The following is a 72,089-nucleotide window of genomic DNA, read 5'->3' as shown; positions in this document are numbered from 1 at the left end:
CCGCCGGACCGTTGGGTGACGTCACCCCATCATTCAACTGTGCGTTCACTTGCTGCCGCATCAATTCCCGCGGATCTGCCGCCGCCCCTTCTGTTGAACTCGTTTTCTCGACGGGATTTCTCTCACGTGCGTGCTGCCCATTCTTTTTGTCACGGCCGCCACCCATACATCCAACTAGACTATTGACTGGCCGACGTGGCCGGCCAACTGACCATACTGCCGCTCAACCCATTCACCTTTACACTTAAGCAATCAATCAAAGTAACATTCATGCAATCTGATGGAAGGAAGGGTCGAGACACTTACCTGCGTGGCTGCACACGATGTTTCGGCTCTTTGGACGCTGATGAGTCGATTTACCTGCTGCTGGCGAACTTACACAGGCCCGGAGGTCCATGTTCATGAGCTGCCGTCGATGGATGGGATGCTTCAGTTGCATGCGCCCACGTTTCACTTCATATGGCCTGCGCGGTGAATGGTATCCACTCCAGCAGGCTTAACTGTTACAGGACTCCCGCGGGATGTCTTGGAACAGTTCTTCCTCCTTGGGTGCATGCTGCACGACGATGGATGGCCTCACGATCATGCTCTCGGAGCTTCGGGCTGACTGTGATGAATATGGTGTGAGATCTCTAGCGCTTTTTCCATTTACAATTTGCTTTTCCTCGAGACTCATCGATCTGCTTTGCTGGTGCAGGTACTCTGTTGCATGTCGACAAGGATGGTGGAACAAGATAACAACAATGTGCATGGTTGACAACAGTGGCATGCATGCGTCCAAACCGATCCTTAGCCGTTAGATCTCCTCATGAAATGAATTCTGGCCCGTTCTGAGCTTCTACAGGAAGCTTCCTGTAGAAATACAACGCTTCCTGTAGAAAGGATGCGTTCCTGTAGAAGATCTGCATCTTCCTGTAGAAGATCTGCATCTTCCTGTAGAAACTCTGCATTTTCCTGTAGAAAATCTGCGTCTTCCTGTAGAAGACTCAAGCTGTAATAAAATTGCACATACCTTGGAGAAAATGAGGATTCTTGGAGGAGGCGCTGGTGAGGTGTCCTGGCTGCATGATGAGGACCCTTGGCTTTGAGTTGAGAGGCTTCCTCTCCTCCATAGAACACCTGCATGCAATTTTACATAATGAATCTACTGACCTTGTTTTTCTTTTGTTTTTTTTTTCTTTTTTTCTCTTTTTTTTTGTTGAAAGATAACAGGGGCGCCTCATTGAGGTTTTCACCCTTGCCATCTGCCTTAAGTGCCTCAAAGAGGTTTTCACTCAAGGATCTTTTTCCAATCTCTTTTTTCTCTTTTTTTTTTTTTTTTTTTTGAAAAGACAATAGGGGCGCCTCAATGAGGTTTTCACCCCTACCACCTGCCTTGGGCGCCTCAGAAAGGTTTTCACCCAAGGATCTTTATTATTATTATTATTATTATTATTTTTAGATTCTTTAGGGTATGCCCAAAGCAGAGGCAGAACCCTTCTCTATGACCAACACTGCCTTCTCCATAGTTTTGATGAACTCTTGTCTTGAGGGAGGCTTCCTGTAGATCTTCAATCGATGCCCATTGACAAGCATGGGGATGGCTTCCTCATCAATGGTCCTAATAAGCACAGATCCATTGTCATGACATTTTTCCACTGAATATGGCCCTAGCCATCTGGTTCTCAGCTTCCCCTTGAAATCTTTGTATCTGGAGTCATACAACAAAGCCCAATCTCCCGGCTGAAATTGCTTGTCATGGAGATGTTGGTCATGCCACACCTTTCTCTGAAGTTGAACCACTTCTGAGTGAAGGAGGGCCTGCATTCAGTGCTCATCCAGGCCATTCAGCTGCAATAGCCTTTCTTGTTGTGCATGGCTGAGATCTAGGTCCAGCTGAGCTGCCATCCTCAAAGTGTTGTATTCAAACTCAATGGACAGCAAAGCTTTCTTCCCATAGACCAGCTCATAAGGTGTGAAGCCGGTGGTGGTCTTCCAAGTGGTGTTGTAAGCCCATGTGGCTTCAACTAGGCGATCTGCCCAGTCCTTTCTGCTGCTGCTCACCACCTTAGTCAAGATCCCTTCTAATGCTCTATTGGTGACTTCCACCTGCCCATTTGCTTGAGGGTGATAGGGGGTGGAAGTCCTATGCTTGATCTTGTGATGAGCTAGTAGATCTTCAACCAGGTTGGAGGTGAACTGGCTCCCTTGATCGGTGACCAGCTCTCTTGGATAGCCAAACTTATATAAGATGTTTTCTCTTAGGAACTCGGCCACCTTTTCTTCTGTTGCTGCTTTAGTCTCTGCCCACTTTGTCAGGTAGTCAGTGCACACAATGATGTAAGACCTTTGCCTCGAAGGAGGGTTGATTGGGCCCACAAAGTCCATACCCCACTTCTCAAATGGCTCAAGAGTCACCTGAGGTTGGAGAGGCATCTCATCCCTTTGGGTCGGTTTCCCCATTCTTTGGCATTGGTCACACTGGCTGACATATCTTCTGACATCTTGATGAAGTGTGGGCCAATAGTAGCCTGCCTGCAGGATCTTGAAGGCAGTTCTCTTTGCTGCAAAATGTCCTCCACAAGGCCCATCATGACAAGTGAGGGATATCAAAGACTTCCTCCTCCCTTACACAACGCCTTAAGATCTGATCGGGGCCAAGCTTGAACAGATTGCCCCCGATCCAAGTAAATGAGGCACTTTTTCTGATGATTCTGCTCTTCTCTCTGGAAGATAGGTGCGGAGGGAACTGTGCTGAAACAAGGTAGTTTGCTATATCAGCAAACCATGGAGAGAGTACTGAAATAGCAAACAGATGTTCATCGGGCATCTGGTCATCCACCGTTCCATCCTCATCTGCAGACAAATCCAATCTAGATAAAAAGTCAGCAACAACATTTTCTCTACCTGGTTTGTCAACAATGGTCAAATCAAACTGCTGCAATAAAAGTAACCATCTAATAATACGAGCATTCACATCTGGTTTATTCATTAAATATCTAATTGCAGCATGGTCTGTATGTACAAAGGTTTGATAGCCAGTAATATAATGTCGGAACTTGTTCAGTGCATGGACCACAACCAAGAATTCTTTCTCGGTTACAGTGTAATTCAGCTCAGCTTTGGACAAGTTTTTGCTAACAAAGTAAATGGCATATGGAAGTTTTTTCTCAACTTGTCCTAAAGCTGCACCTATGGCTTTTTTCGAGGCATCAGTGTGGATGTGGAAAGGTAGGGCCCAGTTTGGACCTCTCAGGATTGGGGCTGACACCAACTTGTCCTTCAATTCATTTAAAGCCCTCTGACAATCGTCAGTCCATTTAAACTCCACATCTTTTGCCAACAGGCCAAACAATGGCGAGGCTAGCTTGCTGAAATCTTTAATGAATCTCCGGTAGTATCCTGCTAATCCCAAGAAACTCCGAACATCCCTTACCTTTTGAGGAGGTGGAACCTTCTTGATGAGAGCAATTTTGTTAGGATCCACCTGCAACCCTTGGCAAGAAATGGTATGGCCTAGCACGGTCCCTTCAGTCATTAGGAATTCACATTTTTCAGGACTAAGGGACAAGTTCATCTCGATGCATTTGGTTAGGACTTTTCCCAGATTGGACAATGCTTCCTGAAAGTTGGCCCCATAAGGAGTGAAGTCATCCATATAGATTTCCACTGCATCATGGACCAGCTCCGAGAAGATGCTCAAAACAGCTCTCTGGAAGGTAGCAGGAGCATTGCATAGCCCAAAGGGAAGGACTCGGTAGGCAAAGGTACCCCAAGGACAAGTGAAGGTGGTCTTATCTTGGTCTTCCGGGCTGATTTGGATTTGGTTGTACCCGCTAAACCCATCCAGGAAAGAGAAGAACTTCTTTCCTGCCAGTCCATCCAACACTTGATCTATGAAAGGTAGAGGGAAATGGTCTTTCTTGGTAGCTTTTTCAGTTCTCGGTAGTCCACACAGATTCTCCATTTCCCATTTTTCTTGGGAACCAACACCAGAGGGGACACCCATTCACTATCTGAGATGGGGTAGATGAATCCGGCATCCAACAGTTTTTGCAATTCTTCCTTGACAATGTCCTTAAGGGCTGGATTCATTCTCCTCTGGGGTTGCCTAACCGGCTTACAATCCTCTTTGATGTATATGTGATGGGTACAAACCGAAGGATGGACTCCTTTCATCTCCTTATAGCTCCAAGCAAAAGCATCTAGGTGACTGGCCAACAGGCTACACAGCTCCTTTTCCTGGGAAGGAGATAGGGAGGAGCTGATCTTCAACGTTCTCTCAGGGCCGAACTCCACATTCTTGACTCTGGGAGTGACAGGGTTGGTTGTACAAAGATCCACTAAAGTGCTAGCTTGGGCATCCTCCACCAATTTCTCTAAGGATAGTGCACTGGAAGGTGGATTCTGGATCAAGGTCTCAATCAAGTCATCCTCGGTTGGGGGGTCTCTTCTAGTGGTCTCTAAGGTGCACAGAGGTGCTGAGTACACCTCGTCTTCCTCTCCTTCCTCTAACCAGAGTGGTAAGTCATGCTCTAAGGAGGGTTGGGCAGGAGGGTATAGGACTAGCTGCTTGGACATAGGACCATTTTTGATGGTCATATTTCCTGCACGACAACTTATGTAAGCATCTGCAGTGGCTAACCAAGGCCTTCCCAAAATGAGAGGATATCCAGTAAGCTTTGCCTTGGGTTGCAGAACCAAGAAATCTGCAGGATATTCCCAAGAGTCGATAGAGACCAAGACATCCTCCACAATCCCTTCGGGAGTCACAGTGGAGCGATCTGCTAATTGCAGTACTGTCGAGGTCTTCCTCAAGGAACCCTGAAGATTGAGTTTGAGCATGGTATCCCTGGTCATCACATTAATGGCAGCCCCCAGATCGATCAAGGTGTGAGGTATGATGGTGCCATTGATGTGGACATCTACTACAAGACTTCCAGGATCTAGGTACTTTGGGCAGATGACTTGTCCTAACATAAGGTCAGACAGTTGTCCTATGACATTGATGGTTGAAGCATCTTTCTTCCACCTGCCTGGGTGTTTGAAACACTTTTCCTTAACCAGTTTGTTGTATATTGGCACATCCTTGATGGCTTGGAGAAGTGGTATTTTTACACACAACTGCTTGAGCTCACCCAGAAGCTCATCCTCCTCTGGGTTGGGTTGTGTGGTGGCTGTTAGTCTCTCAGGAAAGGGTGGAATAGCCTTTGGTTCACTTTCCTGTTTATCTTCCTCATCCTCTGGGGGAGGAGGTTGGCAATCTGGTAGAGTCTTTCCAGATCGAAGGTTGATCTCCTGGATCTCCACAGCATAGGTAGGGCATGAGGTTTCCCCAGTGTATACCTGTTGGGCCTGTCTATTGTTGGGGTTCGGGTTCGGTTGAGCAGGCATTTGAGGTTGCCTTGGAGGAGCAGGAGGTAATGGCTGAGGTTGAACCGGTGGTGGAGGCAAAATGGCAGGAGGAGTGTTGTACTGGGGCCTCCACCCCTACTGAGGTGCATTCCACTGAGGCTGTGGCTAGGCATGTGAATGATATGAATGAGAAGTAGGTTGAATAGGGTACTGAGGTGGATAAGACCATGGAGGAGGCATGGACCAGGAAGGATGAGCAGAGGGACCCCAAGAAGGCATAGGAGTCGATTGGTTGGGGCTGTAATAAGCTTGAGGTGCCCCTTGCATTCCTTGCTGATAAGGTCTAGATCCTTGTGGCCTCCTTTGGTTGAGGTAATAGAGAGGTTCAGTGGGAGCTTCTGTCCCTTGGTACATGGCTTTAAACCCAGGTAAGGTTGGACACTGATTTGTGGGATGGTCCTCCTCACAAACGAAACATACTTCAACCGAATGCAATGGGCATTCGTTCTTAGGGTGTCTCCTTGTGCACCTAGGGTAGAAGACAGCCAAGGCTCTCTCAGCTTCTTCTTTCTTCTGCTGGATTCTGAATGTGTCCAGTTGCATGGCAATGGTCTGTCTCATCTCACTCTTGAGATCTTCTAATTGATTTGCAAGCTCATGTTCGGAGAAAGGGACACTAGTTGCGAGGAGGTTTCCCCTACCTCGTTTCCGAGCTGCCCTGGAGTGGTTTCTAAACACAGTCTTGATGTCCTCATAAGGCAGTTGGTAAATGTCCCCCCCAGCTAACATGTGAAGGGTATCTAAGAGGTCTTCAGGGACTCCTCGGAGCAGGACCAACTTGAGGGATTCAGGGTCAAGTGTGTACTTGGCTCGCTTATAGCTGAGTTGGAACCTCTCCTCATAATCCTCTAAGGACTCATCATTTCCCATGGTCATCCAAAAGATTTCTCCCTTGGTTTCCTTGGACCTACAATAATCCCTGTACTTGGTATTGAAAGCTTGCTACATCTGAGCCCAAGTGGTGATACTATTCCCAGGTAAGCCCATGAACCAGCGTAATGCTGCATCCTTAAGAGTTGAAGAGAAGAGTTTCACCTTTTGCTCATCTTCAGTATAGTCATAGGTTCTACAAAGGACAGCAAACTCAAACAGGAAGGTATCAGGATCTTCAGTAGTCAGTCCATGGAAGTGAGGTAAGGCGGAGGGGCTAATGTTCTTCATTTTCATCTCTCCATTGGTCTCTCAGATGGGGAAGGCACCTTCTATTCTCTCATCTTCTCTTCTATTGTCAGCCATAGCTTCAGATGGAGTGGTCTCTAACTCTTCTTCTACTATAGGATCTTTGTATATCTCGGGATGTTCACCTATAGGTTCTTCTGGGTCACTGTCACCAAAGAAGAGAGAAGGGTGACTCAGTGATGTGGTGGGGGTGTTGGGTAGGAATTTGCCTGATTTATCTCGGTTCCTACGAGGCATGAAATGGAAAAGACTTTCTTTTTTGATTGCTTTTGCTTTTTTCTTTTTGGTACCTGCAAAACTGAAACAGATTGATCTACAACTATCTATAAAGATGCAGAATTAAACTGAAAGCAGGAAAGAACTAATCTACTTTGCTCAAATGAAATTGCAGGAATGGAAATGCTAGTCTACGCTTGCAGAAATGAAATGCTAATCTATGAAAGCAGGAAATGCTAATCTATGAAAGCAGGAAATGTCTATACTACTTTTGTAGAATGGAGATGAAATAAACTAATCTACAGAAGGCAAGAGTAAGAAAATAGAAGAAAAGCAACAATTACTAATACTCTGACGCTTCCCCGACAACGGCGCCAAAAAGATGGTGGGCTCCAGTATTGTAGCAATAATGCTACAACTCCTGGGGCTTCCTATCTCTAATTTTATCAACTCGGTAGTTCGTACAAACTTGGAAGCGACGGTGTTGTATGCACAAGTACTAGCTCTTGTCGCAGCTGTCACTTGGTCAGCTGGCACAAGTCCGCTAGGGCTCAAGCCAACTTCTATATGCTCTCAGAAGAAGCTTTCTAAATGATGGACGAAGGCTATCTCAAGGGAAATTGATCTACTTTGCAAAAATGAACTGAAAGCCAACCAAAGCATGGAAACCCTAGTAAACCCTAATCTGACTAGTTTAACCTCTATGGTGCAATAGTGAGAGTGCAAATGTCTACAAATGATGCCATTACTTCTAATTATGTGAAATGCATGAACTCAAACTACTTCTATGAAAAAGAACATTGTTTTTGTATTTTTGCTTAAGTGGATGGAGTGATTATGAATTTGTTTCTTATTAGGGTTTGGCTGTGCAGAGGTGGTGCGAAGGGAGAGAAAGCTTGGGAAAGGTCAGGATGGCTAGGAGAGGTCCCAGAGGGTCCCTAACATCAGTCCACAGAAGTCTACACCGTTCAGATGCTCGGCAACCAAGTTTGCAGGCTTCTACAGGATGTCTGTAGGGGATCCTACAGGAAACTAAGGAATTCTACAGGAAGTCTGCTAACTTCTACAGGATGTGCTGTAAGTGGAAGTTTTGGGTGATGGTGAAGTGATGGAACGGTTTGGGTGGATAGGTAAGGTGGAGATGGAACTTGTGATGGCTCAGGGGCAGAGGAACAAGATGGAGAGAGAGTGCACGGAGTTGGGTGGTGGATAGAAGGATGGCAGCAACGAAAGGTCAAAAAGATGAAGCTACGTGGCAATGGATGAGTTGGAAGGTAAACGAGCTGAACAGAGGCCGAGTAGGTGGCTTGAGGAGAGGTTAAGAAGAAGAAGAAGGGAGTAGAATGATATGGAGCAGTGTAAATAAAACAAATGACTTATGTCCTGCACCAAAAACGAGAATTCATTAACCAGTGCTACCTGTGCTATTAAATCAATAAACAGTGATGTAAATCATGAAGAAAAGTCGTGCATGGAATTGCAATGACGAAGTATGGCTCAAGAGCAAAAGTGCATGGAAGGATCCACGATTAAACCGACTGTGTTGCAGCTTGCATGAAGGTAGAAAAGACTGCATTTTTTTGGGTGGTTAGTATAGACTGCACCCCAATCCCTAAACAGAGATGGCAGTGATCTCTAACAACCTTTTCTTGGAGCTCCAGTGGATTACGAACCTCCTATCCGAATCTAAACAGCTGAAAGTAATCTAATCATAAACCAATCCTACTCAATCCTATTTAAAGAAATCAAATCAGCAAACTGTGTTCTTGAAATGCATATCAAAACAAGTAAACAAAGTGCTGGAAAGAAAGGTAAATCACACTACAAGAAGAGGAGATCTATTGCTCTCAGGTTGGGCCCTAACCTGAGAGCTATAGCTCCCTTAAAAGCTCAGAATTAGATCCAAATCTGCTTGCCTTTATTCATAATCAAAAGTCTAATGTCATGCCAAAACTGGCTTACAAAAACAAACACCGAGCTATGCTCCCAAATTACAATATCAGTCCAAAAGTTCAAAAAGCTCCTAACAAAGGCTACGGCCTTCATATTTATACAAAATGAAGATCAAGCTGGCTTCCTCCATTCGTGGAGCTTGGCTGTCCAACTGACAGTCAAACTGCTGTAAAACTGCTGATCCTGTAGAACGTGTTGGCTGCCTTTAAGCTCGGTGGGGAGAGCTGTTAGAGCTCGGAGTGAAGGTGAAAATCACGAGGAGGGTCATCAAGACTGTGGACAACCTCCCTATGAACCCGCAATGTCACCTTTGCTGTCTCCTTGTCTCCTTTTGCGTGGTCTTTTTCTCTCTTTAATGCCAAGAACCTGAAATCATCATGTATTAGTCACATAGATATAATGCCTGCCCTTCTTCCTACAAACAACACGAATATACTAAGAAATGAATGCATAAGTGGTAAAATATGAATGGTTGAGCAAGTTAAGTAGGCCAATATGAGCCCAAATTGTACCAAAAATTGGGGCTCATCATCACCCCCCAGCTAAACTATTTGCTCATCCTTGAGCAACTTTGCTCCGGCTCCTTGTCCTTGGCCGAGAACTAGAGCCCGGAGCATGCTCTTCCTTTCCTGTTCTTGGTGGCCCTGCCTTTTCTGCCCTTGGCGGTGACGAGGGTGGCGCTTCCTCCCCCTTTTCCATTTCCTTGAGACGGGCTTCGGAAGCCGATTGGCCTATCCTTCGTGTCCAGGAAGTTATTTTTGGGCTTCCCTTCTTGGGGGTGGCCGATGTTTTAGAGGGGGATATTTTACTGGGCGAAGTAGGGACACCCCCTGAAATGGTTTGGCTGCTGGGTGGAGGCTGCGGCTTGCCCGTGTTTATTCTCTTACTTCTCCTGGCTTCAAATGGTAGAGGGATCTCCCTCTCTCTCTTCTCCTTCGGCTTTGGAGGTGTACTGAGGGCGGCCAGCGCAGCTGCTGCCTCCTTTTCGAGAATACCAGCCTTCTCTTTCTTGCGTTTTGCTTTCTCAGAGCTCCTTGTAGAGGGCCCCTTCTTTTCAGATTTCGGGCTTCCTGTAGAAGACCCCGCTTTGCCCACTTCCGGGCCTTCTGTAGAAGATCCTTTCTTTACCAATTTTGGGCTTCCTGTAGAACCCTGTTTCTGCTTTCCTGTAGACACGGGTGTCACCACCTTTTCTTGCTTAGCCACATGGGTTTTGCTTTTTGCCTTGGTTGCAGGTGTTGATGAGGTACTTGGGCTGATGTGGACCACCTCAGCTTTGTCTGTCTGCTCTTCAACCTCTTTTCTCTTGCTGACAAGATGGGTGTGCTACCTTTTTCTTTGTCATCCTTTTCCTCATGCTTCTTCTTTTGTTCTTTCTTATGCACTGTGGTCGGGGTCTTCTGGCCTTTTTCTCTCTTTCCCTCGGCCACTGAGTCTTGTTCCTCACTGCTGGAGGAACCCGTTTCTTCAATCAACATTTTAATGTCTCCATCTCTTGTCAAATTCCGGAATGATTCCCATGAGAGGGGAACCTTATATGAATGCAGCGCATCCTCCATAAGAAGCTTGACCAACCCATGGTGGGCTATCTGATCTGGTATGCCCCCTTTTAGCTTTGTGGCACACTCAATTAGAGACTGCAACAGGAAATAAGGAATGCTCAGTTTTTGTTCTACAGGAAGATCAATCCGGTGCCTCAATTCAGTGAGCAACCGAAAGTGCTATGCATACACGATGCTAAAACGGCCTTCACAAGTTATATATTTCATGATTTGCAAGCTGACTTCATTCCATGGTGGCAGCAAACTGGTTCTTCGCACCCCATTTTTGTCCTCTGGGAATTCCTCCTCAGGTGGAAAGAATTCTTTCTTAGCTTGCTGGCTCAACTTTCTTTCTTCCTTATCCCATGGCAAACCCATCGGAAGTTCAGTAATCCGACTGATATATTGCAGGGTGAGCTTGAGGCTTAGACCTCTGAAGTTCACTGTGGCCAGTGTCTTGGATTTCGGCTTCAGAGCCTGCAAAAATTCTTCTGCCACTTCATCATCGTACCCCTGCAATTTGTCAAAAAAAGATATCCATTGAACCCGTGTGAAGAGCTCTACCACTTCCTGGTTTTCCCTTAATTTGGTTGAATCAGTGGGTTCTCGTCTTATAAAACCACCTGGCATGATAAAACAAGTTTCTTAACCAGAGGTGGTGATTGTGGAAGAGATTTTGGTTTACTGAGATAGAGCGTAGAATGTCATGCACATAACCCACAAAATTTATCCCTGAGGACTTAACACAGTTTAATTACTCGACATCCTGTAGAATGACAGTATAGGCACAACAGACAACAATTTCACCGTTTCTCTATGACCAGACTGTGGACGACAATTCTGCCACCTTTAATGACCAGTTGCATGAAGAGTTCAGGGTTACCTCTTTAATTGGCCACCTTTTTACGTGAGGCACCCTCTTTCCTGTAGAAAACTGCGTTCCTGTAGCATGCAGCATTCCTGTAGAATGACAACGTTCCTGTAGAATGCAGCGCGCAATTTTCGGGAGAGACTGCAGTCAGTCTGCGCCTTGGGTGTGCTTCTCAATCGCTCTGATAGCCAAAGGCTCGGCGTATCACACTGCAGAAGGATCAGGATGGCCGCTCGAGTTCAAACCGATGAGAGTTGACAGCGCCCCATAACCCACAACAAAATGGGGTGGATGAGAGGAAGAACATAAGTATTGTGGGAGCTGCATGGGCCATGTTGCATGACTAGAACCTACTGTTGCATTTGTGGGTTGAAGCATGCAACACAATTGTTTATTTGCAGAATAGGAGTCCTCATCGGATTCTTGGCATGAGTACACCAGAGGAAGATTTTTCAGGGAAGAAACTAGATGTGTCACACTTCAGGATCTTTGGATCATCAGTTTACTGTCATGTTTCCAAGGACTGAAGGAAAAATATAGAGCCTACAACTAAGTTGGGCATATTTGTGGGGTACACTGAAACACCTCACAACTATCGTGTGTACTTTCCATCTCTCAAGATGACAATTATTAGGAGAAGGAAATGAGGTGTTCTCTTGAGAGGGAGATTCAGTTGCATTTAATTGAGGATCTTTTAGCTCCAAAAGAAGAACCTCGGGAAGTTGTGGAGTAGGCACAAGAAAAGGAGCAAAGAGTTGAGACACCCACTCATTGAGTAGAGAGATCCAGAGATGGAAAGAAGTGCACGAGGGAAATTGATGGATTATTGCATGATGCTAGAGAGAATGTGGGAGTACACTGGTTACATGGCTCTGATGAGTGAGCTTGTAGATAGTGAGCCATCGTCATTCAAGGAAGAAGTGCAGAAACTAGTATGGGTTGATGCCATGGTAGAGGAATATGATTCCATTATTAGAAATAGTGTTTGGGAAGTGGCCTCAAGACTAGAGGACAATTCAATGGTAGGTTCCAGGTGGATCTACAAGGTGAAGCAAGTAGTAGATGGAAGCATCGAGAAACACATTTCCAGATTTCTGGCCAAGGGGTTCTCTCAGGTGGAGGGAATTAACTATGAGGAGACAATTATCCAACACTTCCATGAGAAAACATTTACAAAAATTATAAATTAATTATATTAATTAACTAATTAAATTATATTAATTGACTAATTAATTAATTAATTAACTAAACCAATTAAATAGTTTATTATATCTATTAAGAATTAATAATTAATTTATTAAAATAATTATAATTAGAATAATTAAATTAAAATAAATAATTAAAACAAAAATAAATTAAAACTGAAATAAATAAAATAATAATAAAAATTAAATTAATATATGTAGGTTAAGTCAGCTTTCACTATTTAGGATTAATTAGGTTTATATATACGCTAGTCAGAGGATTCTTCTCTCAAAGAACAATCATTCATAATCTACCATTTTTGGTCCTGATGATGGACCCCCTTTGGGGTTCGAAACGTCGACATGATGAATATAATACTGTGGATAATCTGGATCATACTACACCAAAAAACAACCACAGAAGCTTAAAGTCTAACATATGAGGGGACCTTTTTTCAAGTATCAAGGTACTCTTCAATTAGATCAATTCTAGCTCTTGTAGCGCAAATGGGATGGAAGATCCATCATATGGATGTGAAGAAAAAATTCGTCAATGAAGTGATTGAGGAGGGTTATACATTAAGCACTCGGAAGGATTTGGGACATTTGATAGAGATTCAGATGTGTTCAGACTCAATCGAGTCTTGTATGGATTGAAACAAGCACCCTGTGCTTGGTACACTAGGATCAACAGATATCTCACCAGGTTGGGCTTCACCAAAAGTGAAGTGGATGCAAACCTTTACCATATTGTTGTTGAAGGTAAATTATTGATTATAGTATTATATGTCATTGATTTAATTTTAACCAGTGATGAGAAGTTGATCAAGTCTTGCAAAAGATTTTTGTAAGAGAATTCAAGATGAAGGACTTGGGGCTGATAGGTTAACCCGATAATGCAATATAAATCAAAGCAGAATACTATAACCTACTTCTACTATCAATTTGCAAAAGCTTAAAGATCGAGCTAAACAATATAACCAGAAGAAGAATAATCAATGGCACAATACACATGAAAATACTTTGGGAAAGCCTCAGCTAAAAACCCCACACTATTGTATTATAATACATGGTGGAAATACATAGGAATTACACAAAGCCTTAGCTCTCACAGCTAGCGAGCTCTCAGTACAATCCTCACAGATGCTCATAGGCAATCTTGGCTTCTCTTCAGCCTTTCTCTCTGCCCTCCAAGCTCCTATTTCCTTGCACTGTTCCTTGTGGATGATTAGCCTATTACCATGTGGAAAACCAATCCTTCAAAACTGCGCAATCCTCAAGGATAAATCCTTGACTGCATGCATGAGTTTTCTCGATGAGAAAACACATGCAACTGATAGTACATTGTCCTTAAACATTAAGCTCAACTGGGTATTTCTCAGAATAGACATGCATGAGTTTCTGATGAGGGAATATTCAGTTAATTGGAGTAGCACTAGTTGAGTGCATTAATGCATCAACTGACTGTTAACTTGCTATTAGTTCCTCAAACAGTTTGGAACTAATTTAATTGGACTTAACTTAGTAAATTGAGTTAACTAATTACAACTCAAATAGAACTCCATCTTATCTCCTTAATTTAAGGGATAACTCTTGCATGACTTCAGAAAGACTTCTAACTTGAATTTATCCAACTAATTAATTTAAAATTAATTAATTAATTATTTCCAAGTAGCTGTTAAGACTAAATTTGATTTTAATTCACAATTTAATTCAAGGACAAATTAAATTGGAATATTCTTATTGCCTTATTTCAACACTCCCTCCCAACAAGAAAGGGATTATCTGCCACCCTGATCCTGTCTCTATGGAACTTGAATTTACACTTTTACAATGCCTTTGTCAAAATGTTAGAATCTTGCTCCTCTATCAAAATATACTGCAACAACATGATCTTCCTCGCTACACAGTCTCTGAGATGATGATACTAGATGTCGATGTGCTTGGACCTATCATGAAATACTGGATTCTTAGAGAGTTTGATACAACTCTGATTATCACAATAGATCACAGTTGGATCCATCCTCTGATCAAACAAACCAACTAGGATTTTTCACATCCAAATGGCCTCACATGTTGCCTGAGTTACAGCCATGTATTTTTCCTCTGTTGAGCTAAGTGCAACCGACCTCTGTTTCCTGTTGTACCAAGAAACTGCCGCTGACCCAAGGTTGAAAATCCCTCCTGATGTGCTCTTCCGATCTGATGGACTCCCTGCCCAATCTGCATCAGTGAAGCCCTGTAGCTTCACTCCCTCTGTCCATCTATACAATAATCCATATTGAGATGTGCCTCTGAGGTATCTTAATACATGCTTTACAACCTTCCAAAACATCTTGGTAGGCTGAACCATCGCTTGACTCAGTTGGTTCACTGCATATCACAAATCTGGTCGTGTGTTCACTAAGTACATCAATGAACCCACAAGATCCCTGTACACAGTAGCCTCTACCACTTCTCTTGAAGTAGTAACCTCCTTCCTCCAGTTACCTGCTATAGGAGTTTGCATGGGCTTGCACTTTTCCATGTGGAATCTCTTGAGTATCTCGTTGGCATACTTGCCCTGAGACACAAAAACTCCCCATCCTTCTGCCATGCTTCCATGCCAAGGAAGTAATGCATGAGACCCCTTGTCTTTCATCTCAAATTCTCTTTCAAGGTCCTCCTTGCAAAACATGATAAACTAATCATCACCAGTCAATATGAGATCATCAACATAAAGTACGATGATTAACAGCTTACCTTTCACCACGATGTGGTACGAGTTCGCATCCGCTTCATTCTTTATGAAGCCCAACCCAATGAATTAGTTGTCTATCCCGGTGTACCAAGAACGAGGCGCTTGCTTCAGGCCGTACAACACTCTCTTGAGTCGGCACAGATGCGACTCATGATCAAAGGTCTCAAAACCTTTCGGCTACTCTATGTACACCTCTTCCTCAATCTGGCCATTGAGGAATGCAGTCTTCACATCCATCTCATGGATCTTCCAACCCATCTGTGATGATAGTGCCAACATGGATCTGATATATGAGTACCTTGCGATAGGAGCAAAAGTCTCATCATAGTCAATCCCCTCGACTTGTGAAAAGCCAGGGGAAAAAAATATTGCCTGATGCTTGTCCACACTACCATGAGCAACTTACTTTACCTTGTAAAGTGATCCAGATTTAAACAGGAACGCAACAAAATACAGAGATAACAATATACACAAAGATGCAGTGGAAATAATACTTCATTTCATTAATGGAAAATACTGAAACATGCTTACAACCGGAAATAGAAATAAACCAGCTAGGGCGATGGTAGCTTATCTCTAAGAAGAGATGTGGCGGCTACATGCCTCTGAACTGTGTTACAATGAGGTTCGAAGGCCTATTTATTGTTGAGAAACAATGGAAAACCCTTCACATTCCAAAACCTAACCCTAGAAGATGAAACGCCAAATTGTGGGCCCCGTTTTTGGGTAAGTTGGTACATCAACTTCTTGGGGTCACGAATTGGTCGTATTATCTCCGTTTGACGTGCATGATAGCCCGTTGGAAAGATCTCTCCGAGGACTACGACGGAAAAGACGATTTTTAGACAGAAAAATTGCTGGAGGTAGATTTCCAAAAAAACGTCGACGTCGTTTAGGGCATCAAAATGGCTCCGGAAGTTTAGGACCCGAAAAACTGCTAAAAATAGTAAACTGCACTATAATTAAGGAAACTGAAAAAATGAAAGGGACAGTTGTGGGGGTCCAGATGGGATAGGTGGGTGGAAACCAACATCCACCTGGATCATTCCTCCCCCCTTAGGAAGCAATGGTCCCCATTGCGTTGAGTTCCTCCCTGAGATGAGGAAACTTCTGCTGAGCTGGGTCTTTGGTGAGCTGTTCTGCAATCTCTGATGTGTCCAGAAATGGTGGGAAGCATGGTCGAAAATGGTCCACATTGAACACTCGATGCAAGCGAAGGAATGGAGGAATGTTGTTCTTCCAAGAATTGTTTCCCGTAGCCTTGGTACTAGTGTAAGAACCATGTCGGAGTGGTCTGAGTTTCTGATGGGTTCTGGTAAGGCGTTCTTTCTGTAGATGTAACCAAACTTTGTTGCCCACCTGAGACTTGTGTGGTACCCCTGTGGGTGAGGAGAAGTTGTTCCTGTGTTCTATCATGACCGTATCCCTTTGCTGCTGCTACTGTGTGGAGGAACCCTTTGCGGGGGTCATGGATGTAGCAACGATCTTCCCCTTACTTTGGGAGTGAACCAAACAGAAAATAAATTTCCTAGTCTGTGAGATGAGCTTGCTGCCTTTCTTAGCAGTGATCAAAGAGGTGGTAGTAGGTGGGGCTACCTTCGGTATCCTGTATAATGAATTATCCAAAGAAATAATGATAGCGCGAGGCCTTGACTCATACACAGCATGTCGCCTCCACAAGTATGGCTAGCCTAATAGTACATCACAAACATCCAGAGGTGTAACATCACACAATACCTCATCTGTGAAGGGCTTGATGCTGTAGGGAAGGCGGCACTGCTAGCGAACTTTGAGATCTCGTCCTTCGTGAAGCCACCAGATACTATACGGCTGTGGGTGTGGTGTAGTTGGTAGGCCCAACCGCTTCACGACCTTTGCTGAAATGAGGTTCTTTTGGCTACCACTGTCAACAATGAATTGCAGCGGCAAACCCTTCACCCACATCTGTGAGTGGAAAAGACGTTCCCCCTCCTCTGGATCTTCGGGCTCATTTTTCTGGATCTTGGCGGTGGAAACAGTGGCGCTGGGCTCCGCATCAATGATCTGCTTCCCTTTGTCATTCCCCTTGTCAGGTTCTGGCTCAGGGTCAGAACATGCATCTGATTCGGAAGCCTTCAACTCAGCCACCAGCGACTGCTTGGTCCGACACTCACTTGTGTTATGAGTGGGACTTTTGTGGAACTCACACCACTTTCCTGTGTCCTTCTTCGGCTTCGTGGTGGTGTTCTTTTCTTACGGCTTCGAGGGGTTGTCTTGGGTCACCCTGCCTTGGCTTTGTCCTTTAGGCTTCAGATTTGCAGATCCAAAGTCTCGCTTCTTCTGTTTGAACTTTTGCTCGATTTTGACAGTGTGTCGGTATGCTGTGCCGAGTGAGGAGATGTTCAAGAACTCCATCTCTTCCTGGACGTATCTGTGTAGGCAGCTGCAGTATTTGAGTACCAGATGCAGCTCAGAATCTTTGATACCCAATTGTGTGCAAAGGGTATGAAAAATGTTTATGAACTCCGACACATCTTGGTCTCATCCCTGCCGCAGTGTGGTCCATTTGATGTATTTGTCCTCATAGCTTTTGACAGGGTAGTACTGCTCCTTGATGGCATCCCGGAAGTCATTCCAAGTGGGTGCAGCTGAAAACAGTGAGCATGTACTTTCATCCTTCTGCTCGCAGTAGCTTTCCCACCAGTCCTTGACGTGGGGGGCTGCTTTGAGAAGAGCAAAAACAATCTTTTCCCGACTTGAAAATTCATGAACAGAAAAATACCCATCTAGCAGATTTAACCATTTATCTACAGCATCTGCGTCTATTTGACCCTCGAAGATGGGGATTTCAAAATTAACTTGTACCTTAAAGGGTGTGGCATTTCCAGAGTAGCTGTTGGAAGCCGATGCGTCACCTCTGGGTAGCCGCTGAAGGATCTAGGCAAAGCTGTCCATCATCGCGTTCCTTTGTCGCTCGAGGGCTTCTTCGAGCAAGATTTTGATAGGATCTCCTGCCCCCTCGTTTTTCTTCTCATCCGCCATGGGAGGTCGTCGAGATTTGCGAGGCTGGTCTTGCAAAGGTTCGACCAGTTCAAGCCCTAACTCCTTATATCCTGACCTCGTTGGGGACATGCAAAGAAAAACAGAGAAAAAGCAGACCACTCTGATACCATTGATCCGTATTTAAACAGGAATGCAACAAAATACAAAGATAACCATATACACAAAGATGAAGCGGAAATAATACTTCATTTCATTAATGGAAAATACTGAAATATGCTTACAACCGGAAATAGAAATAAACCAGCTAGGGCGATGGTAGCTTATCTCTGAGAAGAGATGTGGCGGCTACATGCCTCTGAACTATTCTGAACTGTGTTACAATGAGGCTCGAAGGCCTATTTATTGTTTAGAAACAATGGAAAACCCTTCACATTCCAAAACCTAACCCTAGAAGATGAAACGCCAAATTGTGGGCCCCGTTTTTGGGTAAGTTGGTACATCAACTTCCCGGGGTCGCGAATTGGTCGTATTATCTCCGTTTGACGTGCATGATAGCCCGTTGGAAAGATCTCTCCGAGGACTACGACGAAAAAGACGATTTTTAGACAGAAAAATCGTTGGAGGTAGATTTCCCAAAAAACGTCAACGTCGTTTAGGGCCTCAAAACGGCTCCGGAAGTTTAGGACCCGAAAAACTGCTAAAAATAGTAAACTGCGCTATAATTAAGGAAACTGAAAAACTGAAAGGGACAATTGTGGGGGTCCAGATGGGATAGGTGGGTGGCCACCAACATCCACCTGGATCATAAAGCCAACGGGAACTCACAATAGACTTGTTCTCCGGTCTCGGAACCACGTCCCAAACACTGTTACAAACTATGGAGTCATACTCCTCCACCATAGCATCAACCCAAATCGGCTGTTGCACTGCTTCCTCAAAGGAAGATGGCTTGGTCTCAACACATTCCCTAGAAAGGGCCATGTATCCAGTGTACCTATCAGGTTACCTCCTCTGTCTGCACTGAGAAGATGGTGCTCCTACATTCTCTCCCGCATCCTCCAAAAATTTGTTAGCTTCTCTTGTGTGCTTCTGTCCATCTTTGGAAGACTCTGCTTGAGTGGATGTCTCCACTCCTGGAACCTCTGCATGTGGCTGCTCTGCATTAGTCTGAGGCTCCATGTCCTTAGGAACCAACAGCTCCTCCATAACCTGTAGTTGGAGCTCCCTCTCAAGGGAAACTCACATGGCCTTTTGCTCATCAAACTTGAGATCTCTGTGAACCACTATCCTCCGACTGGTAGGCAAGTACACCTGATAGTTGTGAGGTGTATCATTGTACCCCACAAATATCCCCAACTCTGTTGTCGACTCAAGCTTCTTCCATGCATCCTTTGTCACATGGCAATATACTGATGAGCCAAAAATCCTGAAGTGACCCACATCTGGTCTCTTATGGGAGAAAGATTCCGAGTCTAGTGTCTTCATCCCAAGTATGTGATGCAGGCTTCTATTCTGCAAATAGACCATTGTGTTGCATGCCTCAACCCATAAGTGAAGTGGTAGGCCTTGATCTTGTAGCATTGCCCATGCTGCCCCTACAATAGTTTTGTTCTTCCTCTCGGTCACCCCATTCTGTTGTGGGTTATGAGGTGTTGTCAACTCTCGTTTAATTCCTTCCGCTACACAGAAGTCCTTAAACTCTTGAGAGACATATTCTCCATCGTTGTCGCTTCTCAAGGCCTTTATCTTCTTCCTTGAGTCTTTCTTGACCAAAGATTTGAACTCACAAAACTTTGTGAAGGTTTGGTCTTTCTTCTACATGAAATAAATCCAGCATTTACGAGAATAGTCATCAATGAAAATCAGATAATACCTTTGCTTTGCTGTGGATTCCATCGAGAATGGTCCACACAAATCAGTATGAACTCTCTCTAAGATAGCCTCTGCTTGAATGTCTCGATCATGAAAGGAAGACTTGGTGTACTTTCCCAAGGTACAACCTTTGCATGTGTCAACTTGCTCAAGTTTACTTTTGGGAAGTCCTGTAGATATCTACTACATTATCTTCAAAGCCCCATGATGCAAATGGCCCAACCACCTGTGCCACAACTCACCAATGTCTTGGCTTTGCACCAATTCTACTTTCGTACTCAATGTTGCACAATCATCTACCTCTAGTTTATAGAGATTCTTCACCCGAATCCATATCCTCTTGGTCTGATCCGTGGCTATGTGTCTTAAGAATGCCTTTCCATTACTGAAGACAACATCGTAGCCTTTTTCCTCCAACATCGCGACTGATACCAAGTTCTTCTTCAGTCTAGGCACATACATCACATCTGTCAAGGTGAGAGGAGCTCCATGCTCCCTCTGAAAAGCAACCGTACCCACTCCTAAAAAACTATACCTTCCGTCATCACCCATCTCTATCTGCATCTTGAGGTCTTTCTCCTCCAAGGCACTGAATAAATTTTTATCACCGGTCTTATGGAATGAGGCTCCACTGTCAAGATATCAGACACAACCCATTATCGATGACACCATGCATGTGATGAGGGTAAAGTCCATTTCGAACTAAGAGGCTAATGCCTCACCTTCCAATCCTTCCAAGGATCCCTTCTTGGACTTCTTCAATGGGAAATTAGTCGCATAATGTCCCATCTTGTGACAATTAAAGCATCTTACTTTAGACATGTCACCCTTCTTCCCTCCATGAGAAGAATTTGATTTTAAATGGGAAGCCTTACCCTTCCCTTTCCTTGCCTTACTTGCTAAGGCCAGATTTTCTTCATCATCATTCTTGGATGAAGAACCATCTTGTGTGATCCTCTTGATCTCCTCCTGCATAAGATCCAACCACATTTGTTCCCAATCCGGCAGTTTCTCCCTTCCATTCACAGAGTCTTGGTAGCTATTCTAGCTCTTTGGAAGGCCAAGGGGAGCAAGGCTCACCATATTATCATCGGCAGTAATTATTCCCACACTGCCAAGCTCATCTCTGCAAGTGGTGAGCTTGTTCAGATATGTGGAAATAGTATCGCCCTTCTCCATCTTGATTCTTCAAAGCTTATCCTTGAGGGCCAATTTCCTCTGGTCGCTACTATTCTGCTTGAGGTCCTTCAATGTATTCCACATTGAAAATGGAGTATCCTTCCCATGAAGACTTGAGACAATATGGTCTCGAACTCCCTCAAGGATGATCCATCTCACCTTCGCCACACACTTCTTCCACTCAGCCAACTCTTGTGCATTAGTTGAAGATGGCTTTGGGATTTCTTGATCAATGAATTCCTTCAAGCCATTGTCTTCTAATACAACCTCTATTCTATCTTTCCATGCTATGTAATTCGAGCTACCTTCCAAGGCATACTCAAGTCTCAAGCCATAGAACGCCATTGGCCAACCTTGAAGTATGATATGAATTCGATATTCACTTGCAACCCCAAACTTCAAACTGCGAATTCTCTTCTCAGTATACTGTTCACAGCCTCCGATAACATGTAGAAAATATGTGATAGGTTAACCCAATAATGCAATATAATTCAAAGAAGAATACTATAACCTACTCCTAATATCAATTTGCAGAAGCTTAAAGATCGAGCTGAACAATATAACCAGAAGAAGAAGAATCAATGGCACAATACACATGAAAATACTTTGGGAAAGCCTCAGTTAAAAACCCCACACTATTGTATTATCATACATGGTGGAAATACATAGGAATTATACAAAGACTTAGCTCTCACAGCTAGCCAGCTCTCAGTACAATCCTCACAGATGCTCACCAGAAATCTTGGCTTCTCTCCAACCTTCCTCTCTGCCCTCCAAGCTCCTATTTCCTTGCGTTGTTCCTTGCAGATGATTAGCCTATTACCAAGTGAAAAACCAATCCTTCAAAACTGCGCAATCCTCAAGGATAAATCCTTGATTGCATGCATGAGTTTTCTGCATGAGAAAACACATGCAACTGTTAGTACATTGTCCTTAAACATTAATCTTAACTGGGTCTTTCTCAGAATAGACATGCATGAGTTTCTGATGAGGGAATCTTTAGTTAACTGGAGTAGCACTAGTTGAGTGCATTAATGCATCAACTGAATGTTAACTCACTATTAGTTCCTCAAACAGTTTGGAACTAATTTAACTGGACTTAACTCAGTAAACTGAGTTAACTAATTACAACTCAAATATAACTCAATCTTATCTCCTTAATTTAAGGGATAACTCTTGCATGACTTCAGAAAGACTTCTAACTTGAATTTCTCCAACTAATTAATTTAAAATAAATTAATTAATTATTTCCAAGTAGCTGTTAAGACTAAATTTGATTTTAATTCACAATTTAATTCAAGGACAAATTAAATTGGAATATTCTTGTTGCCATATTTCAACATTGGGTTCATAATCCCTTGGGGTTTTAATATTTATCCCTTGGGTTTTTTTATTCCCTTGGGTTTACAATATCAATCCCTTGGGTTTATTAATCTAAAGGTTCAACCATGGTCGAGCATTGTCCAACGCCGCATTGTGACAAAGATTGTATCAATATGAAAATCAACCATGGTCAACCCTATTTATTTAGGGGTTTATAATATTTATCTTAGGGTTTATATAACTTGGGTTTATATTATTCCCATGAGTTTAATATTATTCCCTTGGGATCATAATCCCTTAGGTTTTTAGTTTTAATCCCTTGAGTTTATTATTCCTTTGGGTTTATAATACCAATCATGGTTAACCATCATACAATCATTAGGGGAATTTTGAGGTCTAAAATATGCCTCCTAAGGAAATTATAAAATAATAGTTGACATAATAAAATAATATTAGATTACATCATCAAATTTTAGAGCGAAAAAAGAAAAAAAGAAAAATAAAAAATAAAAAAATAAAAGCTATTTTTTCAACTCGTATTTTCAACTTATCTCCCTATGGGTTTACTCAACTTTCGAGCATAAACACTCGTTGGATGCAGATTTTAATTCCCCATCCAAGGAGTACCCATGTTTTATACTTTTGATGGACCCTTCGACACGAAAAGTTAGAAATACATGAAAAATGTGATTGCAATCACGTTTTTCAATGTATTTCTCATTTTTCGTGTAGCAGGGTCAATCGAAAGTATGCAAAATGGGTACTCCTTGGATGAGGAGTTAAATTTTGCATCCAAGGAGTACTCCTGCTCAAAATTTAAGTAAAACCATAGGGAAATAAGTTGAAAATACAAGTTGAAAAAGTACTTTTATTATTTCATTATTTTTAATCTTTTTACTTTTTTACTCGAAAAATGATGAATCATCCCCCATGGTTGTCATCATCATCTTGAATCTTATTGCTTGTTATAAAGCTTATTTTGGTTGTACATTTTTCTTAGGGGGCCCATTTTAGAAATGAAAATTCCCCTAATGAATGTTGCATTGTGACAAAAATTGTGTCAATATGAAAATCAACCATGGTCAATCATCTTCCAATGTCGCATTGTGACAAATATTGTCTCGATATGAAAATCAATCATGGTCAATCATGGTCAACCATGCTACCACGTCGCAATGTGACAAGGATTGTCTCAATATGAGAACCAACCATAGTCAACCATGTTTATTTTAGGTTTTGTGATGCAGGAGCATCCAATGGCGAGGCGATAGTTGGACATGCTCTCTAAGGCACACTTTAAAAAAAATTACTTTGGTTTATCTTACTATTATTTTCTTTCCAAGAAGGCTGTCACAGCCAATGTCAAATTTTTATTTTTATTTTTTTAAGTTATGAAGTAGTTTTAGAGTAGTTTAATAACCATAACAGGAAATGCAACTGTAAAGTGTAACTACAGGTAGTTCCTCAACTGAATGAGGCTACCAACAATATTAAAATACATTTCATAGAATGAACAGGGGTTGTTGCCCAGAAAAGAGAAAGATAGCAGAGACTGTAAACTTTCTAACAACATAATCAAGAAGAAAAGATAGTGATACTTTTCAGGTAACCAGAGACTATATTTTATGATTTATTTTTTGTACTATGCATAAATGAAATCTATGAATGGAGAACAAGCGTGAAGACTGTGCAAGAATGAAATCTATGAATGGAGGACAAGCATAAGGACTATGCATACACCGAGTAACACGACATTCTCAGAATAAAGCCAAGGTACTCGTAGAACTATCACTAACCATCTTACAATTAAGAACATGAGTCTTTCTTTTATAAATACGCATATAAAACTGTTGCATAAGTAACTATCGAGATAGCATCTCAAAATACCATACCATTTCCATACATCCACATCACATACAAATCTACAGTTCCAATAGTCCACGAATTCAGCATCACATACAGAGGAGGGAATCAGTGATCCCTGACAAGCATAAACAAAGCAGGGGCGAAATAAAAACCAAACCCTTGCCACCAGCATACGAGCCACCTGCACAGCACAAACATAAGACGACAGTCAGAGGCAGCATAACCACTTTCAAACAGAAAATCGAAAAAGCAGGAGAAGGGTAAATAGTTACCAGAGGTTACCTGAGTGGACAAGAGGGTTTTGACCAAACCCCAAACCAGCAGCAGAGCCGAGGGGAAACCGACACCGTAAACCCCAACAAAGACCAGAGGAATCTGAGCCACTGCCACAAGGCCACGAAACCCCAGCTGCTCACAAGGAGCGGGGTTGTTAGCGGATGAATTGCAGAGAAGAGGAGTAAAATTAGAGAAGAGCATTTACCTTTGAAATGAGCAGGTTTGTCGCCGGAGAGGTCGGGCCGAGGACCTGACAGTGAAGCCATCAAACCAGGTTAATAGTGGAGCTCCCAGAACCAACAAACAGTGAAAACAAAACCCAATTGACAGAGATACATTTAGATTCTATCTACAGTGAAAATTGCAGACATAGAGGAGCAAGTTACCGCATAACAGAGCCGAGGCACACAACGGTGGAGCCTCAAAGTACCAGGAGAGAAGCAGCCACCACAAACGACGGTGGGAAAACATAAAACCACCCATCAATAGAAACCCAAGACTACAGGCGGAAACATCAAGTGGAAGAGGGCCGAGCACCACCACCATTGCATAGGAAGAGATCCAAATAGTGGACAGAGTAGCGGAGCAACCCAACAGAATAGCATAATAATAGGGAATAGACTCCCAACGGCAGCATAGAGACAACACGAAGTTCGAAGCCTTGAAAACAATGGTGGCATTAAAGCCCCATTAAAACCTCACTAAACCCCACAGCTACCTCGTGGGAAAAAGTCACGTGGGTCAGCTGCCACGCAGTGTCCACCTCAGCCCGGATTGGTGATTCATCATTTAGTAATATTTATCTTAGGGTTTATATACATTTAGTTTATAATTTTAATCTCTTGGGTTCATTATTTTTCGCTTGGGTTCATAATCCCTTAGAGTTTTCGTATTTATCCTTTAGGTTTATACTATCAATCATGGTCAACCATTGTCAACCATGCTCAGCCATGGTTTATAGAATCAATCACGATGAGCCATGATATAATGTCACATTTTGACAAAGATTGTGTCAATATGAAAATCAATCATGGTTATCAATCCCTTGGGTTTATAATATCAATCCCTTGGGTTAATTAGTCCCTTGGCTTTATAATATCAATCATGGTGAATCATGGCCAATCATAGCCAACCATGGTCAACGATGGTCAAATGTCAAATTTTGATAAATATTGTCACAATATGAAAATCAACCATGGTCCAACATCGCATTGTGACAAATATCGTCTCAATATGAAAATAAATCATGGTTAAGAATCGTCAACCATGGTCCAATGTCGCATTGTGACAAGGATTGTCTTAATATGAAAATCAACCATGGTCAACCCTATTTTATAGAATCATTCATGGTCAACCATGTTCCAATGTTGCATTATGACAATGATTGTCTCAATATGAAAATCAAGCATGGGCAACATTGCTCCAACATCACATTGGGACAAATATTGTTTATATGAAAACTAATCATGGTCAACCATGGTCCAACGTTGCATTGTGACAAGGCAATATGAAAATCATTCTTGGTCAACCATGTTTATTTTATGGTTTTAATATTTTTCTTCCGATTTATATACCTTAGGTTTATAATATTAATCATTTGTGTTTAATATTAGTCCCTTGGGTTCATAATCCCTTGGGGTTTTAGTATTAATTCCTTGGATTTATTATTCCCTTGGATTTATAATATCAATCCCTTGGGTAACCTATTATTCCCTTGGTTTATAATATTTAATAATATTTTTATTAACATAAATATTGTCTCAATATGAAAATCAACCATGGTCAACCATGGTCCTATGTCGCATTGAGACAAAGATTGTCTCGATATAAACATAAATCATGGTCAACCATGGTCCAACGTCACATTGTGACAAGGATTGTTTTAATATGGAAATCAACCATGGTCAACCACATTTATTTTAGGGTTTATAATATTATATTAGGGTTTATCTTCCTTGGGTTTGTAATTTTTATCCTTTGGTTTTATTACTCTCTTGGGTTTATAATATCAATCCCTTGGGTTTATTAATCTAAGGGTTCATATTCCTAATGTTTAATATTATTTCCTTGGGTTTATAATCACTTTGGTTGTTAGTATTAATCCCTAGTGTTTATTATTCCCTTGGATTTATAATATCAATCATGGTCAACTATGTTTTATAAATTCAATCATGGTCGACCATAGTACATCGTATTGTGACAAATATTGTCTCAATATGAAAATCAATCATTGTTTCAACCATGGTCCAATATCACATTATGACAAATATTGTCTCAATATGATAATCATGGTCAAGCATGGTTTACCATGGTCAATGTTGGTAAACCATGTTTTATAATGACGAGGTCTTCTAAAGTTTAAATGAGGGAATGGTGAGGTCTTCTGTATGTCATCATCATTAATTTTGAAGTATATAAGGTTGACATTCATTCAACTGTACATATTAATTTTATTTAATTCCCTACCCCTACTACTTCTTGTTCTTTGATATTGGGAATGCTCAAACAAAAATTAAGTTTAAAAAGTTGAGTTTATATGCTCCAACAACATGTGGTCATTGTAAGGAAGCTAGATGACATTGCTCATTTCAGGTATTATGCTTTTTGTTAAAAGCAATATTTGTTTTTTTTCCTTTTCTTTTTGGTTTCACAATCGATTTCCCTGTCAAACTTGAAAAATTCCCTATCCTTGAAAATGGAAAATAGTTGCACCTTACTCTCAATCGCTCCTCAGATAATATTTGAATTCTTTCTCGTATTCTACTAGCTACGCCTTTTTCTCTCAATTAACTTCAGCTAAGCTAAGGTTAAAAAAAAAATGACATGTTGTGGTATTCAATCCAAGCAAGAGTATCTATTTCCCAAAATTGATATACAAATAAAATTGGTACTTGGAAACTCTGCAGACACGACCTTATATGTAATTAACTTCACCTTATTTCAATTGAATTCAATCAATTAACACTAGCTTGGTTCATTCTGAAGGTATAACTTTTGCTAACATGTTATTGTTGTTGTTATGGATGTCTACAACTATCATCTAAAGGTCCCAAACACAACGAAATGTACTTTAATATTCTGAGAAACCTATTTGGAGATCCTTATATTTTTCACACTAATGTCTTTTCTCAAGGCCTTAATGGGTGTGAGCAACAATTTTACGTGTGGCTTGACCCAACCCTAGATTTCCATAGTTATTTCATGATTTGGACATCAAACCAAATTATGTATGTATTCTAATCAATATTTGCATTCATTCTTCCAAAATAATATAATAAAATACAATGACCTCTCAAACTAACATGACCACATTCATGTAACTTGTTGCTCCAATTTTCTGTAGGCGGGAATCTTGATGTTCATTGTTAGGCTTTTTATAGTCATGATAGTCAATTATGGCTAGTAGTGTATATTAATATTTAAGTTAAAAAACAAGTTACAATAATTAAATTTAATTCGGCGTTCATTTGGATCCACCCCATCAATCCACTTTGAACTCAGGATGGTGTTCTTTGGTAACACCTTAAACTTATAATTAGTTTATTTGTTGTAGTTAAACATGAGCCAAAACTATATTCCGAGAATATATTCTATAAGATGTTCCATAAATCCTTAATTTATTTATTATGTTGTATTTGAATGTAATCTTGAAGTTATCAATGCACTAATCACTCAATATAGTAAAAACAATGGGTCATGTTTTTGTATTTTTCATAATTGATCAAATTTTAACTTTCTTTAAGCTATATTATTTTGTGATTTTAGAATATTTCCACTCTAGCTAAAAAGAAATGTCTTTTCAAATCTAATATTATATTGTCATATTTTATCATTCAACTCACCTTTGGATAGGAACAATGAACTAGCATTATTAAAAGTAGAAACATTTTAAAATAAATAGATAGTGATTAAATAACAGTTAATATTCAATTTCCTCTTGCCCATTTTAAAATCTTGATTCATCCTTTGGTTTATGTTATGGCTTTGTAATCAATTTTTGGGTATTTGTCATCTCTTTTGTTGAAATCCCAAAGTTAAAAATAAATAAAATTATTGTTGTTGGAGCAGTGATATGCTTAACAACATCTTGTTTTGTATTGTTTTACGATAAATTTAGGTTTTTAACATATGAATTAATGTTTTTGGGGAAGTTTAAGATATTGTCAAGGAAATTTGTTTTCTGGGTTATGGAGATTTTATTGTGAGTGTTCCATGCAATTTCAAATTAAGATTCGGGATTTAATAATTCATTTGTGTCGTATGATCATTTTTCTTTTGATATGATAAATATGTGAATTTTTTTAATGTCAATGTTTTATTTAAAGGTAATTTTTTAATCAAAGCTTTATTGGTGAAGGGTTAATTTATTATCAAAACATCATTCTTGAAGGGAAAAATTTTAAACATAACATGTTCTTGAAGAGAAGTATAAAAGCCAAAACGTAAAAAAAAATATCTGATGAGTAAAGTGAAATCCAAATCCCAACCCTGATCATTGATCATCTATGAAATTGAAAAAGTTGGATCAACATACATTTTGCACCACATTCGGCAAACTTCTTCCGTCGAGTCCCATACAAGGCTAACTAAAAGGTGGAGTCTCAAGAATAGCCACCATAAAAGGTTTCTTATAGAGAATAGCCCTCCCTTCCATGGCACCCAAAAATATAAACCAAACTAGCACCCAAATAAAGAGTCCATAAAAATATTTAAAATTATTTATTTTACATTCCCTATATTGAATTTTATTATTATAAATAATATTTTTTAACAATTTCATATTAAAAGTGGAATGAATTATATTTCTCCTTTTTATTTGGAAATAACATTTTTTTTTAAATACTTATTCTTTAAACATTCAAATATTTTATTCTCTTCCCCACATATATATAAAATTATGTTACTTAATATCATGAATATTGAATTATTTTATAGTTGAAAGTTATGTTGAAAATAGCAACAAGAAATGATAAAAATAGAATCCAGGAATTCCAATTTTAATTTGTCTATGAATTAAAATTGTGAATTAAAATTCAAATTTAGTCTCACCAACTCTTTGGAAATAATTAATTAATTCATTATGGATTAATTAGTTGGAGAAATTCAAGTTAGAAGTCTTTCTGAAGTCATGCAACAATTATCCCTTAAATTAAGGATATTATCCCTTAATTAAGGAGATAAGATTGAGTTATATTTGAGTTGTAATTAGTTAGCTCAGTTTACTGAGTTAAGTCCAGTTAAATTAGTTCCAAACTGTTTGAGGAACTAATTGTGAGTTATCAGTCAGTTGATGCATGCATGCACTCAACCAGTGTACTCTAGATAATTGAAGACTTGGTTGAGATTAAAGACAAGGACAGTGTACTATCAGTTGCATGTGTTTTCCTATAAAGAAAACTCATGCATGCAGAAGGATTAATGCACAGGAGGATTGCGCAGTTCTGATAGGGTGTGAGATCAGTGTGAGAGATCAGTGTTCCACTTGGTTGAGATTTTTACACTTGGTAACAAGAGGATCACCCAGGAGAAACTGTGCAAGGAAATAGGAGCTTGGAGGGTAGAGGAGAAGGCTTGTGAGAAGCTTTGGTTGCCTGTGAGCATCTAGGAGGATTGTACTCAGAGCTGGCTAGTTGTGAGAGCTAAGGATTTGTATAATTCTGATGTATTTCCACCTTGTATGATAATACATATAGTGGGGTTTTTAGCTGAGGCTTTCCCCTGAGTATTTTCTGTGTTTCATGTGCATTGATTCTTCTTCTTCTGATTATATTGTTCAGCTCTGATTCAACTCGATCTTTAAGCTTCCGCAAATTGATAGTAGAAGTAGGTTATAGTATTTTGCTTTAGTTATATTGCATTATCGGGTTAATCTACAGTCAGATTTTCTACATAGTCTTAGAGCGAGATTTGTAGCGAATTTGCAGAATTTCTACAACTTAGAGTGAAATATTCTTACCATATTTCTTTGATATTGGTTTTAGTATCAACATCAAAAAGAGGAAGAATGATGAGAATGAGATTATTGATATTTTCAAATGGCTTTCATTAAAACTAATTGGCTGAAGACATTTTATTTCAACCTCAAGTGGATGAGGCCGCATTGAATTTAAATTGACGGTGAGGATGTATTCTTCAATGAATATTCTTCATCTAAATAGCACATCCATGACTGTGATTTCTAGGAGGGTGTATTACAATTTAAAAAAAAAATCATTAAATGAAATTGATTTGGAATGAGGTGATCACGCTTAGGAACGTGACCATTGGAATTGAATTGGCCCATCAAGATATTTGAATTCATATACTACTAGGAACATAGATCCTTACATCATCATTTTCTATATATGCGCTACCATTCACATCACCACTCTTATTTTGTAATGGAACCAATTACATGTAAGAAAAGCATCCATATTCTCTTAGCAAGTCATTCATTACGTTGTATTGAATATGCATTTTCTTGATGTTTCATGATGATAATGTGTTTTTGTTTCTGTTTAGTTGTGGTGCATCCATTTTCAGAACATATCATGTATGCAACAATATTTTCCATGGCACAACTACCTCTGGCTATCACCAGTACTCATTCCATTGGAGTTATGTTTGGTTATCATTTATGGTTTGATTTCATGAATAACATGGGCCACTGCAACTTCAAGTTTCTCCCCTAGTGGGAATTTAAGATTTCTCTAGTCCTCAAATACTTCATGTACAAACCCTCATAAGTAATTCATGGGCTATGTATATAATATGATATATGAAAAGGATGGTGAGGTGTGCAATATGCCTTTGAAATTTCTCCAAAGATGATTGGTTAGCTTCCATTTCACTCTCCTTTTCTTTTCTTTTTTCTTTCGATATTAAAATAAATCAATTGGTTTTGCATATTTCACTCTCTTTATCATTCTCAAGTGCATACTAACTTCAGCCTTTTCATTGCAATATATGACTATCTTTATGGAACAGTAGAAAAGTCTTCAAATATTCTTTATGAGACTGCATGTGAAGTTAAATATTTGTCAAAAAGTTTTAATTAATTAAAAAAGGTTCAATGGCTCAACATTTATCTATGTCACACAACATAAACTGATTATGAAATTTGGAACCACGTACTATATATTTTATGGCGATTAATCAACAACAACAAAATAATTTGAACGGGGAAAAAAGAGAGAGCTGATTTCATATGCCTAACATATTTAGCAAACCTATCGTCGGTCTTTCATTTACATTTCAGTTTTGCCTCATTTGTTGCAAAACCAAACTCTTCCCAATTCTAGATTGAGATGTTGTGGCCTATCAACATGGTAATCATGTTGGTTTTATGGACTTTTGGAAGAACATTCACAACCAAAAAGAATCAGCTAAATTGACTGCATATACAAACATGGGTGATTCCACAACACACTTTTCAGGCGATGCACACACCTTTATGATATATGTGGCTTTAATAGATTCATTTGATAATTTTATATTATAAAAGTAAACTTTTTATACATAAACGTTATATCAATTTAAATGTGTCTATGCTTGGATCCGTAAGAGTTTCAATGTAGACTTTGAAATATATATATATATATATATATAGAAAGTAAAGGCAATCATAATCATAATCAATATAATCTAAACAAAATTATATATTATATGACCCATAACATTTTAAAGCACATAAAATATACATATATAACAAGAATTGTTGTAGTTTATAGCTGAGTATCAATTGAAACCTAAACATCATATGAAACGAAAAGATTTCTATTTTTTCGTTTGAAATTGGTTCATAAAACTTTCTACTAGATTGTGAATTTTTTACTGGTTTAAATTTTTAAAATATAAATAGATTTAGCTTCTTAAAAATTTTGGAATTTTTTTTATTGTTTATATGTTTTTTAATATATAAACAATTTTTTTTTTCTCAAAAGGATTTGGAACATTAATAATATAAGTTACAAGATTCAAACTTATCACTCAAAAAAAAATTTCACTAAATTTCACACAAAAATCATATATTCAAAAAGTCAAAAACTTATTAATGAAACTAAAATCAATTTAAAACTAGATGTATTAAAAAACTAAAAACAATTTAACAAGACTCCAGAATGTATAACAATCAATGTACTAACTTGATATACTTATTGATTTTGTGAAGCATTATGCTAACTGATTTTGTGAAACATTATGCTAACGACAATGTTCGGTCAACCAAAAATACATGCAATCAATATGTCATTCAAATTACACAAGATATACATATTCCAGAATGTATAGTAATCAATGTACTAAGGTGATATGCTTATTGATTGTGCTAAACATTATCCTAACAACAATATTTGATCAACGTAAAGATACATGCAATCAATACACTATTGAAATTAGACAATAAATGTTATGGGAGAAAAACATTACAAGTGTTTAATTAATTTGAAATTGTAATTTCTTATTTAAAAAAATAATATATTTTTAACTGCTAGACAATATATTCAAATTATACTCAATTTTATGATAATTTTGGTTTTCATTTAATATTTCAAGTAATTAACATTTGATTACCTTTCTTCCTTTGTAACAATAAATAAATGTTTTAATGTTTTATTCCTAAAACTTCAAAATGTTATAATGTTGAAATCCTAAAAATATTGATTTCAATTATCAAATTACCTTGTTTTGGATATACTTTATAACTAAATAAATTCTATTTATCCATATTTAAAATACATCACATCTATATAATTAATAAATAAAGTCAATTTAAGTTAATTAATAAATATTTTGAAATAGTTTTTTTCTATATAAAAAAAAAATTATTACCTTTAAAAAATCTTATTTAAATCTTGAATATTACAATTTACTATTCTATATTATCTATGCCTGATATAATGTATTTTAATTAGAGTATTTTAATTTCATTTCTAATATAAATAAACTCAATATAATTAACAAATATTAATAAATAACCTCAATTTAATAAATAAAAATTTTGGAATGTTTCTTTATTGTATTAAAAAAATTAATATATTAAAAACACTTTACTTAAATTTTGAAAATACAACTTAAAATCTATAACTATTTTAAAATAGGATATTTAAAATTTTAATTTAATAATTATAGTAATTGAAAAAGATTTAGTTTTAATTGAATATTAATAAAATATTTATCAGGTTTATTGATTTTATAATTTAGTTTCCAAAATTAATTTTTAATTTAATAATAATAATAGATGAAAGATATTTAATTTTTATTTAATATTCATAAATGTTTACTTCAATATGTTTAATTTTTATTGAATATTAATAAAATATTTACCTAAATATGTTTGTTTATTTACAATTCAGTTTCCAAAATTGATTTTTAATTTAATAATTATAGTAGATGAAATAAATTTAATCTTCATTGAATATTCATAAAAAATTTACTTCACGTTGTTTGTTTATTTTATAATTCAGTCTCTAATATTTTAATATATTCATCAATAACTAAAGGTGGATAGTAGGAATTTAAACTTTATGAAATATTATATAATATTATTAATAGTAGTTAACAAATCAAAGATTGAGAATTCTCTTAACAATAAATTTCTCTTGATCATGGCCAACCGTGGTCGACCATGGTCAATCATAGTCAAGCATGGTCCAATGACACATTGTGACAAAGATTGTCTCAATATGAAAATCAACCATGGTCCAACGTCGCATTATGACAAAGATTGTTTAATATGAAAATAAATCATGGTAAAACATAGTCAAACATGGTCCAATGTCCATTGTGAGAAGGATTGTCTAAATATGAAAATCAACCATGGTCAACCATGTTTATTTTAGGGTTTATAATATTTATCTTAAGGTTTGTATACTTTGGGTTTATAAGATTGATTCCTTAGGTTTAAAATTATTCCCTTGGGTTCATAATCCCTTGGGATTTTAATATTTATCCCTTGGGTTTACAATGTCAATCCCTTGGGTTTATTAATCTAAGGGTTCAACCATGGTCAAGCATAGTCCAATGCCGCATTGTGGCAAAGATTGTATCAATATGAAAATCAACCATGGTCAACCCTATTTATTTAAGGGTTTATAATATTTATCTTAGGGTTTATATAACTTTGGTTTATATTATTCTAATGGGTTTAATATTATTCCCTTGAGATTATAATCCCTTACATTTTTAGTTTTAATCTCTTGGGTTTATTATTCCTTTGGGTTTATAATATCAATCATGGTCAACCATGGTACAATCATTAGGGGAATTTTGAGGTCTAAAATAGGCCTCCTAAGGAAATTATAAAATAATAGTGGAAATATAAAATAATATTAGATGACATCATCAAATTTTAGAGCGAAAAAAAAATAAAATAAAAATAAATTAATTAATTAAAATAAATAAATAAAATAAAATAAATAAATAAAATAAAATAAAATAAATAAGAAATTAAAAAAAATAAAAATAAAAATAAAAATAAAATAAAATAAAATAAAAGAAAAATATTTTTTCAACTCGTATTTTCCACTTATCTCCTTATGGATTTACTCAACTTTCGAGAAGAAACACTCTTTAGATGCAAACTTTGATTCCCCATCCAAGGAGTACCCATCTTGCATACTTTTGATGGACCCTTCTACACGAAAAATGAGAAATACATGTAAAATGTGATTGCAATCACATTTTTTCATGTATTTCTCAATTTTCGTGTAGCAGGGTCCATCGAAAGTATGCAAAATGGGTATTCCTTGGATGAGGAATTAAATTTTGCATCCAGCAAGTAATCCCGCTCAAAATTTAAGTAAAACCATAGGGAGATAAGTTGAAAATACAAGCTGAAAAAGTAGTTTTATTATTTTATTATTTTTTAATCTTTTTACTTTTTTACTCCAAAAACGGTGAATCATCGCCCATGGCTGTCATCATCATCTTGAATCTTATTGGTTGTTATAAAGTTTATTTTGGTTGTACATTTTTCTTAGGAGGCCCATTTTAGACCCGAAAATTCCCCTAATGAATGTTGCATTGTGACAAAGATTGTGTCAATATGAAAATCAACCATGGTCAATCATGTTCCAACGTCGCATTGTGACAAAGATTGTCTCGATATGAAAACCAATCATGGTCAATCACGGTCAACCATGTTACAATGTCGCATTGTGACAAGGATTGTCTCAATATGAAAACCAACCATAGTCAACCATGTTTATTTTAGGTTTTGTAATATTTATCTTAGGGTTTATATACATTGAGTTTATAATTTTAATCTCTTGGATTCAATATTTTTCCCTTGGGTTCATAATCCCTTAGAGTTTTATTATTAATCCTTTAGGTTTATACTATCAATCATGGTTAACCATGGTCAACCATGCTCAGCCATGGTTTATAGAATCAATCACAGTGAGCTATGATCCAATGTCACATTTTGACAAAGATTGTGTCAATATGAAAATCAACCATGGTTGTTTTGACAAAGATGGTTTTAGTATTAATCCCTTGGGTTTATTATTCCCTTGGGTTTATAATATCAATCCCTTGGGTTAATTATTCCCTTGGCTTTATAGTATCAATCATGGTAAATCATGGCCAATCACAGCCAACCATGGTCAATGATGGTCAAATGTCAAATTTTGATAAATATTGTCATAATATGAAATCAACCATGGTCCAACATCGCATTGTGACAAATATTGTCTCAATATGAAAATAAATCATGGTTGAGCATCGTCAACCATGATCCAAGGTTGCATTGTGACAAGGATTGTCTCAATATGCAAATCAACCATGGTCAACCCTATTTTATAAAATCATTCATGGTCAATCATGTTCCATTGTTGCATTATGACAATGATTGTCTCAATATGAAAATCAACCATGGGCAACATTGCTCCAACATCACATTGGGACAAAGATTTTTTATATGAAAACTAATCACAGTTAACCATGGTCAACCATGGTCCAACGTCGCATTGTGACAAGGAAATATGAAAATCAGCCTCGGTCAACCATGTTTATTTTATGGTTTTAATACTTTTCTTTCGATTTATATTCCTTAGGTTTAGAATATTAATCCTTTGTGTTTAATATTAGTCCCTTGGGGTTTTAGTATTAATTCCTTGGCCTTATTATTCCCTTGGATTTATAATATCAATCCCTTGGGTAACTTGTTATTCCCTTGGTTTATAATATTTAATAATATTTTTATTAACATAAATATTGTCTCAATATGAAAATCAACCATGGTCAACCATGGTCATATGTCGCATTGAGACAAAGATTGTCTCGATATAAACATAAATTATGGTCAACCATGATCCAACATCGCATTGTGACAAGGATTGTCTTAATATGGAAATCGACCATGGTCAACCACATTTATTTTAGGGTTTATAATATTTATCTTAGGGTTTATATTTCTTGGGTTTGTAATTTTTATCCTTTAGGTTTGTTATTCCCTTGGGTTTATAATATCAATTCCTTGGGTTTATTAATCTAAGGGTTCATATTCCTAATATTTAATATTATTTCCTTGGGTTTATAATCACTTGGGTTTTTAGTATTAATCCCTAGGGTTTATTATTCCCTTGGATTTATAATATCAATCATGGTCAACTATGGCTAATCATGGTCAACCATGGTTTACCATGGTCAATGTTGGTTAACCATGTTTTATAATGACAAGGTCTTCTTAAGTTTAAATGAGGACATGGTGAGGTCTTTTGTATGTCACCATCATTAATTTTTAAGCATATAATGTTGACATTCATTCAACTGTACATATTAATTTTATTTAATTCCCTACCCCTACTACTTCTTCTTCTCTGATATTGGGAATCCTCAAACAAAAATTAAGTTTAAAAAGTTGAGTTTATATGCCCCAACAACACGTGGTCATTGTAAGGAAGCTAGATGACATTTCTCATTTCAGGTATTATGCTTTTTGTTAAAAGCAATTTTTTTTTTTCTTTTCTTTCTGGTTTCATGATCGATTTCCCTGTTGGACTTGAAAAATTCCCTATCCTTGAAAATGGACAATAGTTGCACCTTACTCTTAACCCCTCCTCAGATAATATTTGAATTCTTTCTCATATTCTGCTAGCTACGCCTTTTTCTCTTAATTAACTTCAACTAAGCTAAGGTATAAAACAAAAAAAAATACGACAGGTTGTGGTATTCAATCCAAGCAAGAGTATCTATTTGCCAAAATTGATATACAAATCAAATTGGTACATGGAATCTCTGCAGACACGACCTTATATGTAATTAACTTCACCTTATCTCAATTGAATTCAATCAATCAACACTAGCTTGGTTCATTTTGAAGGTATAACTTTTTCTAACATGTTATTGTTGTTGTTATGGATGTCTGCAACTATCATCTAAAGGTCCCAAACACAACGAAATGGACTTTAATATTCTGGGAAACTTGTTTAGAGATCCTTATATTTTTCACACTAATGTCTTTTCTCAAGGCTTTAGTGGTGTGAGCAAAATTTTTACGTGTGGCTTGACCCAACCCTAGATTTCCATAGTTATTTTGTGATTTGGACATCAAACCAAATTATGTATGTATTCTAATAAATATTTTTGTTCATTCTTCCAAAATAATATAATAAAATACAATGACCTCTCAAACTAACATGACCACTTTGATGTAACTTGTTGCTCCAATTTTCTGTAGGCAGGATTCTTGATGTTCATTATTAGGCTTTTTATAGTCATGATAGTCAATTATGGCTAGTATTGTATATTAATATTTAATCTAAAAATCAAGTTACATTAATTAAATTTAATTCGACGTTCATTTGGATCCATCCCATCAATCCACTCTGAACTCAGGATGGTGTTCTTTGGTAACACTTTAAACTTGTAATTAGTTTATTTGTTGCAGTTAAACATGACCCAAGACTATATTCCAAGAATATATTCTATAAGATGTTCCATGAATCCTTAATTTATTTATTATGTTGTATTTGAATGTAATCTTGAAGTTATTAATGCACTAATCACTCAATATAGTAAAAACAATGCATCATGTTTTTGTATTTTTCTTAATTAATCAAATTTTAACTTTCATTGAGCTATATTATTTTGTGATTTTAGAATATTTCCACTCTAGCTAAAAAAAGAAACGTCTTTTCAAATCTAATATTATATTGTCATATTTTATCATTCAACTCACCTTTGGATAGGAACAATGAAATAGCATTATTAAAAGTAGAAACATTTTAAAATAAATAGATAGTGATTAAATAACAATTAATATACAATTTCCTCTTTCCAATTTTAAAATTTTGATTCATCCTTTGGTTTATGTTATGGCTTTTTGTAATCAATTTTTGGGTATTTTTCATCTCTTTGGTTGAAATCCCGAAGTTATATATATATATATATATATATATATATATATATTTATTGTTGTTGGAGCAATGATATGCCTATAAATATATATATATATATATATATATATATATATATATATATATATATATATATATATATATATATATATAGATAGATAGATATATATATATATTGTTGTTGGAGCAATGATATGCCTATAAACAACATCTTGTTTTGTATTGTTTTACGATAAATTTAGGTTTTTAACATATGAATTAATGTTTTTGGGGAAGTTTAAGATATTGTCAAGGAAATTTGTTTTCTGGGTTATGGAGATTTTATTGTGAGTGTTCCATGCAATTTCAAATTAAGATTCATGATTCAATAAGTCATTTGTGTCGTATGATCATTTTTCTTTTAATATGATAAATATGTGAAATTTTTTAATGTCAATGTGTTATTTAAAGGTAATTTTTTAATCAAATCTTGATTGGTGAAGGGTTAATTTATTATCAAAACATCATTCTTGAAGGGTTAATTTATTATTAACATGTTCTTGAAGAGAATTATGAAAGCCAAAACGTAAAAAAAAATTATCTGATGATTAAAGTGAAATCCAAATACCAACCCTGATCATTGATCATCAATGAAATTGAAAAAGTTGGATCAACATACATTTTCCACCACATTCGACAAACTTCTTCTGTTGAGTCCCATACAAGGCTAACTAAAAGGTGGAGTCTCAATAATAACCACCATAAAATGTTTGTTATAGAGAATAGCCCTCCCTTCCATGGCACCCAAAAATATAAACCAAACTAGCACCCAAATAAAGATTCCATAAAAATATTTAAAAGTATTTATTTTACATTACCTATATTGAATTTTATTATTATAAATAATATTTTTTAACAATTTCATATTAAAAATGGAATGAATTATATTTCTCCTTTTTATTTGGAAATAATTTTTTTTTTAAATACTTCTTCTTTAAACATTCAAAAAATTTATTCTCTTCCCCACCTATATTTAAAATTATGTTACTTAATTTCATGAATAATGAATTACTTTATAGTTGAAAGTTAGACTGAAATATTCTTACCATATTTCTTTGATATTGGTTGTCATATCAACCACAAAAAGAGGAAGAATTATGAGAATGAGATTATTGATATTTTCAAATGGTTTTCATTAAAACTAATTGCTTGAAGATGTCTTATTTCAACCTCAAGTGGATGAGGCTGCGTTGAATTTTAAATCAACGGTGAGGATGTATTCTTCAATGAATATTCTTCATCTAAATAGCACATCCATGACTGTGATTTCTAGGAGGGTGCATTACAATTTTAAAAAAAATCATTAAATGAAATTGATTTGGAATGCGGTGATCGCGCTTAGGAACGTGGCCAATGGAATTGAATTGGCCCATCAAGCTATTCGAATTCATATATTACTAGGCACATAGAGCCTTACATCATCATTTTCTGTATAGCCGCTACCATTCACATCACCACTCTTCTTTTGTGATGGAACCAATTACATGTAAGAAAAGCATCTGTATTCTCTTAGCAAGTCATTCATTACGTTGTATTGACTGTGCGTTTTCTTGATGTTTCATGCTGATAATGTGCTTTTGTTTATGTTTATTTGTGGTGCATCCATTATCAAAACATATCATGTACGCAACAAGATTTTCCATGGCACAACTACCTCTGGCTATCACCAGTACTCCTTCCATTGGAGTTATGTTTGGTTATCATTTATGGTTCGATTTCATGAATAACATGGGCCACTGCAACTTCAAGTTTCTCCCCTAGTGGGCATTTAAGATTTTTCCGGTCCTCAAATACTTCATGTACACACCCTCGTAAGTAATTCATGGGTTATGTATATACTATGATATATGAAAAGGATGGTGAGTTGTGCAGTATGCCTTTGAAATTTCTCTAAAGATGATTGGTTAGCTTCCATTTCACTATCCTTCTATTTTTTTATTTCTTTTGATATTAAAATAAATAAATTGGTTTTGCATATTTCACTCTCTTTATCATTCTCAAGTGCACACTAACTTCAGTCTTTTCATGCCAATATATGACTATCTTTATGGAACAGTAGAAAAATCTTCAGATATTCTCTATGAGACTGCATGTGAAGGTAAATATTTGTCACACAGTCTCAATCAATTAAAAAAGGTTCAATGGCTCAACATTTATCTATGTCACACAACATAAACTGATTATGAAATTTGGAACCACGTACTATATATTTTATGGCGATTAATCAATAACAAAAAATAATTTGAACTGGGAAAAAAGAGAGAGTTGATTTCATTTGCCTAACATATTTAACAAACCTGTCATCAATCTTTCATTTGCATTTCAATTTTGCCTCATTTGATGCGAAACCACACTCTTCCAAATTGTATATTGAGATGTTGTGGCGTATCAACATGGAAATCATGTTGGTTTTATGGACTTTTGGAAGAACATCCACAACCAAAAAGAAACATCTAGATAGACTGAATATACAAACATGGGTGATTTTGATGAAAGGAGAAATTGCGCTAAGGCAATATCCCTTTCATTTCCAAAATATCGATCGTGGACCTGTGGGTTATAGGCCCACGTTTCAATCGGAAGCATTAATGGCGCTTTTTCCTTAAAACCGGGACAACAACAGTTAGCGTGAATACACAAAAATACATGGAAACCCGAACATGAACGCCTAAGGCCAGATCTCAAATAGAATAAACCCGCATCCATAAACTTCTCGGTTTTGCTCTTTCCCAAGCCTTTCCGTTGTTCTTCAATCTCTGTCATTGATCAGCTTCATGATCCAACGGTCGAAGCTTCATCGCATGAGAAACTTGTTTGTTGTTTATCCGCCCTCACGAAGCCGATGAGAATTATCAGTCCTCGATCTATAAATGTTTGGGTCTGGTTTCTGGATTAACTTCTACACCTATTCCTACCCGATATCCGTTGTATGATAGAGGCCTTAGATCCTGCAGCTAGCGGGACTTCTATTAACACACAATTTAACAATAGGCCAACCACTGCTGTTGGCTGTGGCGCAATGTGTTGAAAATGGAATCAATGGTTGGAAATGAGTGCGGGACTTCAGTCTTGGATCAAGAATTCATGCACTTCTACTCCCACATTCGAATGATCCGACGACTCTTCTTCTGCACTTCTTCGCATATGATGGAATCTGCATCAACACTTAATTAATTCTACCATTTATACTCGACACTTCACACAACAATTGACTTGTTTTAACTTTGGATCCCCATCGATCCTCACAGTGATTGATGGTCAATCAATAAACCTGTAACACAGAAATTAACTCACCAGCGCATGTATACACAACATAACTTGAAAAGGCATAAATACACAGATACACAGAATTCGCACACACACGCAGATTTATATTATACAGAACTTAATTACATTCTAAGGCATTTCAGCCTTAGTCATACTTTCCCCTCTCGACTACATTGAATCCACACCTTGTTTACACAAATCTCTATCTATCGCTCTATCTATATCACCTCCTTACATAGACTCTTTTATATAAGAAGTTACAAAAGGGAGGGATCGTTTATGATCCATGAATTTCTCCCATAATTTCTCAACAAACTCGTAAATCTCTCTATACGCATACATGACACTACATTAAATAATTCTTCTAGAGACTTTATCCATTCCATCATTTTAGCCTTGTTTTAACAGAATTTGCCTCTTGGTTTGCACATTTGTCCACGTCTCCTCCTTCTCAGCTTTGGATTCCTATTTTAATGAAGAGTGCGCAGATGATCCCACATCAGACTCCCAAGGCACAAAAATTTATTACCTCCTGGTCATATGCTTCTCCTTAATCCCATAGCAAGTCTACCCACTTCCTCAGTGGAACTGCCTTCATGATCTTCTGTGAGCTGCAACCAAACCTCTATAGTAACAATCTTCTCTACTACATGATACCTCACCAAGCTTCCTCCTCATGAGTTTAGTCTTTCAGCATCCTTCTGGTTCTCTCCTCTGGAACCAATTGAGCACTCCTTGCTCTAGGTTGCTGCAAGTCTTCTCATGTTTTTTTGTCACTATCTGTACGACATTAAAGACCATAAATTCACCAAGCTTTAACACAATTGTATCTCCTTCTCTTTCTACTTGCACTCCTCCTTCTACACAAAATCTCTTTTACGCAGGAAAAACTTTCCCTCCTCTAATACCACTTGATGAAAGGAGAAATTGAACTAAGGAAATATCCCTTTCATTTCCAAAATATCGATCATGGACCTGTGGGTTATGGTTCGACGTTTCTATCGGAAACGTTCATTGGTGCTTTTGCCTTAAAACTAGGACAACAACAGTTAGCGCAAATACATAGAAGTACATGGAAATGCGACCATGAATGCCTAAGGCCAGATCTTAAATAGAATAAACTCAGATCCATAAACTTCTCGGTTCCGCTCTTTCCCAAGCCTTTCCGCTGTTCTTCAATCTCTGCCGTTGATCAGCTTCATGATCCAATGGTCAATGCTTCATCGCATGAGAAACTTGTTCGACGTTTATCCTCCCTCACGAAGCCGCTAAGAATTATCAGTCCTCGATCTATAAATGTTAGGGTCCAGTTTCTGGATTAACTTCCACGCCTATTCCAACCTGATATCCGTTGGATGACGGAGGCATTAGATCATGCAGCTAGTGGGGCTTCTATTAACACACAGTTTAACAACAGGCCAACCCCTGTTGTTGACTGTGGTGCAATGCGTTGAAAATGGAATCAACGGTTGGAAATGAGTGCGGGACTTCAGTCCTAGATCAAGAATTCATGCACTTCTACTCCCGCAGTCGAATGATCCGACGACTCTTCTTCTGCACTTCTTCGCATATGATGGAATTTAAACTAACACTTAATTAACTCTGCCATTTCTCTTTGACACTTCACACAACAATTGACTTGTTTTAACTTCGGATCCCCATCGATGCTCACAGTGATCGATGGTCGATCAATAAACCCGTAACATAGATATTAACTCACCAACACATATATACACATCATAACTTGAAAAGGCATAAATATACAGATTCACGGAATTCACACACACATGTAGATTTATATTATATAGAACTTAATTACATCCTAAGGCATTTTTGGTCACACTCTCCCCTGTCGACTACATTGAATCCACACCTTGTTTACAGAAACCTCTATCTGTCACTTTATCTATCTCACCTCCTTACCTAGACTCTCTTATATAAGAAGTTACAAAAGGGATGGATTGTTTACGATCAATGAATTTCTCCCACAATCGCTCAACAAACCCCTAAATCTCTCTATACGCATACATGGCATTACATTAAATAAGTCTTCTAGACACTTTATCCATTCCATCATTTTAGCCCTGTTTTAACAGAATTTACCTCTTGGTTTGCACGTTTGTCCATGTATCCTCCTTCTCAGCTTTAGATTCCTCTTTTAATGAAGAGTGCTCAGATGCTCTCGCATCAGACTCCTGAGGCACAAAAATTTATGACCTCCTAGTCATATGCTTCTCCTTAATCCCATAGCAATTCTACCCACTTCCTCAGTGGAATTGCCTTCATGATCTTCTGTTAGCTACAACCAAACCTCTGCAGTAACAGTCTTCTCTGCTACATGATACCTCACCAAGCTTCTGTTGAAAATAGCAACAAGAAATGCTAAAAATAGCACTGTTATAAATAGCAGTTTGGGTACCAGTGTTGGACATAGCAACAAGGAATGAAAAATGGAAGTGTTAAAAATAACATTTCTATAAATAGCATTTCGGGTTAGATTACTATTTTAGTTAGTCCCTGAACTAAAATAGAGAAGTAAAATTTGAATTTGATCTTAGCAGTTGTTTCTAAAATAATTAATTGATTCATATTGAGTTAATTAGTTGTAGAAAATCAAACATGAAGTCTATGTGGGGACATGCAATAGTTTCTCCATTAATTGAGGAATTTATCCATCAGTTAATGAGATAAGGATGAGTTGTAATATTAAGTTGTAATTAGTTGGCTCAGTTAACTGAGTCAAGTCGAGTTAGATTAATTCAAACAGTTTGTTGAATTAATTGTGAGTTCACTTAGTTAATGCTTGCATGCATGTAACTGCTGCACTTCAGATAACTGAATATTCTCTCATAAATAACTCATGCATGTTAGTTCAAACAGAGACCCAGTTGAGATCAGAGGAGGGACAATGTACTATCAATTGGATATATTTTTCCTATAAAGGAAACTCATCCATGTAGAAGGAATTATCTCCTTCAAGATTGCGCAGTTACTACTGCGCCAAGTGAGTAGTGTGAGGTGGGAATTCACATGTGTGGAAGCACCGGACCCCAAGAAAAATTGCGCAAGGAAATATGAGGCTTGGAGGGCAGAGGAGAAGGTTATGAGAGACTTTGACTATCTATGAGCAGCATTGTTTGCAGAGAGAGCAGGATAGCTTGTGAGCTGATTCTTTTTGTAACTTTAACAAGATTTCCACTTGTATGATAATACAAAGTTGGGATTTTAGGCTGAGGCTTTACCTGAGTTATTTCTTCTGTGTTATGTGTGATTGATTTCTCATTCTCAATTATATGTGTTCTCTTGATCTTTCTCAATTCGATTAAGCTTCCACAAAGTGTTGTAGAACTAGATCTTGTATTGTGTTTTAGTATATTACGTTATCTGTTGATCTACAGTGGGAATTTCTACATGGTATCGAAGCTAGCTGATCTGTAGAAAAATTCTACAGCTTCCTCCTGTGAGCTTATTCTTTCAACATCCTTCTGGTTCTCTCCTTTGGAACCAATTGTGCACTCCTTGCTCTAGGTTGCTGCAAGTCCTCTCACCTTCTACTACCGCTATCTGTACGATAGTAAAGACCATAAACTCGCCAAGCTTTGACACAATTGTTCCTCCTTCCCTTTTTTCTTGCACTCCTCCTTCTACACGAAATCTCTTTTACGTAGGAAAAACATTCCATCCTCTGATACCACTTGATGAAAGAGAAATTGCACTAAGGAAATATCCCTCTCATTTCCAAAATATTGTGGACCTATGGGTTATGGGCCCACGTTTCTATTGGAAGCGTTAATTAGCATTTTTTCCTTAAATCTGGGACAACAACAGTCAGTGCAAATACACAGAAATACATGAAACCCGACCATGAATGCCTAAGGCTGGATCTCAAATAGAATAAACCTGCATCCATAAACTTCTCAATTCCACTCTTTCCCAAGCCTTTCCATTGTTCTTCAATCATTTCTGTTGATTAGCTTCACGATCCAATGCTCGACACTTCATCGCATGAGAAACTTGTTCGACATTTATCTGCCCTCACGGAACTGATGAGAATTATCAGTCCTTGATCTATAAATGTTCAGGTCCGGTTTCTGGATTAACTTCCATGCCTATTCCAACTCGATATCCATTGGATGATGGAGGCCTTAGATCCTACAGCTAGCAGGACTTCTATTAACACATGGTTTAACAATAGGCCAACCCCCGCTGTTGACTGTGGCGCAATGCGTTGAAAATGGAATCAACGGTTGGAAATGAGTGCGGGACTTCAGTCCTGGATCAAGAATTCATGCACTTCTACTCCCGTAGTCGAATGATCCGACAGCTCTTCTTCTGCACTTCTTCGCATATGATGGAATCTGCATCAACACTTAATTAACTCTGTCATTTCTGCTCGAAATTTCACACAACAATTGACTTGTTTTAACTTTGGATCCCCATTGATCCTCACAGTGATCGATTGTCGATCAATAAACCTGTAACACAAAAATTAACTCACTAAAGCATATATACACAACATAACTTGAAAAGGCATAAATACACAGATACGCGGAATTCGCACACACACGCAGATTTATATTATACAGAACTTAATTACATTCTAAGGCATTTTAGCCTTAGTCACAATTTCCACTCTCGACTACATTGAATTCACACCTTGTTTACACAAATCTCTATCTATCGCTCTATCTATCTCACCTCCTTACACAGACTCTCTTAATAAGAAGTTACAAAAGGGAGGGATCGTTTACAATCAATGAATTTCTCCCACAATCGCTCAACAAACCCCTAAATCTCTCTATACTCATACATGGCAGATTAAATTACATTAAATGAGTCTTCTAGAGACTTTACCCATTCCATCATTTTAGACTTGTTTTAACAGAATTTTCCTCCTAGTTTGCATGTTTGTCCACGTCTCCTCCTTCTCAGCTTTGGATTCCTATTTTAATGAAGAGTGCTCAGATGCTACCGCATCAGACTCCTGAGGCACAAAAATTTATGACCTCCTGTTCATATGCTTCTCCTTAATCCCATAACAATTCTACCCACGTCCTTAGCGGAATTTCCTTCATGATCTTCTGTGAGCTACAACCGAACCACTGCAATAACAGTCTTCTCTACTACATGATACCTCACCAAGCTTCCTCCTCTAAGCTTAGTCTTTTGGCATCCTTCTGGTTCTCTCCTTTGGAAAGAATTAAGCACTCCTTGCTCTAGGTTTTTGCAAGTCTTCTCACCTTCTGCTACCCCTATCTGTATGACAGTAAAGACCATAAAATTGCCAAGATTTAACACAACTGTACCTCCTTCTCTTTCTGCTTGCACTCCTCCTTCTACACGAAATCTCTTTTACGCAGGAAAACCTTTCCCTGCTCTGATACCACTTGATGAAAGGAGAAATTGTGCTAAGGCAATATCCCTTTCATTTCCAAAATATCAATCATGGACATGTGGGTTATGGGCCCATGTTTCTATCGGAAGCGTTAATTGGCACTTTTGCCTTAAAATCGAGACAACAACAGTCAACACAAATACACAGAAATACATGGAAACCCGACCATGAACGCCTAAGGCCGGATCTCAAATAGAATAAACCCGCATCCATAAACTTCTCGATTTTGCACTTTCCCAAGCCTTTCCACTGTTCTTCAATCTCTGTCATTGATCATCTTCATGATCCAATGGTTGTCGCTTCATCGCATGAGAAACTTGTTCGATGTTTATCTGCCCTCATGAAGCCGATGAGAATTATCAGTCTTAGATATATAAATTTTTAGGTCTAGTTCCTAGATTAACTTTCGCGCCTATTCCAACCCGATATTTGTTGGATGATGGAGGCCTTAGATCCTATGGCTAGCGGGACTTCTATTAACACAAGGTTTAAAAACAGGCCAACCCCTGTTGTTGACTGTGGCGCAATGCATTGAAAATGGAATCAATGGTTGGAAATGAGTGCGGGACTTCAATCCTAGATCAAGAATTCATGCACTTCTACTCCCGCAGTTGAATGATCTAACGGCTCTTCTTCTGCACTTCTTCGCATATGATGGAATATGCACCAAAACTTAATTAACTCTGCCATTTCTACTTGACACTTCACACAACAATTGACTTGTTTTAACTTTGGATCCCCATCAATCCTCACAGTGATCGATGGTCGATCAATAAACCCGTAACACAAAAATTAACTCACCAATGCATATATACACAACATAACTTGAAAAGGCATAAATACACAGATACACGGAATTCGCACACACACGTAGATTTATATTATACAGAACTTAATTACATTATAAGGAATTTCAGCCTTAGTCACACTTTCTCGTCTTGACTACATTGAATCCACGCCTTGTTTACACAAATATCTATCTATCACCCTATCTATCTCACCTCCTTACACGGACTCTCTTATAAAAGAAGTTACAAAAGGGAGGGATCATTTATGATCCATGAATTTCTCCAACAATCGCTCAACAAACCCCTAAATCTCTCTATACGCATACATGGCAAATTATTACATTAAATAAGTCTTCTAGAGACTTTATCCATTCCATATTTTTAGCCCTATTTTAACAGAATTTGCCTCCTGGTTTGTACGTTTGTCCACGTCTCCTCCTTCTCATCTTTGGAGTCCTCTTTTAATGAAGAGTGCTCGGATGCTCCTGCATCAGACTCTCGAGGCACAAAAATTTATGACCTCCTGGTCATATGCTTCTCCTTAATCCCATAGAAATTCTACCCACTTCCTCAGTGGAACTGCCTTCATGATATTCTGAGCTGCAACCAAACCTCTGTAGTAACAGTCTTCTCTGCTACATGATACCTCACCAAGCTTCCTCCTATAAACTTAGTCTTTCGGCATCCTTCTGTTTCTCTCCTCTAGAACCAATTAAGCACTCCTTGCTCTAGGTTGCTGCAAGTCTTCTCACCTTCTACTGCCGCTATCTGTACGATAGTAAAGACCATAAACTTGCCAAATTTTAACACAACTGTACCTCCTTCTCTTTCTGATTTCACTCCTCCTTCTACACGAAATCTCTTTTACGCAAGAAAAATTTTCCCTCCTCTGATACCACTTTTTGAAAGGAGAAATTGTGCTAAGGAAATATACCTTACATTTCCAAAATATCAATTGTGGACCTGTGGGTTATGGGCCCATGTTTCTATTGGAAGTGTTAATTGGCGCTTTTTCCTTAAAACCGGGACAACAACAGTGAGCGCAAATACACAGAAATACATGGAAACCCGACCATGAAAGCCTAAGGCCAGAACTCAAAAAGAATAAACCCACATCCATAAACTTCTCAGTTCCACTCTTTCCCAAGCCTTTTCGTTGTTCTTCAATCTCTGTCGTTGATCAACTTCACGATCCAACTGTCGACGCTTCATCGCACGAGAAACTTGTTCGATGTTTATTCACCCTCACGGAGCCGATGAGAATTATCAGTCCTCGATCTATAAATGTTCGGGTCTGGTTTATGGATTAACTTCCGCACCTATTCCAACCCGTTATTCGTTGGATGACGGAAGCCTTAGATCTTGCAGCTAGTGGGACTTCTATTAACACACGGTTTAACAATAGGCCAACCCCCGCTGCTGACTATGGCACAATGCGTTGAAAATTGAATCAATCGTTGGAAATGAGTGCGGGACTTCAGTCGTGGATGAATAATTCATCTACTTCTACTCCCGTAGTTGAATGATCTGACAGCTCTTCTTTGCACTTCTTCGCATATGATGGAATTTGCATCAACACTTAATTAACTCTGCCATTTCTACTCGACACTTCACACAACAATTGACTTGTTTTAACTTTGGATCCCATCGATCCTCACAGTGATTGATGGTTGATCAATAAACCCGTAACACAAAAATTAACTCACCAACGCATATATACAGATACACGGAATTTGTACTCACAGACAGATTTATATTATATAGAACTTAATTACATTCTAAGGCATTTCAGCCTTAGTCACACTTTCCCCTCTCGACTACATTGAATCCACACCTTGTTTACACAAATCTCTATCTGTCACTCTATTTATCTGACCTCCTTACACAGACTCTCTTATATAAGAAGTTACAAATGGGAGGGATTGTTTACAATCCATAAATTTCTCCCACAATCGCTCAACAAACCCCTAAATCTCTCTATACACATACATGGCAGATTAAATTACATTAAATAATCTTCTAGACACTTTATCCATACCATCATTTTAGCCCTGTTTTAACACAATTTTCCTCCTGGTTTGTACATTTGTCCACGTCTCCTCCTTCTCAGCTTTGGATTCCTCTTTTAATGAAGAGTGCTCAGATGCTCCCGCATTAGACTCGCGAGGCACAAAAATTTATGACCTCCTGGTCATATGCTTCTCCTTAATCCCATAGAATTGCTACCCACTTCCTCAGTGGAATTGCCTTCATGATCTTCTTTGAGCTACAACTAGAAACCTCTGCAGTAACAGTCTTCTCTGCTACATGATACCTCACCAAGTTTCCTCCTCTGAGCTTAGTCTTTCGGCATCGTTCTGTTTCTCTCCTCTAGAACCAATTGAGCACTCCTTGCTCTAGGTTGCTGCAAGTCTTCTCACCTTCTGTTGCCACTATCTGTACGACAGTAAAAAGACCATAAAGTCACCAAGATTTAACACAATTGTACCTCCTTCTCTTTCTGATTTCACTCCTCCTTCTACATGAAATCTCTTTTACACAAGAAAAGTTTTCCCTCCTCTGATACCTGTGGGTTATGGGCCCACATTTCTATCAGAAGCATTAATTGGTGCTTTTGCCTTAAAACCGAGACAACAATAGTCAGCGCAAATACACAGAAATACATGGAAAGCCGACCATGAACGCCTAAGGCTAGAACTTAAATAGAATAAACCCGCATCCATAAACTTCTCAGTTCCGCTCTTTCCCAAGCCTTTCCGTTGTTCTTCAATCTCTGTCGTTGATCAACTTCACGATCCAATGGTCGATGCTTCATCGCATGAGAAACTTGTTCGACGTTTATCCGCCCTCATGAAGCCGATGAGAATTATCAGTCCTCGATCTATAAATGTTCGGGTCTAGTTTATGGATTAACTTCCACACCTATTCCAACCCAATATTTGTTGGATGATGGAGGCCTTAGATCCTGCAGCTAGCGGGACTTCTATTAACACTCGGTTTAACAACAGACCAACCCCCGCTGTTGACTATGGCGCAATGCGTTGACAATGGAATCAATGGTTGGAAATGAGTGCGGGACTTCAGTACACACGGTTTAACAACAGACCAACCCCCGCTGTTGACTATGGCACAATGCGTTGACAATGGAATCAATGGTTGGAAATGAGTGCGGGACTTTAGTCTTGGATGAAGAATTCATGCACTTCTACTCCCGTAGTCGAATGATCCGACGGTTCTTCTTTGCACTTCATCACATATGATGGAATCTGCATCAACACTTAATTAACTCCACCATTTCTACTCGACACTTCACACAACAATTGACTTGTTTTAACTTTGGATCCCCATCGATCCTCATAGTGATCGATGGTCGATTAATAAAACCGTAACACAAAATTAACTCACCAACGCATATATACACAGCATAACTTGAAAAGGCATAAATACACAGAATTCGCACGCACACGTAGATTTATATTATACAGAACTTAAATACATTCTAAGGCATTTCAGCCTTAGTCACACTTTCCCCTCTCGACTACATTGAATCCACACCTTGTTTACACAAATCTCTATCTGTCGCTCTATCTATCTCACCTCCTTACACAGACTCTCTTATATAAGAAGTTACAAAAGGGAGGGATCGTTTACAATCCATGAATTTCTCCCACAATCGCTCAACAAACCCCTAAATCTCTCTATACGCATACATGGCAGATTAAATTACATTAAATAAGTCTTCTAGAGACTTTATCCATTCCATCATTTTAGCCCTATTTTAACAGAATTTGCCTCCTGGTTTGCACGTTTGTCCACGTCTCCTCCTTCTCAGCTTTGGATTCCTCTTTTAATGAAGAGTGCTCGGATGCTCCTACATCAGATTCCACAATACACTTTTCAGGTGATGCATACACCTTTATGATATATGTGGCTTTAATAAATTCATTTGATAATTTTATATTATAAAAGTAAACTTTTTGTACACAAAAGTTATATCAATTTAAATGTGTCTAAGCTTTGATCTGTAAGAGTTTTAATCATAATCATAATCAAAGGCAATCATAATCATAATCAATATAATCTAAACTAAATTATATATTATATGACCCAGAACATTTTAAAGCACATAATATATACATATATAACAAGAACTGATGTAGTTTATAGCTGAGTATCAATTGAAACCTAAACATCATATGAAACGAAAAGATTTCTATTTTTTGGTTCGAAATTGATTCATAAAACTTTCTACTAGATTGTGAATTTTTTATTGGTTTAAATGTTTAAAATATAAATAGATTTAGCTTCTTAAAAAAAAAAAAAAAATTATTGTTTATATGTTTTTTAATATATAAATGATTTTTTTTTCTCAAAAAGATTTGGAACATTAATAATATAAGTTACAAGATTCAAACTTATCACTCAAAAAACAATTTCACTAAATTTCAGACAAATGTCATATATTCAAAAGTCAAAAACCTATTAATGAAACTAAAATCAATATAAAACTATATGTATTAGAAAAACTAAAAACAATTTGACAAGACTCCGTAATGTATAACAATCAATGTACTAGCTTGATATACTTATTGATTTTGCGAAGCATTATGCTAACTAATTTTGCAAAACATTATGCTAACAACAATGTTCGGTCAACAAAAAATACATGCAATCAATATGTCATTCAAATTACACAAGATATACATATTCTAGAATGTATAGTAATCAATGTACTAAGGTGATATGAATATTGATTGTGCCAAACATTATCCTAACAACAATATTTGATCAGCGTAAAGATACATGCAATCAATACACTATTGAAATTAGACAATAAATGTTATGGGAGAGAAACATTATAAGTGTTTATTTAATTTGAAATTGTAATTTCTTATAAAAAAATATGAATATATTTTTAACCGCTAGACAATATATTCAAATTATACTTAATTTTATGAAAATTTTGGTTTTCATTTAATATTTCAAGTAATTAACATTTGATTACCTTTCTTCCTTTGTAACAATAAATAAATGTTTTAATGTTTCAATCTTGAAACTTCAAAATGTTTTGATGTTAAAATCCTAAAAATATTGATTTCAATTATCAAATTACCTTGTTTTGGATATACTTTATAAATAAATAAACTCTATTTAAGAATATCTGAAATACATTAAATCTATATAATTAATAAATAAACTCAATTTAATTTAATTAATGAATATTTTGAAATAGTTCTTTTATATAAAAAAATTTATTACTTTTAAAAAATCTTAGTTAAATCTTGAATATTACAATTTACTATTCTATACTATCTATGCCTGATATAATGTATTTTAATTAGAGTATTATAATTTCATATTTAAAATAAATGAACTCTATATAATTAACACATATTAATAAATAATCTCAATTTAATAAATAAATATTTTGTAATGTTTCTTTATTGTATTAAAAAAATTAATATATTAAAAACAGTTTACTTAAATTTTGAAAATACAACTTAAAATTTATAACTATGTTAGAATACGATATTTAAAATTTTAATTTAATAATTATAATGATTGGAAAAAATTTAGTTTTAATTGAATATTAATAAAATATTTATTGGAATATGTTTGTTTATTTTATAATTTAGTTTCTAAAATTAATTTTTAATTTAATAATTATAATAGATGAAAGAGATTTAATTTTTATTGAATATTCATAAAATATTTGCTTCAATATGTTTAATCTTTATTGAATATTAATAAAATATTTACCTAAATATGTTTTTTTATTTATAATTCAGTTTCCAAAATTAATTTTTAATTTAATAATTATAGTAGATGAAATAAATTTAATGTTTATTGAATATTCATAAAAAATTACTTCAGTATGTTTGTTTATTTTATAATTCAGTCTCCAATATTTGAATATATTCATCAATAACTAAAGGTGGATAGTAGGAATTTAAACTTTATGAAATATTATAAAATATTCTTAACAGTAGTTAACAAATCAGAGATTGATATTTCTCTTAACATTAAATTTCTCTTGATCATGACCAACTATGGTCAACCATGGTCAACCATGTTTTATAGAATCAATCATGGTGAACAATGGTCAATCATAGTCAAGCATGGTCCAATGACGCATTGTGACAAAGATTGTCTCAATATGAAAATCAACCATGGTCCAATGTCGCATTGTGACAAAGATTGTTTCAATATGAAAATAAATCATGGTAAAACATAGTCAACCATGGTCCAGTGTCCATTGTGAGAAGGATTGTCTGAATATGAAAATCAACCATGGTCAACCATATTTATTTTATGGTTTATAATATTTATCTTAAGGTTTGTATACTTTGGGTTTATAAGATTGATTCCTTAGGTTTAATATTATTCCCTTGGGTTCATTAGCCCTTGGGTTTTTTATTCCCTTGGGTTCATAATCCCTTGGGTTTTTTTATTCCCTTGGGTTTACAATATCAATCCCTTGGGTTTATTAATCTAAGGGTTCAACCATGGTCGATCATTGTCCAACACCACATTGTGACAAAGATTGTATCAATATGAAAATCAACTATGGTCAACCCTATTTATTTAAGGGTTTATAATCTTTATCTTAGGGTTTATATAACTTTGGTTTATATTATTCTCATGGGTTTAATATTATTCCCTTGAGATTATAATCCCTTAGGTTTTTAGTTTTAATCCCTTGGGTTTATTATTCCTTTGGGTTTATAATATCAATCATGGACAACCATGGTACAATCATGAGAAGAATTTTGAGGTCTAAAATAGGCCTCCTAAGGAAATTATAAAATAATAGTGGAAATAATAAAATAATATTAGATTACATCATCAAATTTTAGAGCGAAAAAAGAAAAAACTATTTTTTCAACTTATCTCCCTATGGGTTTACTCAACTTTCGAGTAGAAACACTCTTTGGATTCAAATTTTGATTCCCCGTCCAAGGAGTACCCATGTTGCATACGTTTGATTGACCCTTCTACATGAAAAATGAGAAATACATGAAAAATGTGATTGCAATCATATTTTTTTCATGTATTTCTTATTTTTCGTGTAGCAGGGTCCATCGAAAGTATACAAAATGGGTACTCCTTGGATGGAATTAAATTTTGCATCCAACAATTACTCCCGCTCAAAATTTAAGTAAAACCATAGGGAGATAAGTTGAAATACAAGCTGAAAAAGTAGTTTTATTATTTTATTATTTTTTAATCTTTTTACTTTTTTACTCCAAAAATGGTGAATCATCCCCCATGGTTGTCATCATCATCTTGAATCTTATTGGTTGTTATAAAGTTTATTTTGGTTGTACATTTTTCTTAGGAGGCCCATTTTAGACCTGAAAATTCCCCTAATGAATGTTGCATTGTGACAAAGATTGTGTCAATATGAAAATCAACCATGGTCAATCATGTTCCAACGTCGCATTGTGACAAAGGTTGTCTCGATATGAAAACCAATCATGGTCAATCATGGTCAACCATGCTACAACATCACATTGTGACAAGGATTGTCTCAATATGAAAACCAACCACAGTCAACCATGTTTATTTTAGGTTTTGTAATATTTATCTTAGGGTTTATATACATTGAGTTTATAATTTTAATCTCTTGGGTTCAATATTTTTCCCTTGGGTTCATAATCCCTTAGAGTTTTAGTATTAATCCTTTGGGTTTATACTATCAATCATGGTCAACTATGGTGGACCATGCTCAACCATGGCTTATAGAATCAATCATGGTGAGCCATGATCCAATGTCACATTTTGACAAAGATTGTGTCAATATGAAAATCAACCATGGTTATTTGACAAAGATGGTTCTAGTATTAATCCCTTGGGTTTATTATTCCCTTGGGTTTATAATATCAATCCCTTGGGCTAATTATTCCCTTGGCTTTATAATATCAATCATGGTAAATCATGGCCAATCATAGCCAACCATGGTCAACGATGTTCAAATGTTGAATTTTGATAAATGTTGTCACAATATGAAAATCAACCATGGTCCAACATCACTTTGTGACAAAGATTGTCTCAATATGAAAATAAATCATGGTTAAGCATCGTCAACCATGGTCCAATGTTGCATTGTGACAAGGATTGTATCAATATGCAAATCAACCATGGTCAACCCTATTTTATAAAATTATTCATGGTCAACCATGTTCCAATGTTGCATTATGAAAATGATTGTCTCAATATGAAAATCAACCATGGGAAACATTGCTCCAACATCACATTGGGACAAATATTGTTTATATGAAAACTAATCATGGTCAACCATGGTCCAACGTCGCATTGTGACAAGGCAATATGAAAATCAGCCTCAATCAACCATGTTTATTTTATGGTTTTAATATTTTTCTTCCAGTTTATATACCTTAGGTTTATAATATTAATCCTTTGTGTTTAATATTAGTCCCTTGGGTTCATAATCCCTTAGGGTTTTAATATTAATTCCTTGGCTTTATTATTCCCTTGGATTTATAATATCAATCTCTTGGGTAACTTATTATTCTCTTAGTTTATAATATTTAATAATATTTTTATTAACATAAATATTGTCTCAATATGAAAATCAACCATGGTCCTATGTCGCATTGAGACAAATATTGTCTCGATATAAACATAAATCATGGTCCAACGTCACATTGTGACAAGGATTGTCTTAATATGGAAATCAACCATGGTCAGACACATTTATTTTAGGGTTTATAATATTTATCTTAGGGTTTATATTTATCTTGGGTTTATTATTCCCTTGGGTTTATTAATCTAAGGGTTCATATTCCTAATGTTTAATATTATTTCATTGGGTTTATAATCACTTGGGTTTTTAGTATTAATCCCTAGGGTTTATTATTCCCTTGGATTTATAATATCAATCATGGTCAGCTATGGCTAATCTTGGTCAACTATGCTTTATAAATTCAATCATGGTCGACCATAGTACATCGCATTGTGACAAATAGTGTCTCAATATGAAAATCAATCATTGTTTCAACCATGGTCCAATATCACATTATGACAAATATTGTCTCAATATGATAATCATGGTCAAGCATGGTTTACCATGGTCAATGTTGGTCAACCATGTTTTATAAAATCAAGCATGTTGTGTTGTGACAAATATTGTCTTGAAATGAAAATCAACCATGGCCCAACGTCACATTGTGACAAGGATTGTCTCAATATGAAAAACAACCATGTTCAACCATGTTTATTTTAGTATTTATAATATTTATTTAGGGTTTATATACCTTGGGTTTATAATATTAATCCCTTGGATGTAATTTTATTCCCTTGGGTTCTGTTGACGGGCTGGAATTTTCCACCAATAGTACTAGGGATCTCCCCGGTGTAGGTTCCCAACTAAAGCTTGCACCGTTTTCTTTAGGGATCCCTTTCGGTATGTAGGCCTGATTGCCATTCACATGTGTTGAGCTTGCTTCAGATGGAGGTGGGATGTGAGCTAAACTGAAAGCATGAATTTCAATAAACACAAGGAAGTAATTGACAAATATCTTATAACGTGCATACCATGAATAGCCAAACTATTAACAACATAAACCTTATGTAAAGTAACGGTTAGCATGCTTCAAATAAGACTCATGTTTTGTTGAAATATGGAAACAAGAATATTCCAATTTAATTTGTCCTTGAATTAAATTGTGAATTAAAATCGAATTTAGCCTTAACAGCTACTTGGAAATAATTAATTAATTTAGTTTAAATTAATTAGTTGGAGAAATTCAAGTTAGAAGTTTTTCTGAAGTCATGCAAGAGTTATCCCTTAAATTAAGTAGATAAGATTGAGTTATATTTGAGTCGTAATTAGTTAACTCAGTTTACTGAGTTAAGTCCAGTTAAATTAGTTCCAAACTGTTTGAGGAACTAAAAGTGAGTTAACAGTTAGTTGATGCAAGCATGCACTCAACTAGTGCTACTCCAGTTGACTGAAGATTTCCTCATCAGAAACTCATGCATGTTTATTCTAAGAAAGACCCAGTTGAGATAAATGCCAAGGACAGTGTACTATCATTTGCATGTTTTTTCTCAAAGATATAACTCATGCATGCAGTCAAGGAATCATGATTGAAGATTGCGTAGTTTTGGAGGACGATCATCCACTTGGTAGATTAGTTTTCCACTTGGTAAAGGAGAATCATCCACAAAGAATAGTGCAAGGAAATAGGAGCTTGGAGGGAAAAGAGGAAGGCTGGAGAAAAGCCTAGATTTCCTGTGATCATCTGTGAGGATTGTACTGAGAGTTGGATAGCTGTGAGAGCTAAGGCTTTGTATAATTCCTATGTATTTCCACTTGTATGATAATACAATGATGTGGGGTTTTTAGCTGAGGCTATCCCCAAAGTATTTTCATGTGTATTTTGCGATTGATTCTTCTTCTTCTGGTTATATTATTCAGCTCAATATTTAAGCTTCCGCAAATTGATAGTAGAAGTAGGTTATAGTATTCTACTTTGATTTATATGGCATTATCAAGTTAACCTATCATAGATTTTCTACATGTTTCACAAGATAAAGCGCTTAAAAATTGTAAAGTAGTTCACAATAATCAAACATCTATGAGCATAAATAAACGTACAGTCAACAATAGATTATACCAATACCAACGAAACAGTTCATCAGCATGAGCATAGAGTAAGTGAATCAAATACCATCCATGTGAAGAAATGCAAAGTTTGTAGTACGAGATAGCATATGATAAGACTGCACATCAAAGAAATCTTAGGAACATCTGATGCATCAAGTGAAGAAAATACTCATGGAAATTACAACATAAAATATTTGAGGAATCCAATAGTGGAAGATTACAATGACTCCTTGCATCAATTAGAAGATCATAAGTTCTCCTAAGCAATATTATATCTCCAAAATTTCTGTAGCAAAAAGGTCCTGGCGAATGTGTCATGAGGGTGTATTTATAGAGTGAGGGTGACTCATGGCCTACCCTTGACTCTTGAGCTTCCTCATGACTCTTCATCTACCCGATGACCCTTGGTCTCCCTCATGACCTTTCATATTCCAAAAATGTCTTATTCTACCAAAGTACATACATCACAAAAATAAGCTATTAACCTAATTCATCAATTTAACAATAGCAAGTTCTGGGATGTCCAAATTGAGTTGTTTTGTCAAATAGGTGCGCCATAGGTTCTATTATGATACGATGGGATTGATCTGTAGCTAGTCTTCATCATATCTGTGTAGGCACTCGAGTGCATCTGAGATGAGGGTGGTCCGTTTGGCATTCACTTGGTTATTCAAGGTCACCAGTTTGGTGTAAATCCTTACTAGTTCTACCACATAACATGTGATATTTTCTTTGGTGACTGGCATGTCCTCTGCACGGGCTGCTTGTTTATATGTATCCACAAAAACATGTACTTCCTTTGAGATATCTTCCTATCTCCTCACTTGCCCAACTTCTTTGATAGAAGGAACCCCATGAAGTTGGATCATAGATTCTAGGCCGCTGAAAAGATGCCTATAAGAAGCTAATACCTTGTCCACATATTTGGTCAATTTGTCTTTTGATTGAATCTTGATGTGGAGTTGAACCTTGGCATTCTGCATGGTGATCCAATATTTCTTAGGGACGACCGCTGGTGCTCCCGGGTACTAAACGGACCATTCATGTATTTTATCTAGAGCAATCACAACCGCCTTTAACATTGCGACTCTTTCCATTCTGTGAGCTTGTATTTCCAAGCTTGGAGCCACTGTGTGATGCATTTCAGACATCTCTTCGTAGACCATTTCCATGGCTTCCCCAAAGGTCTCAGCCTCTCCTTCGATAGCTTCGTGAAATTATGTTGTGCTTGAGTGAACTAAATGGAGAGCTGCATTCTCTTCCTCTACTCTCTTTCTCTCTTGCTCTGCAATGGTGGCCCTTTGTTCAGACATGTAATTCCTATTCTGAAGGTCTATGATCTGACTGCTCATCCGGGCCACATTGTGTTCTATGGCGGCAATGAAAGTTGTCCTAGTCGAGGCGATCATTTCTGGGTTTGTTGTGATGTTAGGGACAATCTCCTTGGTTGTGGTGACTGATAAGGACTCAGCTAGATTCCTGGCACAATATTTTTTTCCTTTTTTGCACAATTTTGAGGCTAACTTTGTCGAAGGTGAGCCTTGTGAGATCTAGGACCTCCTCTTCTTGTCCTTTTGAGAACCCCAATTCTTGCAAGGGAAGGTGCTCGCCAGTGAGGGGAGTAGAAGGAGGCACATCCAATGGGAGTAGCTCACTTCGCTCTCTATCTAGCTCGATTATTTTACTAGTCTCTCCTTGCTCGATTCCCTCGGTTTCCTTTTATTTGGTCTTCCTTAGTTCTTCCTCCTACTACTTTCTTTCTTGATCTGCAAGCGCTTGTTGCCTCTTGAGCTCGTCTTCCATATTTTTTAGCTCCTACTCCAATCTCCTTTTCTCCTCTTCTTCCCTAGCCTTGTGCTCCTCCTCCTTTTTTTTCTTCTCTACCTCTTCCTAAGCCCTTCTTTCCTCCTGCAGCTTTTCTTGTAGTTGTTTCTCCTTTTCCTTCTCTTCTTGTCGCCTCCTCTTCTCGAGTTGGCCTTGGTCACTAGAATCCTGAGATTGTTTGATCTCTTGCTCTCTTCTTCTCTTAAGCTCCTTCTTTTTTCTTACAAGGGTGGCATTTCTTTGTTCCAACATTTCATTGATGTCCTCCTCTTTGGGGTCGCTCAAAATATCTTCAACCTCTTTCCCCTTTTTCTTGTCGGATCCCTCGGTGCCGCTCTGTGTCTCCTACTATTTTTTCTTGATGGTGGAGGCTCTTTCTTTAAGATTAACATTTTCCTAGGAATCCTTGAGGAGCTCCTCATCTCTGGCTTGCTGCTCACTCGGACTAAGTTCCCTTGTGGCGTTATACCAATTCTTCACCCCATCTTCATGATCTTGTCTAGTGTGCGAATATGACCAGCTGAACTTTTCTTTCTTGTAGTGGGTGGCCATGACTCTCTCGGGATCGTACGTCTGATAGTTGAGACTTACGAAATGGCTACCCTTTAATGCTTCAGCCTCTGCTTCCACTTGTTTGAAGTTTTCCACTACATATGCTCCGATGGTGAGAGGGAAGGCAGGCCATGGTTTCTTCTTTCCTTTGTTCAATACCTTTAAAAAGACCTATGTCATTTGGTAGCAGATTTCTCGCAAGAGTGTCCTATCCATTAAAAACCTAGGTAGGGAATTTGGGGCCTTATGGGTACCAAACACTCTGATGACCGTTTCCTCTTGGATGGGGAACCAATGTGCCACCTTGATCATTGTCTCCATAGCCCTCTTTGACATGCATGGTGGTTCCTCACCAAATAACAGTTGGTATAGCAGGACAATAAAAGATTTTTGAAATCACATCTAATATACCATTGTAAGCAGTGTCCCAGAAAACCTTGTAGTGGTGGTGCACGGGGTCGACCGTTGATGTATCCCAGTTATAGCTCCAACCCTCAAATTGGAATCTTGCACAAACAACATCTAGGAGGTACGAAGCCATGTAAAATTTTGGAGGATGTTCTGGATGTGAGTGCTTAGCTGCAACTATGTTTTTTTTCAACGATGAGGCCAGGATGTTTGCCCAATTGAAAATAGTTCCTTGAGTGGCGACAGTGTGCATGAGAGGCACCCAGGTGCCATAGAATACATCACAGTCTGCCTTACCATACAAGCGACACATCATAGCGGCAATTAATTGAAATACCTTTTGTAACCCCTCTGTCCTATATGTCTGATCTGATCTAACCCTGAAATTTGACAAGTCCTGCCACCATTCCCTCAGGATATCTTTGACTGCAGTTACGAAACCTAAGAGCCACTTAGTATTGAAGGTCTCCTATTTCTCCAGGAGTCTGTAGTAGGTGGAAATGCATGCGGGGGAGATTGTAGCCAAGGATTCTCTAGTGTGGTCTCTGATCGTCCATGAATCCATATCTGTATTTTGTAGGATCCATTCAACAGTCTTTGTGCATGGCAAGATCAATGGGTGTGATGTTATCTGGTGCAGTCTCGACCTTTTGACATTTAGGTATATTGGGAAATCCTCTTGGGTTTCCAGTATGTCTAGCTTTGCGAACTCTTCGTAGATGTCATACCAAGAAAGTTTCGTGGTTTTACTAATGTTGCAAGTTGTATCCCCATATATGGGTGGCTCCTCGTCCTGGTAGATCTCCCATAAACTGCTTCCTGAACCCCTGCAAGCAGCCTTAGTAGTTGGCGGAGCCATCTCATCTTCGAAGGAGGAGATGGATATGCACTCGAGGTCCATGTCACCTGGCATGTCAAAAATACAATCCCACGATCAAAGCGATGGCATGAAAATCAAGTAAAAATTGCCTAAATTAAATCAACTTTAAAAGCTAGCAGGAGGGTTTTCTAGCAGGTCATAAAGGGAGCTAGGTCGCATGGTCGCGAGGCAAAGAGTATGACTTAGCGACTTAGCATAAGAGTCACAAGTCGCATAGTCGCTAGGTCACACAGTAGTGTAGTTGCTAGGTCGCGGGTCGCTAGGTCGCACAGTCACTAGGTCACACAGTCTCTAGGTCACAGGGGTCGCACATTCACTAGGTCGCAGGAGTCGCACAGTTGCTAGGCCGCGGGAAAAGTGGTATCACAACCATGGGTCATGCGACCTAGGTTTTGGGTGGGCCAAGGAGGAATATTTGAGGCTTTGGGGAGCTCTAGACATCTTCCGGGCAAGATGGTCAGACCTACTGGTAAAAACAGGGATGATCAGGGTCAAAGAATGGTATTGAGGGGGTCAAGAAAGGTTGAACAGAGCCAGGGAAATTTCTTCTTTGGTCTGAGGTGAAAAACCTAAGCAAGAGGGGATAAAAATCCCTTTGGGGTGGAAGGTGGAAGTTCGGGAAGGCACAAAATAACAGATGGTTAAAAAAATGATTACCAGGAAGGTGAAAAGTCGCCTACCTAGAGAAAACGCACATGCACCCAAGTCGCAAGATTCTTTGTCTTTCATGTGACCAAAGGAGCCGTTACAATGAATGGGGCGACCTCCCTATTTATAGTTTTGGTCACACGTGCAAAGTTTGCACGGGTCTAAAGTGCAACCTTGTGACCTAGTGGTCGTGAGGTCACAAGGGTCGCATGGTCGCACCGAGGGGTAAGTGTGACCTATGTGACATTTGCGACTTATGTGACCTTAGGACCTAGTGGTCGCAAGGTCGCAAGGGTCGCATGGTCACATCGAGGGGTAAGTGCGACCTTTGCGACTTATGTGAGCTTGTGACTTGGTGGTCACGAGGTCACAAGGGTTGCATGGTCGCATCGAGGGGTAAGTGTGACCTATGTGACTTGTGGGTCGTATGGGTCGCAAGAATCGCAACAGTCGCAAGTGTTTGACATAGTCACATCCTGAAGCTGCAACCGACTTACTTAAACAGGATCTTGTGACTTAGCCAAAAAACTTAGGTTTTTACGGGGTTCTTCTGGTCTTGTGAACTTCTGAGCAGATCTCAAAGGTGCAGGAAGTCTTGCATGATATAGGGGCTCCGAAAATTTTAAGGATTTCAGAATTTTTGGAGGGGTTGTTGCAGCAGCTACAACAATTGATGATTCACTGGGAGAACTCTAGGATTTCTGATGCCTTTTGGCCTAGCTTAAGGGGACCTAAATAAGTGTTGCTTTTATAGAGCTATGGGTCCCGCTGATGGTACTCAGACCTCTCCTCTGAACTGGTCAGCTGTCCCAATCTGTGAAAACTGACCTTTATCATGCAAGGTAGGGTGCTACCTCCTGCTATCCTCAGAAGGAAAAGGGAAACTAAAGTTATGATATGAGCTTAAATTTTTTTTGGTATAGTGGTCATGGTACTCTGGTGTTTCTCCGCTACCAACAAGCCTGAACAGTATCCCGACGGAGTCACTACCTAGAAATCGTGAATGTTGCTCCACTGCCAGCGAGCCTGGTCAGTACCCCGGTGGATTCGTTTCCTTACCTCTTTGCATAGGAAGCCTTTGTCATTCCTTTAGCCCTTATTATGAGTAATTGGATATGCTCATTGGCACTTATTTGTATGTGCTTATGTGCACTTATTGGATGGTGGCTTAAAGCCTGGGCGAACAAGGGATCCCGACTTATTTGACTTGCAAAGAGGTTGTTTTTGGTTTTTCATAGACCTTATTGTTTTCCAAAAATGTATGTATGCTCAAAAGGTTTCTTCAGTCCCCCCTTCATTCCCAGAATTACAAGTGAGCTAGAACAATTAAAACTCATCGGCCATGCAAGCAACTGGGATAGATCGACGTGAGTAGGAAAGGAGGTCGTGTGTGCCATTGAGTTCCCCACTACTACCAATCTTTCACACTATATCTTGGTCGCAGCTTAAGGTTGAGTCAGCAAACGTTTCCATAGAGCATCTGCGGAATCCAATGTGCAGGGCCATTCTAACCTCTACCTGCCATCCCAAACTTTTATTCTGAAAGAAAATGAACTTCAAACTATACTGACAACAAAACGACGGCTAGCTAAGAAAACAAAATGGAGCTATGGTACAAGATGGGGCTAGAAACCTTGGGGCTGCTAGGTAAAATAGAACTTAAGATCTTGGCCATTCACAGGGAGGGGTTCAACTTGCCCTCCCAGGGTCTGCAACTTAAAGGTGTGCTGGCTAATTTTCTCTTTGATTTGGAAGGGGCCAATCCACAAAGCTTGGAACTTAGTGTGTTTTTCCCTGTCCTCATGGGCCCGATCCCATTTAAGAACCAAATCCCCCACACTAAATTCACAGGTCCCTGCAGACTTCTTGTCAAACCACCTTTTAATCTGGGCTTGGTGAATGACAAATTTCTCTTTGGTCTTTAGTCTCTCCTCTTTCAATCTCATCAGTGTGTCAATACGGCTCTGAATGGTAGGGCACGGGGAGCCTTGTGACTCTTGAGCTAGTTTGAGGGCCGGAGGTACAGGTTAGGTGGAAATATGGCTTCTTTCCCATAAACTAGGAAGTAGGGGGATGTGCCAATGGATGGTTTGGGGGTAACCCAGTCAGCCCATAGGGCATTGCTGAGTGCATTGTGCTAGTTCCTTTGATGAGAAAGTAGGGTTTTCTTGAGGATGTGGATGAGGTTTTTATTGGTAGATTCTGCTAGGCCATTCCCCTGAGGGTTGTAGTTGGCTGAATGCTTTAACACGATACTGTTTTCCAAAGAAAAATCATACAATTTTAAAGATGAAAAATACGTAGCATTATCAAAGACAAGTGAGGTTGGGACACCAAACCTGGCTATGATGTACTTATTAATGAAAGATATTACCACATCATTGTTGACTTTCCGTAACGGAATTTCCTCTACCCACCTGGTGAAATAGTCAGTGGTCGTGAGTATATACCTGTGTTGTTTTGATTAGTTTGGCATGATCTCGCCTATGACATCCAACCCCCATTGCTGGAACGGCTCTTCAATTGCATTGGGTTGGAGTGGAGTGGATGATCTCACCTGCCTGCCTGCGTGCTTCTGACAGATGGGACATTTTCAAGCGTAGGCATGCATGTCCTTGAATAGTGTGGGCCAGTAGAAACCTGCCCACATGATCTTGTGGGTAGTGGTGTCGCCCGCATAATGACCTCCTGCGGGTCCATCATGTAGATCTTTTAGCACTTGCTGAGCCTCATCGTATTCCAAACATCTTAGCAGTATGTCAAGGTGGTGCTTTCTGAAAAGGTTTCCCTGAACCATTTGATATGAGGCGGCCTTAAGCCTGACAACTCTCTTCTGCTTGGCGGGCATGGTCTCGGGTAGAGATCCTAGCACTAGGTATTGCCTCAAGTCAGAGTACCATGAAGAGGAGTCATGTGAGCTGAGTAGTTCGTTCTGGTACATTTCAATCTCATGTTCCCAGCCTTCTGCCTCCGAAACTGGTTGATCTGCCTCCGAAAACTGTTGATCTGTCACCTCGACAGTTAGTTTACAGAGTCTGTGTCCTTTCATGGTGTGAGAGGGTTTGAAATCCAAATCATACTCTTGGAGGGAGGTCATCTAGTTGGCTCTCTTCCCACCGAGCTCCTGTTGGACGAAGAGTGACCTGACGGTCAGGTGTGCGACCATTACTGTGATGTGGTTTTTTAGGATGTATGGTCTAAAGTGTTTCACCACTTTATAAACATCATATGCCTTCTTATCGATGTCCGGGTAATTTAGTTCTACCCCTTGTAGCCTTGTACTCATGAAGGATATACGACGTTCATCGTGGTCACAATCCTTTTGTGTGAGGACCACGGCCAAGGATGAGTCTGAGGTGAAAGTGTATAAGATTAAGTCCTTACTGAAATCTGGGCTAAAAAGGGAAGGAGCCTCAACGATTGTTGTTTTGATGTGATCAAAAGATCCCTTTTCTTCTTGATTCCATTTGAAAACAACATCTTTCTTTATCATATTCTGTAAAGGTTTAACAATTTGCGCAAAATCTGAAATAAATTTGCAAAGAAAATTAATTTTACCAAGGAAAGATTGCATACCTTTTTTGGTGCTCGGCTGAGGAATCTGTGCTATAGATTTCACACGGTCAGGGTCTACAGTGATTTCGTCTTTGGTGATGATGTGTCCGAGCAGGTTTCCCTCGGAAACTGCGAATATGCTCTTTTTGGGGTTGAGAGAGATTCCATATTTCCGGCATCGTTCGAAAATATGTTTTAAATGGTGAAGGTGGTCAACCCTTTTCTTCGAGAAAATGGTGACATCGTCAACGTAGACCACTATGCTCTAACCCATTAAACCTCAGAATGTGATATCCATTTCTCTCTGGAACTTTCTCCCACCATTTATCAGTCCAAAGGGCATACGACGAAATGAAAACGTTCCCCACTTTGTTCGGAAAGTTGTTTTGATCTGATTGGGTTCAGCTATTAGGACTTGATTGTAGCCAAAGAAGCCATCTAATAAGGAGAAGACTTCTGATCCTGAGACGGTTTGGAGAATCTGCTCCATGGAGGGAATCAGGTAGTTGTCTTTATCTGATGCCCGATTGAGGTTCTAGAAATCGACGCACAACCGTATTTCTTTATATTTCTTTCGCACTGGAACTAGATTGGATACCCAAGTAGAGTGTCTGACCTTCAAGATGATGCGAGCATCTAACAGTTTCTTGAGTTCCTTTTGGATGAGGGGTTCTAATGCAGGATGCACTTTCCTCAGTTTTTGCTGTAATGGTTTGTCCCCTTCTTTTGTAGCGATGACATGCTGGATAATCCGAGTATCATAAGTTTTCGGGTCGTCATATGTCCAAGCAAAAATATCGCGATACCTTTTGAATAGGCTGACAAGTGCCTGTCTTTCGTTGGGGGTGCATCCCAGCCCTATGTTGACACACTTGGGGTCAGATTCGGTCTCGAGGTTGATCTATTCGTGCGAGAGAGTGGAACTATGAGTCTTGGTGTTCGGCGGGCCTCAGAAATGGTTTTGTAGGTCGAACAATTTCTCTAACGTGACCACCCCTTGAGGTATGGGGTTTCCTTTCTGTGAGTCTGCTTCTTCTTGTAGGGACCTCTCATGTTCTTCTTTGTCGATCGCTGCGTCTTTAAACACTTTTGCACTTGTCATGAACTCCAGAATCTGTTGGTCATCATTGAAAACGTGCAAGTTAGATATGTTATCGGGTACTGCCGGTTTATACATAATTTCAATAGAAAATTTGTCCCTAAGGGGCGTGAATCTTGCTGTAGCATTAGCTAAAGTGTTAGCGATGAAATTATTAAATCTAGGAACATAAATGATATTGAAAGATTTAAACGAGTTTATCAAATGCCATACCTCTTGTTGGTAACTCTTGAGGTGAGGGGACAAACAGTGAATTGTGTTGCATACCTACCTCGTAATGATTTCAGAATCCCTGATTACATTCAGACCATCTGCTTTTAGATCGATGGATTTTTTGAGGCTGAGGACCAATGCCTCATACTCTATAGTGTTGTCGGTGCATTGGAACTCTAATCTGCAAGAAATCAAGAATCTATTTCCTTTGGGGTCTAGTAGGACACAACCTGCTCCAACTCCGTCATGAGTCTTGGATCCATCATAGTATAATGTCCAGATTCTGGCACTGAGGGAGGGGGGATCCGGAGTATGCAAGTTCAAGGCATAGATTTCATTATTGTGGCTTGGGGTTTGCATTGGAAGTTCCAACTGGGTATCTGGGGGAACGGTCGATGTCTGAGGCTAATAGCAACCAAACAGGGTCTCGAGGAGACACACCCGCAGTTCTTCTTGGGCGTTGCTGATTGGTTCATTAGAGCTCTCAAGGTCGGTTACAGTGTGCTTCATGAAAGGCTCACTATTAACCCTGATCTGGTTATTCTTTCCCTTGTAGGGCAGCCATAAGTGGGACCAGTTTGTGGTGAAGTAGCCTTGAAGCTTGCAAGACCAATCTTTGCTAAGGAGTAAACCATAGGCTTCTGGAATGTCTACGATGATTATGTCAATGCACTAATGAACCCGAGAATTAGAAGACAATCGAATAATAATGTTATTTAACTCTCCCACAACCGGAACTTGGGATCTATCGAGTTGATGATTTTAGCATCAGTTTTCTCTGGTTGGATGTTTATCTTTTTGCATACTGACCAGGGCATGACATTGGTTGACGCACCAGAGTCGACGAGGCATTTGTGTAAATTATAGTTGAACATCTCGAAGGTCAAGAGGAAAGGAGGGGTCGAACCTCTCGATTTTGCGTTTGTGGCATTTACTATGGCTTGAAGGTTGATCATGGCTGGGGATCGGCCTGAGGAGTTCGCCCTGCCCAATGAGGAGGATTTTGAAGGGGTAGGATAGGTGGCAAAGGTTTTGGCAATCAACTCACGTAGGCTAGTCCTTGTACAATGAGATATTAGCTCGATTCTTCTTCATATCCCCAATGATATTGTAATCCAAGTCTATGGATGAAGGCTCTTGTGTCGAGCATTGCGTTAACGAGGTAGTTTTAGTTGTCATTCCTTTGGTCAAACTTTTGGGTGTGGATGAGTCCCCTCTCACACCGGTTGGGGACTCCTTAGAGCTTAGATAATTCGTCCCTTTGGGGGAAGGGGTGGATGGTTGGCTGGTATTGGAGGGTGGCAGAATCCTTCTTAACAATGCCCTTTTCTTATCTTCCAGTGTAGCATCTGACACGGGACCTTTCCTCCTAAGGTTGTAGCTTTTTGGGGGTTTAGGGGGAGCATCTCCCACGATGGCCTCTTGAGCGGTCAGTACCTCTCCCCCACGGATGACTTTGAAGGTTAACATGGCATATGGAGCATCATCATTGCGAGGGGAGTCATCCTCTTCAGGGCCATTAGTTTCTTCTTCACCTTCTCCTATGGCCTAGTCTTCTAAAAGCTGGGTGACTACGACGGTCATGTTATGGAGCCATTGAGAACAGGTCTTCTCAGAGTGAGAGGCCTGATGGAAAGTGCAGAAGTTATCCTTTCCTAGCTCTTCCACATTGAAGTTTGAACTGGATTCCTGTGATGCTTTAGGCAGGGGATTGTTAGTTTTCCGGAAAAAGGGTTTAGTGAGTTTTCCTCCTCCCGAAGCATCACTAGTCTTTCTCTTTAATTCAGACACTTCATTAGTCAACTGCTTTAGGGATTTGGCCAGTCCTTTGAAATCGAAGGAATCCTTGTCTTTATCTGTGGTTTTACTTGATGAGGCTTGATTTTTCTTACCGGAGGGTTTTTCCTCCTCCTGGGACTCATGCTCTAGGGTACCAATAGAAAGAATATCCTTTTCAACCTCAAGCATTGCAGCAAAGTTCTCTACCAGGGTGGGTTTTGCTTCATGTTTAACGAACACGGCAATATCCCATGGTAGGGCCCTGGTGTAATAATCAATCGTGATGGAATCATCAAGGGCCACGTCCATCAGGAACTTATTCAAAATGGTGGTGAATCATTGGTTGAAATATTTCACCTTCTCCTTCTTGTGACATTTCAGTGTGCTAAGCTCGGTGAGGAGCATAGAAGGTGTCTTGTCTTCTGAAAACTTATCAAGAAAGGTTTTCTGGAACTCATCCCAAGTTCAGATGGAGGTAATGGGTAGCGACCGATACCAAGTGGATGCCTTATTCTCGAGAGTGTGAGGGAATAAACAACAAGCCACATCGTCGTACTAGACCTTCATCATTTGCAATGCTAGGTAGAAATTTCTAATATGGTCGTCAGCTGAGGTTCCATTTTCGAGGTCGAACTTCGAGAGGTGTTTCTCGAAATGGCAGGGCATGTCATGGAGTTGGCCTCTAATTTTAAATGGGGATTGAGCCATCCAGGCCAACGGTTGTTGGTCGCAGTTTCCTCTAGGGTGGAATAAGATACAGCTGTCATTTCTCTCTGATTCGCTATCGGTGCCTGATCACCCACCAGTGTGAGGGGGTCACCTACCTTCCCCCCGAGGCACTCTGAGGTGTCATAGATCCCTAGTGTTTCTCACATTCCTAGTATTCCTCAAGTTCCTCAGGAGACACTGATTATGGTAAAATTTTATACGATCTCTAAGGTATTCCCTGGTTCCCTGCCCTAGAGTCCCCTCAGTATTCCCCGTCAGAGGTTGAATTTTAACTGGGGTATCCTCTGTGAGGCATCGATCATTTCCCTGCGTCTCTCCCCATTTTGACTGGTTGTTTTTTCCAGTGAAGGTATTCTTAGGGTCACCTCCCTCATCTTCGGGATAGTTGTACAACCTTTCAATGGAGAGCCTCTCAACAACGTCTACATAGTCATCAAGCGCTATGTCGATTAACTATGATATGGAGTTAATGACGACGCCTTGACGCATGTACTAAGGCATGGAGGTGTGTCAGTTGGATAGGGAGTAAGTGACGGGAATGCATTTCGAACCCCTAGTGAACTGTCAAGTAATAGGGTGCATGGCCCTGAGATGTTCGTTGGTGACTTCGAATAGGGGTAGTTCCTCTCCTCCTAGGGCATCTTCAAGAGGGGGAGTTGGGACTCTTCTTGATGCGGCCTTGTGAAAGTCAGACCATAAGGGGGAATGTATGGTATTTCAGGAAGCATGGGGGGTCGGGGTTGGTTACTAGCTTGATGAGAAGTTTCAGTGTGAGGGCGTGGATTAGCACTTGCCATGGACCTCCTTCTAGCACCAAATCTGTTGACAGGCTAGAATTTTCCGCCAACAGCACAGGGGATCTCCCTGGTGTAGGTTCCCAACTAGAGCCTGCACCATTTGCTTTAGGGATCCCTTCCGTTATGTTGGCTCAGCTACTGTTCAGGTGTGTTGAGCTTGCTTCGGACTGAGGTGGGATGTGAGATAAATTGAAAGCATGAACTTCAATAAACACAAGGAAATAATTGACAAATATCTTATAACGTGCATACCATGAATAGCCAGACTATTAACAACATAAACCTTATGTAAAGTAACTGTTAGCAGGCTTCAAATAAGACTCATGTTTTACAAGATAAAGTGCTTAACAATTGTAAAGTAGTTCACAATAATCAAACATCTATGAGCATAAATAAACATACAGTCAGCAATAGATTATACCAATACCAACGAAACAGTTCATCAGCACGAGCATAGATTTAGTGAATCAAATACCATCCATGCGAAGCAACACAAAATTTGTAGTACGAGATAGCATATGACAAGAATGCACATCAAAGAACTCTCAGGAACATCCGATCCATCAAGTGA

The 72,089-nt window shown here is 38.3% G+C and overlaps 1 pseudogene; it reads left to right on the top strand.

The window, feature by feature from the left end:
- The first annotated feature begins 40,304 nt into the window (after nt 1-40,304).
- On the top strand, nt 40,305-68,780 carry LOC149199308 (very-long-chain aldehyde decarbonylase GL1-4-like; annotated as a pseudogene).
- Nucleotides 68,781-72,089: the final 3,309 nt, after the last annotated feature.

Source organism: Pinus tabuliformis, chromosome 2_1 (assembly GCF_031772625.1).
Source record: "Pinus tabuliformis cultivar Carrire ecotype Pingquan chromosome 2_1, CPIR1, whole genome shotgun sequence".
Taxonomy (NCBI): domain Eukaryota; kingdom Viridiplantae; phylum Streptophyta; class Pinopsida; order Pinales; family Pinaceae; genus Pinus; species Pinus tabuliformis.
The sequence above is the reverse complement of the archived record's forward strand: the minus strand, read 5'-3'. Positions and strand labels throughout refer to the sequence as shown.